Below are 72,089 nucleotides of genomic sequence, written 5' to 3' on the forward strand. Positions count from 1 at the left end.
ATCAAGGCGATATTGTTAACAATTCGAAAGCTATACAAAAACAACCAAAAAATAATTCAACTATCATATATTTAATCTTCAGATCCTAAAATCATGGAGATGCATAAACTAAACACAAATGTGAAGTTTCGTTCGAATCGACGATGGTAATATTTTGCGGTCGGCCGGTTTCTCATGGAATCCCTCACTCACAATACCTTAGACATAGAAAATAAACATGAGGAAATATGTATTGTGTCATCAACAACAGATCGGTTTTAGCGTTAGCCTGTTCCCTTGTGGTATTAGCTGTTGGTTTTGAGGTACCGAGCGCAGTCATGGTTGACTGAATTTATAATCACTAGCTGAATAGCTGAGCAAAAGTTGTTGATGGGGTAGCAACGTATGTTTTTATTGCAGTGGCTAAGTTTTCCAGGTGGTTTCAGAGTAGGGTTTTCCGTAGTGTAACAGTCGCATTCTCATAACGCGAATTCCTTTTTTAATGCATTGGGAGAAATTCTTCCAAGTATTATTTAGAACGGCTATCACATCCCCATATTTCGGAATGAATGTTATAATGAAATTAACTGTTACAGGTGTCAGATCGTACAGACGAACTTCGATTGAATCGTCGTCCGTATATAAAAGATTCGTAATTCTAGCATTGCCATATTCGACGAAATGTTGCATTTTGGTCAGCCCAATGAAGCTTTTGTCTCAGCTGATTTTTGACCGACATCTTTGCCATAGATTGATGTTGCATTTTCTTTGAATTGGAGTTTCGGTTCCGGAGTTACAGGCTGAATAGAATTACGTTGCATATCAATTTTCCATATAAACTAGTAATCACTTTGCTATCTGAATGCTTGAGCTTGGGCTTATGCGACCACCCCTGGCTGCTACTCCGTTATCGATCTGGACTAGCTGCAGTTGCGCAGGGAATCAGTAGATAATTATGCTTGGGAGTAGCGAAACATCTTTCAATGTGCAACTCCTGGCCAGGCCCGAACGTGGATCGCGGAATGAAAGGGAAGGAATGGTTAGTCCGATGCTTGCTTTTGCTAGAGGCCGTATATACCACTGCGCACTCCACAAGTATCACGGGAGGAGGATATTTGTTAGTAAGTATTGAGCTGGATTCTACTTCTGCATTACCGACACCAGAGAGGTGACTCCACTATCTGAACTAGATTATCGATCCTCAACTCATGGACCGGGGACCAACGGCTTTACTTCCCTTCCGAAGGAAGACGTAACCGCAGATTTTTTCACCTCAGAGAAATCTTACCGACCTCGGCTGGAATTAAACCCAGGTCAACTGGAATGAGTGGCGGTCACGCTTAGCACTCAACCATCGGCGCCATCAGTCTCACTTTGCTCTCTGAATGACGCAAAAAATCATAAAAGTTTATAAATCTCTATGATTTTTTTCTAAATTGCTGGAATTTGTGATCCTAGCTTCCTGACGCCGAATTAAATCTTCTTTGATGACTTTGACCACATACAATGAAACCGGAAGTTTCGATCGAAAATAGCCAACAAAATCGATACAGAAGTTTCAAGAAAGTGCAAAGTCCCTGAATAAAATACCCATCTCGTTCCGTATCCTTATTAGCTGCTGCCGAATTCCATTTGAATCGGAGCTCTGATTCTGGAGATATAAGTTAAAGCGTGCGGTAATACATGAAATTCCCTGAAGCTTTGTGCCTTTCTCTTATAGAGAAAGGCTATGGAAGCACTTCAAAAATCGAGTTTCCAGCCGCGGACCCGGAAGACCGAATCTAATATCCCAATCGTCACACCTATGTCGCAGCAAATATTTGACCGATTTATATTTTAAATGGCAGGTAGAATACTCCCACTGACGGCGATTGAATTTCGTTCAGATCTGACTTTTTGTTCCGGAGTTACAGGTTTATTATTGCGGTTCACCTAGGAATTTCCCATATAAACCGGTACAATCGTAATACTTTAAAGGCTAAAATACGTGTACATAAAATTACTTCGTTCTGCTAATCTAGAGCACTTATGGTCCATCAAAGATTGTTTGGATATATTGTTCACTATCGACAGTGCTGGAAGTCACGGGTTGCGGACATATTTTCAAAATAAAGTAAAATAGGTTCTTCGGTGATGGCAACCGATTTTCACAAACCAAGTCTCTTATGGAGGACATAATATGCGGTTTAATGTTCCATCCTCTTTACCTACCCCCGTCCCACCACTACATCATTTCCTTATGCCGATTTAGCTAATTAAATATTATATTTTTTGTTTCAAGTGTGTTAGCGTCGACATGTTGCTCATCAGGTTCGTGGCAGTCGTGTGCTTGTATTCTGCTTGCAGTTGAAAATCGAAAAACTTGCGTCTTTCGTTTTTCCCTATTTGCAGAGCGCGTCTTGTGTACATGTTACAGAATCAACTTGCGCACCAGAAAAAACAAAAGGCGCAAGTTCACTATTTCAATTTTCAACTGCAACCAGAATATATATGTGCCAAGAGCAATAAGAATGTAATTGACATTTCCACATTGATATGGAACATAATCGACGCCAATGATTTTGGGCGTCGTCTGCGAAGTCAAGGAGTACTTGAGATTGCGTGATGATGATTCCGTTCCTTTAAATATCAGATCTTTGAATGACACTTTCAAGCGCAGCGTTGAAGCAACCTACTCTCTAATTTATCAGAGAATATACTGCTTCCTAACGTCACGAAGAAAGCAGAAGTCCATTCGGCTACCCAGTGTCATAAGAAACAACACCAGCCCTGTCAGAAAGCTCTATATTCTATCCTTAACTTCAACATTTTGTTTCACTGAATCGTGCGCTACCCTAATATCCACAGACCGACAATGAGTAATTTAACCCATTCTCCGCGAGATACAATCGAAAATATCCTCCAACTGCAATTGGAGTTTCTACTTGAATCCGTCTTATTGCATTTTTTTCGCTCTGGCTACACCTTTTCAAGCATATTTTTTCACGTATCATCTCCAGAAACACCAACGAAACTTTAATTAGTTACACGCTGCCACAAAATAAAAAATGGGAGTACTTTTCAGGTGACCTGGTAAAGGTTAGAGGTCTGATCACAAGCAATACAAAACAAAAATTGTTCAATTTAATATACTCTTAAAACCTTGAAAAAAGGCAAAATACGGATTATTTTCATACCGTTGTCCAAAACCTGCATAATATTTTTTAACAAAGGAACACGTTTTTGTGTCTCAATTTTGAACGCTAATATCCCGGAATGGATTTCCGTCAATATAGTTGACGCATTTCAATAGTACTCTATTGAAAAATCCGTAAAACTGAATAGATATCGGAAAAGATTAAAACTATACATGAGACAGTCAATTCCGGGCAGAGCCGTCAATGGGGAGCACCTAGTGACTGAATCAAATACCACGAGATTACAAACAGAGATGCCGCGTGTTTGTTTGAGTCAGTCGATGCTTGCATTCTAAACGAGCAACTTCATGACTATATCGTCTGGACCAGCGGTTTTAATCCTTTTTCATACCTCGAACCCCTTAGAATTAACCCTGGGTTATTGCAGACCCTCACGGTTAAACATCGATTTTGTATGGTATCAATATACTATTTTCAGTCTGTTAGCAAACAACACTTGAAATTTCAATATCCACTCGAAAAATATATTTTTCTTCGCTGACCCCCAGCAATGACGTCATGGCCTTCTAGGGGTCCGCGGACCTCAGGATGAGAATCGCTGTTCTGGGCAGCACAATAAGCGGTAGACACTATGTCATTTCTGCAATGCGCACACAGTTCAACCGTATAAAATTTGCACCCGTTACTGTGAGCAAAATTTATCGTACTCTGCGCGAGTTGAAACTTTGCATACACGAAAATAGAAATGAAATAAGTTCGAGTCATTGGGTTGACGGTGCGGTTGCGGCGATTTCTAGAGACGGCTGGTAATGAGCTTATTGACACACACGATTCATATTTTTAATATTCGTGATTTGCGCCTACTAAGAGATTACAGTTTTAGTTACAAGCGCTACGTAATTCATAAATAGTCCCTTAACATATTTTACCTTCCAGTCCCTTGCTCACTAAATGCCGTCACAACAGTCCTAAATGTGAGTAATTTTTCTTTTTCATTTGCCTACATATGAATACTTTCCCTGGATCCTCCACAATGGACATATTTTGCACCAATTTTGGCCACCAAAAAGCTGTTTTGGGAGAATCTTAGAATTTGGATTCATAAAATTATACGAAATGTGAACTTCTTCCAATCATACACTTCTACAGCTCCGTCAACCTTGGTATTGCCACTCTGTCACCAGTTCCGGACGGAATCAAATTAGGACTTTTGATGCCATTCTGACAACCAAAATGGCGGTTTTCGGTTACCACAAAACAGTGAAAACCATCATCAAGATGGGTGACGACGCCGAACGATAAGCCGAAACTTTTTCCCCACGCCGATTATTGTCTTCTTTTCGTAAAAGTTTAGCTTGTCTTTTTCTGGTGACAACCAGAATATTGGAAATATTCGAATTCGTAAATAATCTGCGGGGGGAAAAATGTTTGGCGGTACGCTACCGGCCTATCGTTCTGTGTCGTATGTTGAAAATTACTAACGGCGGCGGTGCACATGTCTAACCGGATGTCACTTTCTTGGTTGTCAAAGTGGCATCAATGGTCGATTTCTGTCTTCTTCTGACCACCCCCTTTCAAATGATACCCATATTGATGATGATTTTTACTGTTTTGTGGTAGCCGAAAGCCGTCGTTCTGGGTTTTTTTTAAATGGCGTCTATCACCAATTTCCGTCTTCAGCTGACCACCCGCTGTACAATGACACAATCATTGATGATTGTTTCCACTGTTTTGTGGTAACCGAAAGCCGCCAAATTGGTTTTCGAAACGGCGTCAAATGTCCTTATTTGATTCCATCCAGAACCGGTGTCGGAATGGCCATACCAAGGTTGAGGGAGCTATAGGAGTGTGTGATTTGAAGAAGCTCGCATTTCATATAAATCTATGAATCAGAAAAAGCTGGAATGCCGTTTACAAAACAACTACCTATCAGAAACCGCTTCGATTAATTTTTATTTTGCAGTTAATTCAAACCGGAAATCTGTCAATAGAATTGTTGGATATGTGAATGAGATACATATATAGCTTGCGCCCTGTTGAAACACAAATGGTCGGTGTTAAGTCAGACCGGACTAAGTGACAAAACATTGATTTCGATAAAATCGAGTTAAAAGTTTGAATCGCAGCATCCTTTACATTATGATTGGAAATTAATTTTTGGCATAATTCTTGTTTATTGATACATATTTCAAATTTCTTTATCCCTTGCTATTATTATCTCATTTTTTAATGTTTTGCGACTTAGTCCGGTCTGACTTAAAACCGACCAATTCATGACTCAATAAGTTGTAAGTATTTTGGTTTTCGCTCACTTCACTCGGACGAGTTATGTTATGCTTTGGGAGGTACCAGGAGCGGATCCAGAAAAAAAAATCGGGAGGGGAATGAACATTGTACAATACGTTATGCGTAAAAACCTCACTTAATGAAAATTAGTGTTGGTGGTCAAATTTGGTTTGAAATGATTTTAAGTTTGAAACTAATATAAAATTGAAACTAATTCAACATTTCTCAACAAGTTGAAAATTTTCGGAGGGGGTCCGGACCCCCAAGACCCTCCCCCTGAATCCGCCACTGGGAGGTACCGTCTATCTGGTGCCCAGTGGATACCAGTTACTGATGAGTCCATGTCAAAACGCAATCCATGGATTACTAAACCAAAACTTTTCTTCAATCCTTGTTATGTACCAGGACTTGCGATTAAAAGCTGTACATATACACTGTAATGGAATGGTTTCTATATCACATAAAAGAAGATTAAACGTACTATACACAAACGGCTTATTCTATTCCAAAGCAAATCTATATTTTTCAGTTTTTTATCTGATTGTGAATAATCCCGAACCTTTCATCCATCCTATAAACACTAAGTGGACTACTTATTAGGCGCACTACTTCTTTTAATTGTATGACATCTCGTGCTGCTGACTGATAAAAATTTACTCCTATATCCTAGACACTTATCACAGACTTGAAGTGAAAAATCGCATCGAATTTTTCGAATTCAACCATCCTCGAAATGAATTATGACTTTGCCAGAAAATCCACCATAATCACTACAGCGGGCTTGAAATCTGTCAGCAGCACATCAGTCCGTTAAGCTCGAGTGATTTTTAATTAATTTCAATTAATCAATGGTTTCTTCCACTCAAACCACTACGGATCCGTATGCTTTTTTCTTGCCTTCATTTGGCGGAAATCACGAACCGTTCCCTGCTCTGCAAGCATCGTTGTTAATTGATCGCCACCGACCGACCGAGCGCTTTTTGCCTGATGGCATCGACAGCGGACTTCGGTTTCTCACAAAGGCGTGATTCCGTGCTGAATCTGAAAGAACATGAAAAATTACTTTTCCATAAACGCCCCGCCACCAGCTGGCTGGCTGACTGAAGGGTGAGGCAGATGGCCTGCAGTAATGAGTGTCCCGGCTTGGCACCCGATTCTGGCAGGCAGTTAAAATTCTTAAAGATTCAAATTTCGTCCTTTGTTTCGCGGCAAAATTAGCCGAAGGGTGGAAGGGCAGTGATTTTTTTGCCGACGAAAAATCATACACATTATAACGGGAGGGTACCCAGCGCGAGTCATTCTCTGTCAGCCCAGGCCCAGGAATTAACGGCAATTAAAGTGATTTCCACTGCTGCTGGGAAAGAGGGTACAACTTTCAAGTTAGGCCGCCGTAACACTCTGTGAAAAGTTTAATCGATACTCACTGTGTTCGCGAGAAGTTTTGCCAGACGACGACGACGACGACGACAACTACCACCACGACGACGTCAGCGTTGCGAGAATGTGTGTGTGCTTTAACCTACTCCCAAACTTGGATCAGAGTAGGCCACAAAGTTTCGACTATAAACAATAACAGTAATTTTTCGAAAACTTGATGACTTTCAAAAGTTATTTTTGCAGATTGCTTCTTAGTTGAGCTTCCAAGTGTGCGTGAACACCGGCGAGAAGTGACAACAAGGAATCAAAGATCGATAACTGGGATAGTGGCTAAGTTTAAAACTGTCGTTTACTGGAAGTTTTGTTCGAGGACTGTAAATCCCTTTAAGGTCCTTCTGAAATTAACTAAGCGAGAATTGAAACAAGGTTCGATAACCAGAGAGGAAAAAAAAGAGTTAATAACTTTGAGTACATACGGATTGAAATCATAGTTTATTCTAAGTTTGCCACGTATTTCCTGTAGCATTATTCTTTTTGGGCAGCAAACGAATTAGCAATAACCAAAAATACCGACCAATTATTGTAACCTACATACTGGCACTGGGTATCATTATTTATCAGTATTTTTGGTACCATTGTGCTGAAGAGAACGTTTAATTTGTGCCACAATTTGGTTTAAAATAGTTACAATAATCGAAATTTGTAGTTTTAGAAAAAAACAACAGGATAATTGATTTCGTTGATCGTTAGAAAACGACACTGTGTACCGACATAATTAGTTCCAGTACCATTGGCACGGTTGCTATCCTTTTTTTATTTGGGTAGGCACGCTTCTAATTAAATTTCGCCTATCTTTGACTGCTTTCAGCCATTTATAACTAAATTAGGCGAAAGATATAAACATATAAAAAAATAGATCCAAACAAGACAATCAACGGTATTTACTGGTTTTCGATGACGTTTTCTAGGTTGAGTGTCTTTAATGGCGTTTCATGAAAATTTATTACGTATCTTTGATAATTTTGATAAGGAAGTATTTTGATAAGGAAGTACTTTCAGTATTGTCTCGATCGGTACCCGACGCTACCGGCGGCCACATGTGAAGACTTACGATTACTAACTGTAGCTTCAACAGAGTTTCAACCAAAGACAATCATCCTAAAACAGAACATATGTGTGGATGCTTATTAGGTGCCGTGGCGTTCATAGTTGCTTATATAACAAGAAACATCGAACAGTATTACTTAACAAAAATGGAACTTGTTCAACATCAGATAACACTTTTCTAACTTTAACCAAGACCAAGATCAAGATGGAAAAATTTTCTGACCATGAGAATATGTTGTGGAAAAACATATCTATCACAACAAAACATCTAACATTTTGTTGCACAATGAGATGATTTCAACAAATTTTGCAAACTTCTAACATACCAAAAAGACGGATACATTCAACCATGTAAACCCATTGAAGCCACCCATAAACAAAACCCCCTACTAAATTTGCAAATCATCACGCTACCATTATACCTACTCCACACACATCCGTTTATCCCCTATCTGTTGCATTGTCCCACCTGACAGCACCAATATCATCACTCAAAACAAACATGTTGTACTTGCCAATTAACTCTAATACTCTTCAAAAACTGCAGGGACGGAACATCCCGGTGCTTCTACCTCACCCACGCGGCGATTGAGTCACTTTCAATATTTGAAAAAAAAAACAACGAACGACAATCACCGCGCCGTGAAAACCAAACAGCCGCAAACCGTACCATACCAGTGGATAGACTTACCATGCATGCAGGCTATGTCATTCCACGCGACCACAAACCACCGCACCACGAGCCGTCACTTGCCAATAGAGAGATAGCGATACCACCGTCCTATAGACACATGCAACAAATGGACTCATCATCCAATGCAATGGCCTGGCGAACGTCAACGACTGCCACACGTCCGCCGAAGTTGAAGTAAAGGAACCAGGGGTGAGGGATTCATCGTTTCCTGCGGCCAATTCAAACAAATGCATTTTTTTCCTGGGGCTTTGAATGTGAAAGAATTCTCCTGGTGGGGGAGTTACAGAACAGGCTAACGCAAAACTCCCCCTTCGATTGTTTGCACTGCCGGGGCCGGGACGAGTTTTTGCATGTTTGCCTTCGGTTGGAACTCTACTGGATCTAAAGCTAGTGTTCTTCGTAGTCTTTATGTGTTGCCGCAGGAAGCACCGGGTGACGGGCACCGACCGAACCAACCATGGGTCACGATAGCCAAAATGGTTTGCGCGGAACTGGTTCCAGTATAAGTCCGCGAGTATTTCATCTGTGGAGATGAGAATTCGACGTGCATACTTACTTGTAAGGTGAGTATGACTTCGAAAATATAAAAAAGTCGACGAAGTCAATCCAAGAGTTGTGAAAAATACGATTCCACTTCACTCATATATGTTTTATTGAATTTTTAAAAATGCTTCCTCTCTGTGCAAATCTGTTCCATTAGTACAGCTATGGTTCGTTCGTCTAAATTATTGGGTTGAAATATATTGACGAACGATGATGACAACAATGCTGCATTATATGGTATTTGCACCCGAAACATAAACCTCTACTAATAACTGTAAGAGCAATTGCTTACATTTTTTGGAGCCATACTTGTTTTCAGCTGTAAGTTTTCTGAAACACAGGGTTACAGATTTCATCTTAATTCAGTTGCATCATGTCAGACAAATAGTATCGATAACGTTCAATTAACCTGGACTAGGCTTGCCACCCCTACGAGTTTGACCGGAGATTCCGGTTTTTAGGAGCGATTTCCGACCCTCCGGGTTTTACATTAATTTCTCCGGGTGTGGTGGGAAGAAGCATAATTTCAACTTTTTTCAAATTATTTGATTCTTTGCAAAATATTCCAAAAGTCTAAGTTTACTACCTACTTTGGTTCAGATTTATTTTGCTCAACTAACCATTCGTTTCAAGGTGTGGACGATGAGTTCTCCAAATATTGCTGATTTCGTTCGCGAAACAATGAGAATGGAAACCAAATCAAATTTACTAAAAATTAAGGAAAGTAATATTTCGCTACAACCGAAATTTTGCATCCCAATAAGTCATTCAAAATGGTATAAAAAAGTTATTTTGCTGCAATTTTACTAAACCACTTCAATGTTAGTGGTGCTTATCTGCAGTTGCACCAAAGTATGGCGGATTTGTGCTAATCCAACTAGATCAATATCAAATTAATTCTTCCGGTGTTGTTGCTCCTCTTGCAGCGACCTTTAACTGTTGGCTAGAAAGGTGAGTTTTGCCCCTTTGTTGGAACCTCTGATGATGAATAACCGACACCACATAATGCTACCCATGTGATGCCGATGTCCCGTCTACTTTGGTTTCCGTTTTTCTGTTAGTTATGGAGGAGAGCAATGCTCGTTCGACTTATCCTCCACAGCGAGAGTAGCTGGTGCTTTTAGATTCTTGACACATATCAAGGGAAGCGAAATACTACACCTGCTGAAACTGATAAAACCGTTCTCAAACATGCAAAGTTCTATTTTAACGCCAATGGAAGAGTTGTGCGCACTAATCTTAGCAAAAATATAATACTCTACGGTGATTGTAAGAAAATTTTGGTAATTTTCTAATCCACCAGGGCTAAAATCCATGACGACTTATTGAAGGATTGAAAGGATATTTGTCTATGAAAATCTCCGGGTTAAAGCTTCTCCAGAGGTGCCAACCCTAGCCTGGACAAACAGATTTATTTTGCATAACAACTTTTAACGTTAAAATAAAGAAACCCGGTTTCGCGACTTGGCACCGCGAAAGTATGTCTCCAATTAGGAAAAATGTTTATAACTCATGGTAAGTGATCGGAGATTAAACACAACACCATCACTAAGTTTGCTAGGCGGTAGATAAGCTGAACGCAGTCATATCTAATCTCTCCAACCGCATTGAGACACATTTTCTCGCTAATTCTGGCTCTGTAGCTCAAAAGGGGGCTGTCTATCAAGCGAATTCCGGGGGATCTACCTACTCCAAAAAGAACTCGCAAGAATTACGCTAAAATTTGCGCCACTGCAGCCGCGGTCTGTGGTACTCGAGAAATTCAGCGGGAAATCCGAACAGTTGCTGATGAGCGGGAACAGTTCTGGGTCTACCTCAGCCGCCTTGATCCGAGCCATACAGTGGATGATATCGTCGCAATGACCCAAGAATGCTTCGGAATGAGCGATACACCCAAAACAATCTTGTTGGTGAAGAAGGATGCTGATGTCACAAAACTCAATTTTGTTTCCTTCCGAGTCGATCTTCCGAGTTTAATGAAGGCACTCAGAGCGTCTGCTTAGTCAACTGGAGTGCTAGTTCGCGAAATTAACTTCGACCAGCAAAGACAGGATAGATTTCGTCAATAGGTTACATCGGCCTCTGAGATCCACCGCCACCTGTACCATAAAAGCCCTCGATTCTTCCGACACATTTCGGCTACTGCAGCCAGCGTTCACCAGTCGTCCCGGTCCTGTGTGGAAAACTTCCAAACTACCTACTGCGGCAAGTATCTATCTATTACGAAACCTTCTAGCACCGAATTGTTCTTCGATTCCAGCTTACCGTTAATTGCGCAAAGTTCCTATTGGAACCAGACACCGCCTTTCATGCCAGCGACCTGCAGCCGTTCACGAGTAGTACCTAGCCCAGCCGCATTGAGTACAACCCCCGATTTCCCGGTCACCGGGACACGCACTTGCCACCAGTCCTGAGGAAGCCCTTAGTCCCCCCCCCCTCTATCACGGTCGAGCCCTTCCATCCAGTGACCAGCAGCCGTCCCGTTACTATGGTGAAGTTGAAACGAGGGGTCTTTCGCAAACCTACAGCAGGCAAGTATAAAGCGTCCTTGAGCGTGTTGCCTCAAAACTCTTCAATTTCCAGCCTTGGTCAACGAGGGGACAAGCTGCTACTATACTACCAAAACGTTGGTGGTATCAATTCAACCGTTGAGGAATATCGCCTTGCAGTCTCCGATAACAGTTTTGATATCATCGTCTTCATCGAAACGTGGTTAACCGATGACACGCTTTCCAGCCAGGTGTTCGGTACTGGATATAAGGTTTTTCGTTGCGTCCGAAACCTTAGAAATAGCCGTAAATCTACTGGAGGTGGTGTATTAGTAACAGTTAATCGCAGTTTGAAGGCACGAGTTGTTGAGAAGACTTGCTGGGATTACCTCGAACAGGTCTGGACGTTAATCGACCTTGGCGACCGTAAGTTATACTTGTGTGGGTTGTACGTCACACCCGATCGAGTCCGTGACATCGAATATGTTGACGCACACTGCGGCTCAGTTTTTACCATCCTCGAAGATGCTCAATCGATTGATGAGATTATCGTACTAGGAGATTTCAATCTCCCCAGCATTTCGTGGAAATTTTCCCGAAATGGATTTCTTTACCCGGACTCCGATCACTCCATTCTTCATTCAGGGGCGGCGAGGCTTCATGACAGCTACAGCTCAGCTTCGTTTTTACAAATTAATCCTATTGCCAACGATAAGAACCGCCATCTTGATCTTTGTTTTGTCAGCGATCGGGTTTGTGCTACATCAGTACTGATGGCACCCTCTCCTCTAGTGAATCCAGTATCACATCACCCGCCGCTGATCGCCACGGTCGATGGCACCCTGGCGTACGATTGCAATGTTTTTCCGGTCCTCGTCTCATACGACTTCCACAAAGCTGATCATCGCAGTATCGCTGACCTCTCAATTGTCTAAATATTCTGTACCCCGAAGATGTTGATACCGCAGCTCAAACATTTTCCAACGTTTTGGGTTATGTTATTGACAGACACGTCCCGAAGAAAGTTCATCATCAACAAACCGGCCCTCCTTGGCAAACGAGCACGATGCGACGACTGAAGTCCATTAAGAGAGCTGCTCTGCGAAGGTTTACTAAGTAGCGCACAATCTCACTTATTACGTCAGTCTCAACCCTATCAGGAAGCCGGACTGCCGTCATCCACGACTTTCAGCGGCCGCACAGCTACCACATCCCAAAATATGTGCAGACTTTTTTCGGAGAAATTCGCGAATGTGTTCACAGATGAGGCCTTAACAGTTGATCAAATTGAACTCGCTGTTAGTCAAGTTCCGGTCGTGAGCCAAACTCGAAGCGCTATTGATGTCAATGAAACGTTGATTACCAGAGCGTGTTCTCAATCCGAGACCTGCCAGCTTCCCTTCAGTACTTTTGAAAAGGCACATCGACATTTTAGCGACTCCACTTATTCCCATCTTTAGAGTATCTATTGCCAGTGGCATTTTTCCATCCTGCTGGAAGTCCGCGAACATGTTCCCAGTCCATAAAAAAGGTAACAAGCGAGACGTCAATAATTACCGCGGCATTACTTCATTGAGTGATGTTTCGAAGTTGTTCGAACTGGCAATTATGGAATCTCTCCAGGTTCGTAGTAATCAGTTCCTAATTGACGATCAACATGGCTTCACGTCTGAGCGTTTGACAGTGACTAACCTGCTTTGTCTGAAATCCTACATAACAGAGAGTATGGAACATTTGTTTGTTTTTAATACCGTCTACTGGATACTGAACGCGTTAGTCCGGTGAAGGATCTAGGAGTAATACTAGATCCGCAACTTACATTTAAACAGCACGTTTCCTATACAGTTAGCAAAGCATCTCGAATGCTGGGATGCATCTTCAGGATAGCCAAAAAATTTTCAGATATCTATTCTCTGAAATCGCTGTACTGCTCTTTGTCGCGGTCAATCCTGGAGGACTGCTGCGAAATTTATGAGCCCAAACTATAACAACTGTTTTGAGTGAATTGCGTAATGCGCTTTCTTAGATTGCCGTGGATAGATCCCGTCCGTCTGCCAAGTTACGAAGGTCGGTGCCAGCTGATTATTTGTTCGAAGTAATACAGCAAGGGCTTTGTTCGTTGCGGATACTTTGTGGGGTCATATGACGTATTGGCGGAATACTCTCGTAACACTAAATCAACCAACAAATGTTCTCCAAAGCAATAGGGGTCATTATGTTGCGAAAATTCACAGAATTCTTGGGACAACTGGAATTTTCAAACGCTCCATCTCCTGCAGGGACCGCTTCGCGTGATGTGCCATGACCAGATCTTTAATACACTGAACTGAAGACAAGCTTTATAACAGGCGTGAACTTTAATAATACAAGCGTTATAGCCCCTTAAAGCTGCCTTTCCAGCTATAAAAAGAACATATTAATAATAATAATACTCAGTCTTCCCAAATGAACATCGAACACCATGTTCGCTCTAGTTCTGTGCTCATCCTACACCATCATTTCGTGTGCAAACTCGAACGCGCTAATGCGTACCTAAACACGAGCACATGTTCGTCTGCACAACCGAACCCCATGTACGTACGCGGTGTTCGTACACACAGGTTCTTAATACTAGTTTTCTCTTTCTCTCACCCATCATCACTAGCATTGACTCATTCTGTTTTGTGTGTGCCTTTCTTATGTACGCACACGGTGTACGTACACGATGTTTAAACCTAAGTTTGCACATCGTTCGTTTGGGTTCGGTGTTCGATTCGAACCTGTACACTAGAGTGACAGGAAAAAATGACTCCTGTCGGCGCACCCCTGAGTCGATTCCTAGTCCTACCAGGAGTACTTGCACCAAATTTGAAGCAAATCGAACAAGTCTAGCTACCGGACCTGAAGTTTGTATGGGATTTTTCGACAATTTACATGGAGAAAATCCACTAGCTCGCATGTTTGCCGCTAGGTGGCACTGTATGTATCGTATTATCACTGTAAGTGAAAATAAGAAAGATAATTTAATTATTCACAACTTTGTCGTTATGGCGAATGACCCACAGAGGTTAAAGCCACAAATAAACAACAACAACAACGACAACTTTGTCGAAGACTGCTAGTTGGTCCGGTAGCTAGACTTGTTCGATTCGCTTCAAATTTGGTGCAAGAACTCCTGGTGCGAGTAGGAATCCTAGGGCCTGGCCGAATGAGCTTTCAAAAATTCATTATTTTTCTGGGCAATCTACTGTACACAAAGGCAAAGCATGTTTGAGGTTGAACGCGTGCACGAAATTTTGCACACGGGTGCAAACTTGTCGATATTAAAGGAAAGACTGATAATACTATCTAGCCCTATCAATGACTTAACGGTTATATTATAGTGCCCAAAAATTAGGTAGCAAATGCTGCTTTAAACCCTGCGACCCGTCATATTGTTGTTTTATGAACATTCTCAATAAAATAGGGGAGTCTATAAAAAGCTTCTTCAAAACTCTTAAGACACGGGTTCCGATATATAAGAAAGCCAAATGCAAGCTGTCTCTCTAATAAGTGATAAGTTAAAATATTTCAAATAATTAAATAATTGAGGTAATTAAGTGCTCTTGAAAACAAATTATCCTCTGATATCCTACAGACCAGAAGTTTAAACAAACCGCTTCTTCACAGTACAGTAAACGAACAACCGCGTCGCTTCATTAGCTATATAAACTAGAAACTGCCTAATCCAGTTTCCTCTAGGCTCTAGTAACAATTGAGGTTTTATGATAGTTTTATAGCCACTAATAAAACTTAGATTGCACTTGTAGCGTGCTATAAAACTTCAATAATTGTTACTTGGGCGGTGAGCACAATGAGTGAATCACTACACAAATCACAAAGTGCGTCCACTGAAAAAAAATATACATGCGATTGACTTTATGCTATGAAAGTGGAGCTTGTGCTTACGTAAGTGTCCCACATCCAACTACATCAAAATCGTAATGTGGTACTTCAGTGAGTTATTCGAGCCTAACACTTTATAGTGCTGGATGAACAACATATAACACGATATCGAATATGATAAAATTAAAACCAAGATCCCCGCATAAATGGACGATAATAAAACTGAAATATGGCTGCTTCCTTAGACACCGTACATCTGCTCCGAATACATTAAAAAACTCAAATCGAAATGCGGAGAAGTGGAATTCGTTGCAAATTGACGCCTGGAGCAACTTCATCCTGACATGTTCAACGGTATTCGGATGGTAAGAATGCGGCTGAACCTGCACATTACTGGAAACCATGCGCCAAGACTTCTACAAAAATACTAACAAACGGAATTCGACTGCTAAACCACGGCCAAACAATAATCTTCGATAACCGTAAACCAACATCCAGTACACCTAGCGAAGATATAAACAAATATACCAGAGCCACTCTAAAACAAAATAAGCATCAATTGAACAGTGAAAACCAAAACCGCTCTAGCAACAACGACATGGAATGTACACGAAAACGTGAAAGAGAAAAGACTGAACTACCAACAAGCAGCTGAGGGTAAAGTAATTAATGAGAAAGAAGATTACACGCAACTGCAAGCAGGACGCCCAAGACAGACGACCGTAGTTATTTTAGTTATTTTTGCTTATGAAACATTGATTTGAAATCTTCATTATTTCCATAAAAAGCCCTTCAAAAATCGGTCCCGCTAATGCTTTGCTCCAGAGACCTTTAGAATTTGTATTGATGCATGTTTTTGCTAAAGTCATCATGTTACTATCTATGTTATTCAAGCAGTTATTAGTGAACCCAAAAATTTCCTCAAATCCAACTATTTCTACGGAATGCAAAAATATTTTTGAGTTAGAAATTCTATTTAACACATCGGAGTTTTACTAATTTTTGGCGAGCAGTTTTTTCACAAAACAAAATTCCGATCTTTGAAATGGAATTAATAGCTCGAAAATCTATTTAATATTTTCAAATTTGAAGAAAATAGTTTATCTCATTAAAATAACTAGTATCCATCTGTCGCTACAGCAAAGCGCTTGCGTAAAATTAACACATCAAAGAGAACCGATTTTCCAAAAGCTACAAATATATAATACCATAAATAATAAAAAAAATCATAACATAACAAGCATTAGAGATATATTATTCAATAAGCTTTCGTCAATGTGAATGTTTTAATTACCCTATTTTAATTGATTTCTCGTAGACAAAATAAATTTAAAATTGGGATCACAATGCAGTTAAGATATGGTTACTCAGTTGGCGTTACAACTAGTTTTGAAATTTGTTGCTAGCATTGTTGATATTATGTTTTGTTATAAGTTTTAATGTTAGTGTACGGGGGCACATCTGAAACCCCAGCTAACGTGATAAGACACATTTACATTCAAATTTCCAATTTTTTTGAATAAGATAATTATTCCTTCATGGTTCCCAGGTTCATCAGGTTCGTTAGCACCGTTGCTACATCAACCATTTCCAAAATAAGTTAAAAAATGATAATACCTACCTATTCACTGAATACACGTCGTTTGCTCACCTGAGTAATTCGTAAGAACTGGAAAACGAAAATAATATCGAAAACCCGATGTACAGGCCATAAAGCACCACAGCAAAACTGTTGATTGCAGAGCAGGCGACTTAGGGTAACTAACTGACGAATAAAATCAACGTGGATTCAGAACAATCCAGCTTTTTACGTGACACAATGGCGGTCTAAATTGTTCAGTTCGTAATACGTTTAATTGCCCTTTTTTAACAATAATCGTTAACGGCAGCACGACAGCAACGCCCAGTTGAAAATGGCAGGCGTTCATTGAATAAACATCCAACGCATTGGACTAACGTAGGATGATTTTTTCTCATTGGGCGAATGACGTAAACGATTATTGTCAAAAGGGGGCAATCAAACGTATTACGGACTAAACAATTTAGACCGCCATTATGGCACGTAAAAAGCTGGATAGATAGAAAAACATACTTACCAATGGAGTTTGTTTGGTACCATTATGTTCATTTCTTTTCTAAATAAGAATCCACAAGACAAGCCGAAGTGTTATTATCACAAATATGTAATTTTTATTATTATTAAAATTCATAACTGGTTACATACAATAATGACTTTTTACAATTTCGCTAATATGTCAGTGTGTCCATGTTTCTACTTCACTGCTGTTGTTCTATTTCCATTCACATTTTTTTTTATTTGAATGTAAGTATTCAAAATAATTTAGCAATAAGTTGTGTTGCTTCTGCCCTTGTTACTTGTAATACGTTAATTTTAATCAATAATAATTAAAATGAGTCGTATAGCACATTTCGACTAGGTTTACTCCTTTTCATTGTGTGTTTGGTAATCGTTTATAGTTTTTCCCTCATCTTCGTCACACTTCCTTTCCTAACATGAATCTTCTGTTTTCCACCAACAAAATCTGCATTTTTTTCCTTCTTAGTATACAGTGCACGTGTTTTTTTCTTTGATTTGTTTTAATCGTTCACCTCTTCTAGTGTTTCACTCTCTGTTCACTCACTCATTCACTCACTCTTAAAGGCATTTGCCATCAGCACTCATGCGGAAACTGAAAAGCTCTAACAGGTCAGGAAATTTCATGTAATCCCTCTCGTCCCGATCTCGAGAAGCTTCGGTTCGTTGTTGTTCAGCTGGGACTCCATCGCATTGATATTGGACTTCAGACGCAGCATTTGCAGTTCGACGCGGGCATTCTCCCGCTTAAGCTCGGTGATCTCCTCGTCTAGGGTTAGCATATCTTCGCCTCCACCGACACCGCCAGTGATCGAGTTTGGCTGTGGCTGCTGTGACTGTGGCGGTATTCCGCCTGCTCCGCCGACTACGACTCCACTACCGCTGATTCCGCCCGTAACTGTCACCGACGATGTATCGTTCTTGGAACGATGATCATCCGACGCTGAGCCACCGAGAACACCCCCTAGAGATGATCCGGTTGCGATAGCCGATCCGCCGCTTGTTCCGAGCAGTCCATTCTTCGTCGGATTGTAGTTCGTTGCCAGTTCTGCTGAAGCAAGAGAGAGCTGGAGCTTTAGGACACACACAGACACAGAAGAGGGCTACTACTACTAGAGTCAATCTTCGATCAGCTTACCGTTGAACGACTTCGCGGTCGCTGAAGAATTCATCAGCACTTCATCACTGTAGCGAGCTTTCTTGCTAGCCTGCTGACCTCCCTGTGCCGTCGGGCAACTGGCAGCCGATCGATGGGTACTGAATGTGCCATCTACATGCCCGTTACCATCGCAACCCGGAGTGGGGCAGGTGAACGGTTCAAACTTGCCGGCCGCAGCCTGAGCCATCGCTGCCTTCGCCTGCTCGATCGTACCGCCATTCTCCAGGATATGCATCTTGTTGCGGAACGCTATCGGACAGCCGGACGCACTGTTGAAGATAGAAGAGCATTGGATCAGTTCGGGAACCGGGTGGGCAGAATCGAGTGCCGGTGGCAAAGGTGCCTACCTTCGGTGCGACAGGAACTTTCCAGTCGAGTGGCCGGATCCGTCACAGCCCGGTATCGGACATCTGCTTTGAGGGAACAAAGAGAAGGGAACAAAGTGAAGAGGAGAAACCTTAGACCTGGCACAAAATACAGCGCACTGTTGTGAGGGTTGACCTTACCTTAACGGTTCGGATTCCTGACCGTCGCGGGGCTTGCTTTTCGGTTTCGAAGCTCGCGGGCAACCGGAAAGGCTCCGATGGGAGCTGTAGTTGCCGGTGGCGTGACCGGAACCATCGCAACCGGGCGTTGGGCATTTGAGTTCCTGTGATTGGGATGGAAATTGGGGTCGTTCCAAGCGCTGGTAGCCGGTGAGTCTGAGGGAAGATGAGGTTTTACAGAAATCAATTTACACGAGTTATGATATTAGAGAGAAATGTTGGTTAATGGTCTGTATTTCAGTCATCTGTGTGGTCTGTTAACAGAAGTTTTATTGTCAGTCATTAATATACTATTGTTTCAATTTTTTGACGTTTGAATTTTTTGACGTATGTTTATGGTTAGTTGTGTAGAGTCCAGATGTCCACTATGTTTCAAGGCAATTTGTGTTCTTTGAACGAATCTCCATTTGGAACATTATAGAATTCTTGCCCGAATTTGCCCGTTTTTGAGTAATCTTTGATTAAGTGGAGACGGAGATGGATTACAAGATTTTCAACTCACTCTGGCGTACACTTCAGCTTGGCGAATTTATTTGTGAGAAGGTTGTCAGTCGTAGTATGTCAGCAAGCATAACAACAAAACGTGGTTACTCAAAACTGTACCAGGAAGCAGTACAAGTATGTTCTGACGAAGTATAACGCATGAACTGAAATGGACGCTTCATCGTAATAATGGACTTTGGACGAATCCTCGGTCTAACAATGTAAATAAAACTTTAAATCTTAGTGAATTTCACTTGTTTACATAAATTTGTCATATTCATTTTTTAGTTACTGAAATTTGCATACAAACTTGTTGTCAGTTTAGCCCTTTTACCGCTATTGATCAAATGCCACTTCAATAAAATGTCAAAATAGCTCAGACAATCTAGCGTTTCTCGTTAACATTTACGACACGTAGTGCTGGTAATATGAAATCTTTTTTTTTCTAAATATATTTGTTGATTTTGTCCCATTGTCAGAGTAGCATGGAGAAAAAATGGCCTCATGACACTGCGAATTATTATTTGATCACGCTACTCTACAGTTGTTTATACCTGCTCAGTTGTATACCCACAGCTCAATAGTGCGTATGGGTCCCGCTTGATCTTAAAACAGCTCTGCACATTGTAAGTAGCGGCTTCCCAACTACTTGGGTTCTTGTTTGCCCGTCGGACCCTTATTGACAGGGCGGCCTAAATGCTTCTACCTGAATTTCGGATTTTCGCACAAAAAAGGTAAACAAACAAAATAAATCTACCGAATTTTCTTTCCTCTTCTCGGTCGGGACTCGAACGGCCGTGTTATTTTGCTGATAACGTTAACTTCCATCGCAACATTTAGCTAGGGAGGTGAGCTCGGCTCCTTTGTTGGAACCTCCCTAGCAACGATGACGAACTATCGCCGAATTGACTTGTTCGCTGCAACTGTTCCCAACCTTCCCAAGGGAACCTTTGTCCGCTCTGATTCGTTATCCTTAACAATTAGCTATAGAGGAGAGGTTCGTTCGACTTATTCTCTATAGCGAGAAGGGCCGATTTCGCGGTTCCTTTTTCAATGGTATAGAACAGCGGTGAGTATAATGTTGCGTAAGCAAATACCATATATCACCCCAATGCTAAATTGTTTCCCTGACAGGTAACAACATTGTTCAGTTATCCACTAAGTAAAACATTTCAAAGAATGTCTAGTATTTTCTCTGGAATTCTCGGATAACCTATTGCGAAGCTCCAATGTCGCCAAATTTATTATAGCCCGCCTATGCACCTCTCCATCCGTTTTTCGAATGCTTCTGTTCGATTCCTTTGATTACTTCCTGTTATCCTCCGCATATTCAGCTCTTTCTGTTCCTCTCATCCACTACCTGCAGCAGATCTCCAGCCTCCAATGGATGATCGCGCGTAGACATTCCGTAGAGCTTCAGCGAAGTATATCGAGTCATCATTTCGCGCGTCTGAAATTGCCACCGCTGTCCTCCTCTGAAGTTAGCCCTTCTGGCAATCCTTCTGGCTGGAAGTTTTGGAGCAACTCTCGTGATTTAGCCTACTTCCTCTCTAGCTGCTCCATCGGCTTAAAGGCCGTGAAATGGCTAACAGAGAAAAATACGTCGTCTATTTCCCAGATTAGCCGTACTCACATGACTATTCGCGCATTTCGGGATCCTCTCTAGTATGGGATAACAACGTTTTTCCTCAACCGATTTCTGCTGGATTACCTCCTAATGATACTCGTCAGCGCCGAATTAACCTGTCTCGATCCAAAAACTGTCCAGCCGAGTCTGCAGTGAACACCGATTGGATCTACCATAGCTCCGATCTTCTTTTAGATCGAGACAGTGGACATAAAATTATTTAGGCTGGTAACAATTTCCGGCCTGCCGTCGTACGATTCAATTGGCAGACCGCGTATGTTGTCAGACCACAGTGAACAGAACTAGAACGTTTCCGAAAAGTTGCTACTTGCTGTTGACAGTTCAAAACCGCAGTTTTGTTTCTTACACACATGGAAAACTTTACGTAGATGTTAGTTCTCAGTGTCCGTACTTTATCATATTAGTTCTCAGCGTCCGTACTGTCTCTTCGCCTTTCAATATCTGGCGAGGCATCATCATTCTGTGTCCCATTTGCAGTAAACCTTGTTACCGTAACGTAACTTAGTTCTTCAAGATGTGTGAATTGTAGGATTAAAATGTTTTAAGCTAGCGTAGGAGTAACGCTTAATTTAAAGTGGGCGGTCGGTAAAGTAGAAGTGTGGATCAGATCGCAGGGTTTGGGTGATTGGCATGGAAAATGAATCTGAAATACAGCGACAGTGAGAGAGATAGTGAGCGAGAGTTGGAGTTGGCCAGGAGGCCACGATAAGATAAGCCTATGAGATAGTTGGATTTGGACAGTAGAGAGAGCAAGACGTTTTCGTGGTGCCATCGCTACGGCCCTCACGAGATAAGTAGAGTTGAAATGAACGCTGTTAACGGGAAACTTACCCCCGCTGCGTCCATTTCCAAATTGGGTCGCCGTGTTTCTCAAAAAGGTAACGGGTCAACGTAAAGAATCCCGTGCATTCCGGCACTTTCGCCTGCTAAACGTAAAGGACGACAAGACCAGCGTGCTCCGAGGTAGAACCACCCGTTTTTCGTGGTCCCAGATCCAATCAATCGAAATACCCGTGGCTCTCCCGACCTCGTAACCCACAAAACATAACTCGACCTACTTGCCTGCCGCACATGTCTCCATGCTGATCGTCGCTTGCTGCCTGCGCCATCGAAATCTGTCACGCCATCGTAACTACCGCCCCCGAAACAGAATAAATTTGTACACAAGGTAGGAAGTTTGTACATTATTTAGGAACGTCACACATCCGAAAGCTCCCCTATTTCCACAACGCCCTGGGACTCGGAACTAAAGAGGCCTTGAGTGCCTACTCCAGGACTCCCATACAAGGAGTCGGAGCTTACGCAAGCCCCCATCTGGGACTTTGCACTTTCCGAGGCGAGACCCTTATAACACTTTTCACGGCCTCACGCACCAATCGTAGAAATGCACACGTTCATCCTCCTCGATGTGTTCCTCGCGCAAGTGAAGTCTACCGTCTAGCCTCTTCTCTACACCCACAAGCCCAAAACAATACGACAGCTTCCTATAGACCAAGGCGAGGGATGCACCCTCATCCAAAAAGATGACTACAGTCACTGGACTTCCTCCGCATGTCACATGTATTGCTGCCATCCGGAACAACACCGTGCTGCTCGATAGAATGAGCACACGCATTCGATGGCGCTCGTTACCGAATGAACTATCAGATTGTGCAATGCTCTACAATCACGTAAATTGCAATAAATCTTGAAGCAACACTGACCGCCTCCATCTTGCCTGGAACTGGATTCCTCTTCCATTAAAATTGCACCAATTGTCGCTTTTTCCTGTCCGAAAACTTGCTGATCAAGTCTTGGACGAGCGTGAGACTTCCAAGCGTTCGCGCAGCTGTTCAACCGCGTTGCCAAACGGTATGAAACTGGCCAGTTTGTCAGGTTTTAGTGATTTGAGCCAGCGTACTTTCTCAAGGTGACGTTGCAGCTACTGTTCCGGATGTCCGCATAGATGGCGAAGCTTGGCGATTACTCGTGTGATCGTCTTTAAAAGAAGAAACTGGAAGCTCGGACAGACTACAGTGCTGAAACCTTTAGACAGTTTTGAAGTCTCACCAAATTTTCCATGTCAGATCCGCAGGCATCGTTTGATGCTTGATATGCGCCGACAAATAATGGCCACTATTTTGGTTTCCCTGAACAAGTTGGAAGCTTATTCCCACTTCCTAGACACACTTCTCGCAGACACCTGAGCACTACTTCGTCCGGCACGCTGCGGCCCCTACTGGTAGAGAGTTGTGTTGATGATCTACTCCTGGTTTCCAGCGCCGCTTTTGTCGCTGTCCTCGTCGCTATTCGTACTCTCTGACAGTCATAGTTTAATTCTGCGATTTTCCCTACATCTTCAGTAACTTCCCAAGCTGTTCGGATAATGCTAAAAAGGCACACTTCAAAGTTCATATAATGTTCTTTCAAGCTGATTAAGCCACATATCGAAAAATAACCTTAAACGAGAAGCTTATGCAGTTCCATTATACGATCTTTTGGTTGCTTGAGTACTGTCAATTTGCCGAACGCCGAATGGCGCAATGGGATACCTTTGCCACAGAATGTTCTAGAAAACCCCTCCTGGGAATCATCTACTAATTTTGTCTTCTGCCCGGTTCTGACCTTTGGCACTTCCTTTAACTGTTACTCAACGAAGGACATCTGATCCTGGTGGACCGCTTCCATCTTCTTCATGCGACTAAGGCTAAGGCTCTTTTCCTCGAGCTTCTGTTCACGAAGCAGCTCCGTTTCGTTCCTTCCACAGCTCCCGGTCTATACGCATCCTTCTTTTCTTCAACGAGTTATTAATTTCTATCGCTATTTCCCGGCACAATCATTCCGTATTTATCGCAGCTTCATTGATTCCATTGATTTAATTTTCGCTGCAACGGATGAAGGCACGTATGGAGGTTGACGCTCGAGGAATTTCGCACTGAATTCGTGATCGCTTCTAGCTAAAAGATGACTTATAACGCGATAGGTCTGTGTAGTCCAAAATCTCGCTCACCATGGGGGTGCGTGAATAAGGTAAATAGTAGCGATGATCGGAGTTAGACCATCAAATAACGACCCTGACACCCATGTGGTAGTCTACATGAAAGGATAATGAATCTACGAGCGACCGGGTAAGTTATACGTCGAATACTGCAAATCCATATTCCAGTCTCGTGTTCGTATGGCATTTAAGCGACTCTAGTTTCAGCGATAAGGAGGCCGCATCGGACGATCCTATTATGGTTGAAACAACCTGCGGTGGCCATCACGTCCTCAGTCTCTCGTGAATGTGTGTAGTTGAAGATGTTCGTCAACAGAAGTAAAGTTTGAACGGAAGTTCCGTGGAAACTGGGCTTCGAGCCTGAGGCGGCGCTCTCAGCCAGATTAGCTTAATCGAGAGATTCTTGTAGTTAATCTTGACGCTCGGCTGAATACCGGAATACTGGATTTTTCACCCCAAGATCCTCAAATCAACGATAAATGAAGCGAGGTATCCGAATATCGTCGCAGTGGTTTTCGCTTAGTAGATCGGCGGTCGATCTTAAAAGTAGACGTCAGCCGCGTTATGTCACCGTTTGCCAAGCGCCTTCTCCATGATCATTTCCAAAGAGAGGGCTAAGATATTGTCCGCAGTGTTGTTTTCTTGAAGAACATTCAGAGCTACTTGAGAAGTGCTAACCAAATTATTTCAAATCCGGTTTGTAAGGACACCAGCTATACGTTCCGACACTCACTAACACGTTGTCTACGTATTGCTGTTTCTTGGTGATTATGGGACTGATCGGTACCACAGCAGGAATCGATCTGCTTCAAGTAATCTTGGGCTTAGACTTAGTTCGGGAAACAACAGGCACCGAAGGTTGTAACACTCTTCGTATAGTTGTTTATTTTTATCTCTGCACAGGAAGTGTTGATACTAACTACTGGTTTGGTTGCCTGATCAACAACATTCCTGATGTCATAAATGGGGTGCCGATTGGGTTCTCACGAAAGCAGTTTATTACGGAGAACAGTAAAGTCAGTTGGTCAGGTTCCTAGAGCAGTGTCGAGCTGAAAAATACTCCGTGTATCAGTCTCATCCAGCTCACGACTATTCAGCTTGCATAGATAATTAGAGCTTCAAAGCGCACCAGTATCGTAAAGTTATCCTCTGAATCTGGTCAGAGATTATTGAAGATAGATAGTCAATGTCATACGAGACGCAGTTGATAATGTGGTGGATAGAGTGTACTGGACTCCGCCTGATCTGAACTCGGGTCCCCGTACTCCATTCAGCCCACACGTGTCTTTACAACGATCGATAGTTTCAATTTTTTTTTATTTTTCAACATGTGGTACCATAAGGGCGCCCTCGGTCTTCTATATATTTACAAAAAAATAATATTAAAACTGTCTTTGTGTACTACCCTCGAATTCTCCGCACACAATTTACATGTGATAGATTCTAGCGTAGATTCTTTTCTCTGGCGGTGGAGTATTTTCGGCGTAGCCGAGTGCTCGGAAATTTGATTAACTAGAATACAAACAAGAATCAGCCAGAATTCCGGCTCATTTTCGGCTGAACTTTACTTGGGATACGCATCAATCATATTTGTAACCAAGCTTGTATGCAAGGCCCGTACTACAAATACCGGTCGATCGAAGCGCCACGGCTAATGACTTGCTGATGTCATTTAAAAACAACAGTTTCATGTTTTACACAACATTGGACGTCAGTTCTTAGCTGTCTTTTGTAATATGTAGTCAAAATCAAAAATCGAGAAAAAACGTCAATAATAAGTAGCAAAATGAACCATCCTGCAACAATAAACTTCTGAAATTAGTTTGAAAATAAATAAATAATGATTTTTGCGCATTTCAATACTTCAAATTCCGTCACGTCACAAAGTATAGTCCCTCAATTGTCAACAAAAGGAAAAAAAACTCAGTACTTACCCCGCCTTCAACAGATTATCATGCGGTGAAATGTGCTGACTGAGGGCCGGCGGTGTCACGAAGCTCGCACTACTGCTCGGCGGATAGCCGGAGGGAACCGTCGGTGGATAAACACCCGACCCTAGCGAACTGGCGTACGGTCCGCTGTACTGATAAGCATTCGGTGCGTAACCCGGATAGCCGTTTGCGTAGTCCGGCTGGACCACCATCCCGTAGCTGGCGTGGGGACTGTAGCCTGCAGAGTACGGAGAAATGTTCTCGCTTGAGAAGAAGGCCTGGCCACGGTCCGGCACGTTGCACTCACCGCTGGTGTCACGATATGTGTCGGCGTAGTACGAACCACCACTGTCCGGAGTCGATTCACGGCTATAGGATGCCGACGGTGGCTGCGGTCGGGCGAAACCGATCCCCAGCGGACGGTCCGAAGTGCTAAACTCTGTTTGGCCTACTACGTCCGAGGAAGTTCGTGATTCCGGCACGTCATTCGTATACACGGGGTTGTTGTTGTTGTTCGTATTATTGTTGTTATTGTTCGTAGCCGCTGTGGTGGAATTTGTGGGAGTGGGGCCGGTGCCACTGCTTCCATTCGTTACACCGGTGTTCCGGGCGAAATGGGGACTTGTTCCACCGCTAAACGCAGGAAGGAAATTTAACAAACCCTAATGAGTATCTAAATGAAAGTTTCGATTCGATGGAAGTAATTACCTGTTGTTAGAACTGAGGTCCAGCGTCGCCTGAGGACTGCTACGCTGATGTGGACTTGTGCCAGGTTCTGGACTAGTAGAAGAGATCTTGTGGGTACGATGATCATCAGGTTTTCGACTACCTGGATTTGGAGAAGGGGTTCCACTAGTTTTATACGGAATCGGTGGACTTGCTTCCTTGACACTCAGGTTGATCGCTGAGAAGCCAGGAGGCATCGTTCCGCAAGTAGGATCGTAATGATACATAGGCCGTGGATAGATCGGACCGCTGGCTTCATCCATTTCGACCTTCATCATTGGATGGTGTCGATCGGTCGGTCCAGTTGATAATCCGAGATGATGTTGACTGGCTTGGATTTCCGGTGGAGCCGGCGGCTCCGCCGCTGCAAGATATTTCTGCTCTTCATCGATGATTGACTGCGAGTATCCGTACGAGGAATAAAGGTTACTTCGCTGGGGTGGGTAGCTTGTGTCGTATCGTTCGAAGGCTGTTTGTGGAGCCGGTTCGTATGGACGATGGTTCGTCAGATGTGATGCGGTCGGATCGTACTCACCGAGCCGATTTCCCATCGAAGGTGGCGAGGACAGGGTACTCATCTGCGCGTACGATCGGCCATCGTTCAGGTCGGTATAACGCAGGTTATCCCGCGTGACGTACGAGTAACTGTTATCGATCATTTTGCCTTATTTAACTTGCACTAGATAATAACACTTAGGTATATGACTAGTTATACCACTGCTTAACTTATTTGGTGATATCGTTAGAGATCGTATAGGTATTGCACTTTTGAGTAACGTGAGATTCACTGTACATTAAAAATTATCGTTTTAACTGTGAGTTCAAGATTCGACGCTTCCTCTAGAATATTGCACTTTTCTGAAATAAAAAGAGAAAACATCCTGATCAGTAAAATTTTTTTTCAACCTTCTCTTTAAAATCAGTGCAGAGCACAACTTTAATTATTGACCGCCTGGAGCAGAGCTCTGCCGAAAACATCCCTCCGATGCTTTCCGATTTTGGTTACATTAAAAACCGGCACGAATCTCGCTCGAAGCACAGAGCCGTAAAAAGATAATGAGCAACTAGAGGCCGCACCCCTTTTCGGTGTGTCCCCGCTTTCACTGCCCAACCTGCCACGTATGGATGCTGCGGTTCCAATGAGCCAACAGCAGGGCTCCGCAACCAGATAATAATAGCAACCATCATATTTATCTCTGCGACGGAAATAAAATCATGCTCCGCGTGCGATGCGAGTGAACCGGTATTCTTGAAAGAAAAGCTGAATGTCCTGTAGGAATTCCCAAAGACATGAAGGATATGATTTATCGTTCTGCCTTCTGCTGCAGATTTTGCCCGCTCGTGCACCGGCAGCAGAGACACCCCGGTGGATTCTTTATCCTTCCCCTTGACAGAAGCTGCCTCTATATATATAGGTAGAAAGGGAACCCCTTTCTTTGCACGAGGAAAAATAGTGACGATGACAGTAAAGAGCACTTGTGACATTCATAATTTTTATTGATTATACGGACGATAAAGTAGACGAGCGGCTGCTGTTGCCTCGCCAGGAAATGGCGCGCCGTCAAAGAATCGCTTTATCTGTCTCCCCTGTTCGGCGGTGCCCCGGTCTGTTCCGGATGCTGAGCGGCTTCTTCTTGTTGTTTGCTATTTATTTCGCATTTATTTATACAGAAAGGTGGATTTGGCTTGTTTTGATATATTTTGTGAGCGATGTAATCGCATTGTCATACATTTATTCATGGGCGCATACTGCGAGCTACATAGATTTGGCAGTAGATCAACGATGGCGTGATTTAGTGCATGTTTTTGTTGAACGAGTGCCGTTCGAAATAAATCGGTCGTGGAGAACGAAAGCTAGGAGATGTTAAGGAAGTTAGGAGATAAAGGTTACTCTTACAGGGTAATTTTGTATTATAGTTTTTCGAAATAGGTTCATAACTGTATTTAAATTTTCATTAACGCCTAGAGATAGTTTCACGAAAATGGCGTTTTACCCTAGCCATATGTAACATATTAGAACATGGAACGGCGTACGTAATATCAATTGTATTTGAACATTTTGGCGGAGGAATAACGTAATGTTATTTTGGCAGATAATATTGAACATTTAGAATCAAATTCTTGACTACCTACCGCTGAATAAATGGGACAATACTCAAAAAAGAGTAGTGCAACAGTTATTACAACCCTTGTGCAATGTTGAGCTTTATTCAATAAAACGTTGGCCTATGTCAGTACAATTTTCATAGTGACTAAGATTCTGAAATCAAGAACGTAAATAATGCTACTCGTGACTAAAATATCACGACAACATGAATAGAAATTATGGAAATCGTGGCTAAGATCCTGAAATCAAAACTTTAAATCATATTACTTTTTTTTTTATTTTTTTCGAGAGTTGTCCTACTGGAGCGGTAGAGCTAGGGTCTCGACAGGTCTCTCCGTCAGAATCACTCACTACAATTGCAGACGAGAGGGGAAATGCCATCCACTAAAACGCTGCTAAAGGCCAATTGCAGCGGTTCGTGATTCTGAATGTGATGTTCATTGTACGGTTCAGGTATGTGCGGGCGTAGGGACTTCGCGATCGCGTGAATCATCGGGAAGGGCTCGAGCGTTTGTACGTTAACGTGTTCCATCGTGTGTTTGTGTGTCCCTTGTGCTAATGTGTATGTAACTTTGCGTGTATAAATTCTATTTTATGACCGTGTGTCCTTTCGCATATTTGCGCGTGTTCTTGGATGATCGCGCGCGACTGTGAATCTGATACTTAATCTTCGGTGTACGGTTCATATGCAAGAAGAAAGTGAGTTCTTCAATATCACCAGACTTCCCTGTCATATCGCCATGGAACGTGTTGTCTAGTGGATATAAGCGCTTTCTTTGGTCCAATTGAAGGCATGCACCTAGACTTCTGGTACCGAAGATAAAGACTTTCGAATGTGACAGGGTTCACGCTTGAGACTGCGTTTTCAATTTTAGAAGTGCTGAGACGTTCATCTTATCTCCGGGATGTTATCATGTTTGCGAGAACGCGGGTGTAGGTTGCGTGGATGATCGCGAACGGTTCAAGCATTTGTATGCTAACGTATTTGTCGCGTGTATGTGACTTCGCGTATATAAATTCGATTTTTTCGTTGCGATGGAAGACAAGTCCACCAGAAGGCATTGGACCTGTGCTAGTAGGATAGATCTCCCGGGTTTAACCGATTCATTACCGCGCAAACAGGTTCTCTCTTGTAGGTATGCATGGATGATCGCGAATGACTCGAGCATTTATATGTTAACTTGTTTATCCCTTGCGCTAGCTTCGCGTGTATAAATTCGATTTTATAATCATGTAGCCATTCGCATATTCGCGTGTATTCTTAAACGATCGCACGCAGATCGTGAATTTAATACTTAATTATTAGTGTATGATACATATGCTAGAAGAGTATCAGTTTTCCCATATCACTAGAGTTCTGTCGCCATGGAATGTGTTCTCTAGTGAATATGAGCGTCATTTTTAATTGCTCCAACTGAAGCCATGAGTCTAGGCTGCTAGGACCACGGGGAAATATTTCGAGACTTAACCGATTCATGATCCCGCGAGCGGTGGGTAAATGCTTGAGACCGCTTTTGTAAATTTGTAGGTGGTAAAACGTTCACGGCGTTACACCACTGTTGAATTAAAAAAAACTTTTTTCTTACTCTAAAATGTGCTTTAGGATGTTAAAAATGATATCCCAAAACATGGAAGACGAAAACAATACATAAATGTTCAAAATTTCAGTTCTGCCGCAACGCCTCTTATGTATATCCCGTGTGTACTGAAAAGTTTAACCGCGTTCTTCTCGAAACTACTTTTTTGAGCTGGCCGGAAATGTAACTCGAACAAATGATTTTTGATCGCTTGAAAATTTTCACAGTATATTCAAAATTGATTTCTCCGTACGTAGGATTTTATTTTTCAATTGCTTAACTTTTTTTATTTAACAATTTTGTATAGATTTTTATGACATTTTCGACGTTTTTTCACTCAAAAGTACGCCGTTTCAAGTAAAATCAAAATATCGAAAAAATCCTACGTACGTCGCTTGCTATTAACATAAGGAATCAGAAAAACTTCAAAAAACGCGCATGGAGGAAAATGCTGCACATCCGCCATCTTGTGATGAAATCGCTCGAAAAAAATATTTTGTGTGATTCAATACTTATGTTATAAGTCCCATTTAACAAGATCTCGATTCACCTCTTTATTGTACCAAGAAAAAATCTCGAAATATGCCTATTTTTCGAGCTGAACAGTGGTGTAACCCCTTAATTACCGGGGTGTTTAAATGTTGGCGACATTGCGGGCGTATGTATGGATGATTGCAATTGCATGTCCGCGTTTGTGACCAGGTTTGTAGTATCGCGAAAGCCACGAGCATTTGTTGGATTGGGCGTATATGAGAGAACATGCAATTAATTGTGTTAGTGAGTGTTAGTATGAATCTAATTTAGGATATATATATATATATATATATATATATATATATATATATATATATATATATATATATATATATATATATATATATATATATATATATATATATATATATATATATATATATATATATATATATATATATATATATATATATATATATATATATATATATATATATATATATATATATATATATATATATATATATATAGTAATAAACGAGATCATAACATGCCAAATAAAAAAAGATGCAAATAGATTATTTAGAAGCGTTTAAATTGACCGATACTATTTTTGGTAAACAGTGGAAGAGCCAACTACTAGAAGTACAACAAAACCAGACTGTCGCTTTACGGGTTATTTGAAGTGACAGTAACCCTAAAATATTAGAAAAATTAATTTTTTTTAATTCAACCGGAAGTTACTTTAGGTCAAGAAATTGTGGATGGCATTCCAGCATATTTTATCATTTTGGTTTTGAAAAACGTAAAAGTTTTCTTTGCGGTATGCTTCCGATCATTGTCTTGTTGAAAAATAAAATTATTTTCCAAACCAATTTTCTAAAGTGAAACCTCCCAATTTTAACAAAACAGATTGATGCACACATCATAATTCCGTTGATATAAGATAGGCTTCCGATTACAGACCATGCGAACGATCCCCATACCATGATTTTTCCATCTCCATGCTTCATCTTCTTTTACGAAATTCTACTTAAGTGTATCGCCAGAATGTTTCCAAACTCTTGATCGACGCTTTTGTCCGAGTAGCTCAAATTTACTTTTGTCCGTCCATAAAACATTTTTCCAAACGTCTGCAGACATACCACCGTATTTTTTGGCAACTTCCAGCCGCTTCTTTTGGTTTCGTTTGCTAATAAATGGGTGTTCAGATGCAAAACAGTTCAACAATCTACTTTCAGCAAGCCATCGACGAAAAGTACGTCAAATAACGCTAAGATCCAAGGATTCAACAATATTCCTTGACAATAGTTTTGGGTTTTTTAGTCAGTCCAACAATTCTAACATCCTCATGGTACGTCGTCGTGCTGTGACCTCATTTTCCGGATAAATTTCTGATAATTCCTTCTGTCATGTATTTTTTTCTAAATATGCTGAACAGCTCCAACAGAAATAGAATACTTTTTCCCAAGAGTACTTTACGGTCGCGTATAACCAAACATCGTACATCAAGTGAAATCTGCTTTCCAGGCATTTTGAAAACATAAAATGAAAGTCAAATAAATCTAAATCTCTCCTGGGACCAGAATTGTCAAAGGTTACAGTGTTGCCGAAGTTTTAGAATTGGTGCAATTGGTTTTATCGTAAAATGCGAATGTGGAAGTGAATGATTTATTTTGTCCGACTTATAAATAATATACTAAAAATAATTTTAGCAGACATTTTTTATCGTTTTCAAAATTTGATTGTCTACTGCTGTTTTAACCGCAAAAAATGCCAAAAAAATTTATACATAACATCATGTTTAGTAAAGAAATTGTGCTAATAGGATACAAACTACATTTTTGGAGTAAGTGTATGATTTAATTTGTCCAGTACTGTAGATAAATGAGTCACTTATATCCGTAATTCTCATATTAGTTTTAAGCACGGAAATGACGTTTTTAAACACTGTGCAGTGGTACTCGTCCGCTTATGAAGTGGGAACAAGCGCCGCACCATGCATGTCGTTTATTGAAAATTTTATGTTGGACACCACAGACTCGTTTTACAATATTGGTTTGGCTTTTAAAGTACGTGAGTAAAATATCCTAACCTGGAAATCCTTCTCCGAGAAGCCATTTCTCTTGATGCCCATGATTATTTCTGGGGGCTCCCAAACTCAGTAGTGCCCCAAATAGTCTAAATCGTCCTGAACGCGTTGTATGGCGTTGGAGTCGATTATCAAACTTATAAAATGTGGTAAGACAAAGGCACTGCTGAAGTTGTGTTATAAATTCGGTCTGATTAGTAGCTAAAATGACAGAAATTTGCAACAAGTAACTGCGGTAAGAAACAACACTGATAATATCTTTTCACTTAAAAATGGTGATGATGATGATGGTCCCACCTCATACCCCCACAAAGGTGTGAGCTGAACGATTTATCTAGAATATAATTAATATTTTAACTCATGAAAAGACCAGTTAACAAAAAAATGGACTGGTCCAATTTGCAGACATGGCCTTTCTTTCAAAAGATCGTAACCAGATACATTTCGAATATTCCACCAACAACCAGTGTCAATCAAGGAAATTTCTATTCCGGGAAGATACTTGATAGAATCGGGAATTGAACCCAATAGCTTCCATTTCTGATAATTCTCTGTAAGACTCCTCCCGCCAGAGCAAGACATTAGTACTACCACCTGCTAAGGTGAGAAGTGACCAGGCTAGTGGCAGTGCAGAGTCCAGTCGAATTATATCATCCACATCAGGCCCCTTTACCTCTAACCCAAAGCAATCTAGAGATATTCCCTATCGGGAATATCCTGGATTGATCAGGAATTGAACCCGATATCTTGTTATACCAGAAGAAATCACCAAGCTCCACACTCAACGAACTATCTCCGTTATTACAACTATAGCAGCAATAACCGAGATTAACTCTATTGTCGAGCAAAGCCAACATAACTCCATCATTAAATCAGACCCTGAATACAACAAAAGTCGTTTAACGAATAGTGCTTAAAAAGACATTGTGTGAAACTATTCGACAGCAACTTTTGGACAAAATTGCATAGACATCTTATGAGGTGAGGTAGAAATTCACGCCATATCTACTCCTGTCCACAGAATAGCAGGAGAAGGTAAAAACTACAATTTTTCCATTTAAGTAGTATATGTATCTCCTCGATTCGTTGTTAATTTATTATTTTGCATTATATCTTTGAATAACAGATTTGACCTGTTTCATTTACCCCTTCATAGTTTAGTTTGGACGTAAGAAGTAAAATGAACCACCTTTTTTACGAAAATGGACGGAACCATTGAAGTTTCCACGAAAGCCTCGCTGATGATACAGTTATAACAGGGATTTTTATTACGACTAGGTAGGCTAGCTATCTACTATTACATTTTCCCTTGATTTCGACAGAGACAGCTACCGACCAAATAAAACAACAATCAAGAATGACGTTAATTTCGTTCAACATGATTTTAATCACTGCTATTGTGCCAGAGAGTAAACGTGTTCGTGCCAAGCAACGATTAATGCCTTCATATTTTTATTCGTAAAAAACCCACCTTTTAACAAAAACCACAGCGCTGAAACATGTGTTTCCAAAACCACCAAACAACGCCTGCATTTAAGCGGGTTTTGCTCATGGTGATTTCTCACGGAGTGTCGTTGAATTACAATACACATAGAAAAAAACCAAAAAAAGAAACGATTCCCGTTGACAGCTGTCATGCGACAGGTTGACATGAAACCATGACACACGCTTACGAACTCTACTATAGTTCAGTACATGCAGTCGTGGAACATTAAGTTTTTGACTGCCAAAATTTAGCCGTCATCGGTCGGGAAGGCGCCATCCTCAGAAAGAACAATGTTTCTCGCAATGTAGTGACACGAAAAATTTGCCACTAGTGCGCGACAAAACGGTAGTCGTTTACGGCTTGTCGGACACATTTCATGAAATCTACCTTCCCATCCCTAACAACGCTCAACAACGCCCCGGTATGATTCGATCAAAAAAATGTAAAGAAAAGACCCCGTAACATTTCTTCATCGCTGCTAGGCGAACCATTATTGTTTCACTCGATTTCGACACGATTAGCAGAAATGTGAAGGCAAAGCGATTACCACCGACTTCCCGATCACGAAGCGGACTACTGCCAGTCGGCAGTCATGTGCCTCCTGAGCAAATCCGGCTCGAAACAACCGGTCACGTGATGACATGCGAGGCTCGGCGAAATCGGCTTGAACCTTTCGCAGTCGAACCAGTCAGTAAGAAATTACAATAAAGGCTTCTTAATTCGCCGATTTCCTGTTCCGACGATGATTGAGAACTGGCGACGACCAAAGTCGGCCTGCGCTTTCCCGGCGGCTTCCGGTGGCGGGTTGAAATGGCATTCGATAGGAGGAAGTTTCAATCAATTTCTGTTCAATTGTTTCCCCGGTTGACTGGAAATGTGCTGCACGCAAGTGGATCCGGGTGCGTGAGCAATCGGAGATTCTGGGCAGGAAATTTGAAAAATGTTATTTTGACACATTTGTGGCGTACAGGCCGGCTGATTTAAACATTGATTGAATGTAGTGTGACGAGCTGGTGTATGTATTATAATAGGTGAGTGAGTGGAAAACGATGATTTTTTTTATCAATTATGTTTGTCCGACGCAATTCTCCTAAGCAACCATCGAAGATCAAATGAGTTTACAAGTTTATTTTGTAGGACACGAACCATAAATATTAAAGGCGCTTTCTCTTATGCGTTTACTATAAGAGATAAAACAATGCTTATTAGACAATGCAAACAATTCAAAGGCGAACCAAGCATGATAATCCCTTATGTCGCTAACAAATACAAAGTATTCTAGACTACATGCTTACAATATATAGAAAACAACCAAATCGTGTTGCGTATATCAATAAAAACGATTTATCGGTTTACCATGATTGCCTTTGAACATATTTGTATTCGGTTTTCAATTATTTTACGTTTTTGATGTTCGTTGTACGATTGTATATTGTAAGGTTGTTAAAAACACAAGAACAATCATTTTCGCTTAGCACTTTTGGCTTGGTTATTAATCAAAGGGCACTGAATTACAGGGGAAATACGAATTATGTTCATTTTAAAAACTGATTTAATTAACAAACTCTCCTGTGGCCAACATGAAAACATCATATGCTATCGTCATTAAAATCGCACTAAGAGGCAACCCTAGCGTGGTTAGTAATTCGATTGCCTTGTACGCAGCTCACTTGGGTTCGATTCCCAACTCCGCATATAGGGTTGAAGATTTTTCTGTAGAGATTTCTCTAACATAAAAAAGAGACAAATGACCGCAAGGTTAACACGTCTATTAATCGAAACAAAAATAATCGCACTAAGCCATATATCTTCAGAAGGAAGGGTAATTTGAGGAACACCAATTTGGCTAATTTAGTTATCGACTTCGTCTCATCAGAATCCAATACTAACTTAGTTATCACCGGATTGACGCTAGCTCCAAAAACGAAGACATCATTTGAGTTCCTGCACAAGACTCTAGTCAAGCGTACTGTCCCGCAAAAAAAAATCTTATAACGCTGGTGAACCAGCCTAATCGCTCATCAGCTCAATCAGAGCCTTCCTTCTGAAGAAATATAGCTTAGTGTGATTTTATTTTAGCTTCGATTCAAGAGGTTTCAACTTTGAGGTCATTAACATTTTCTCATAAATTTATTTAAACTTCACAAAACACAGGTTTGTCGCTGAGATACAAGTTTCAATGATTTTTTATTATAATTTCGGTGGGAGTCTAAGCTTCTTTACCCCCTTCTGGCTACGTTAGTGACATTTTATTGGTATACACCACTCAAAAAAATCTAATTTTCATTGGTCTAAAATGTGCGTTAGGATCTTGAAAATGGAAAGCGACAATTATCCTAAAAGATATACAATTTTGCCGCCGCACTTGGTATATGTACCTCGAGCCTTCAACCGTGTTTTTCTCCATAACCGCTTAGTGCTCATTTCAGCATTTGGTTAGCCTGAGTTTCCCTAATACAGGCGTTGAAGGCGATATAATGGCATCGTACAATCGTTTTAAAAGTGTTATAAAAGGAACCACATTCCACGTACCGTACCGTCGTAGAGTTGCTTTCGGAATTTGTCCAATATAACAACAAACGATCCAAAGCCTAGCAGTCTTCGATGTATTGTACACTACTTACTGAATACCGGAAAGTTTTCGTTTGTTGCTTTTTTCACCCACTTATAACCGAATTCTCCAGAATTGAAGCAGCAAACACGTTAAAAGCCTCAACAACAATGCACCTATCCCAACCAATATTCTCCGTGTAGGCTGACATCAGGCCGTCATATGTGTCTTTATAAATCTAAATTATCACATTATAGGGTGATGTGCCTATTTTCACCATACTAAGGAGGGCGCCTCACTGATTCATTAATTACTCGGCCTACAAACATTCGAATGCATACAAATTGGCGTCAATAGCTTTGCTTCGTTGTTAAGTACCAAATTAATAACATACATGCGCTGAAAACAGTGAAATTCGAGTGCCCCTATTGTTGCGCTACCATTTGACTCAATGCGTTAAACAAAGATGGCAGACACTGCTCTAACCAACGGCTTCAAATGGGTAGCGTGATAATAGAAACATAGCGATAATGGGCTCATCACCCTATTTGTTTTACTTGAAGCATCAATATTCGAAATGAGCAATAACATTGACACCTTGACATTGTCCTCGTACAGACTTCTCAATACATCAATGAAGACATCCGCGGAATATCGGTCACTCATCCCCAATATTTTGAACTTTGCTTTATTGAGTATAACAGTATTATTTTTCACCCAGATTAGTGTTTTCTCTCACCAAATTAATGTTATCTCCTGTGAAGTGTGTATCACAATAATCGGGTCATCTAAATCATTTCCAAAGTTACTATTTTCTGTGCCTTTGGACCAAATTTAGCCCTAAATATTTTTTTGGTCGTCACCCAATTTTAACGACTCGACTGGTGTAAACTCAATTACCGAGCGAGCCCTACGTTTCGCTGGACTTCTAGCTCTACTTTTATTTTAATCCCAGTAGCTCTCTTCAAAACATTCGCGTAAGTTATTATATAATTTTAATCAAAAATCCCGTATTTACATCGTCAATTTCAATAAACATCAGTTCATGCGTCATTATTCGCCATGTTTTTTTCGTTTTCGTCCAGAATTTTTGTTGGATTCAGAACGAAGCTTCCTAACAATACAATTCCTTTTTCTGTTTATTCCAACTCAATTTCACAAGAAACATTTTTTTTATACCAGATTTACAAATCCTGCAACAATTTGGCAACATTGATTATCGTACTGATCTGATAAAAACTTCGCCCATTTGTTTGCAAAGACTGGTATGAACACCCTCCCTTTGCTACCCCGGAACATTTTTGATGGTATCTATTACAAACCCTTCTGCTGTACTGACTCTGTCCATATATTCAGCACACTGACCACTCATTATAGACAAATCGAACGGGTGTACCCCATCACGCATACGTACGTTAGGCATAATGGACGCTAGGTATAAATTATCTTGTATCACTTGGAAGAGCTTTTTTTCGGCGGTGATGGCCTCGCGTGATACGAGTATGTATGCTTGAATTTTTTGATGATGTTGTACAATTACATACAACAACAATAAATCACTTTGTTTTTAGGTGATTATTGACTTAAATTAATAAATTTCACCTTTCGAAACACTTCACGTGGTTCCTGTAAACCACATCTGACATCTTTTAGAACCTGACAGGTTTTGAAACGGTAAGTCAAAAATTTTAAAAGTATGCTCATCGTACAATACAACAAACCTTTCCTATGAACAAAAATACTGGAGGACTAAAAAGGGTGTCCTTAATTTTTTTTACATGCCTACTGTACGCGATTTACAGATAATCCTTAAGTAATGCGACGATGAATTGTGAATCGCAGTTTAGGGAAACTGAGGGTATGACGGACACATGGCTGTTTTAGGCATATAACTCTTAAAATGCAAACGATTTATATGTGAACCCAATTGTTATGAATAACTTTGAATTACGAAACACTCAGTATGCTTTAACTACCAATAAACGTGTACAATTTAATGCATCTTCGTGCGGATGTAATTTTCAAGATTCTGGTTTTAAGGTTTATTGTACAAAAATCAATTTTTCATGGATTTTTTTCTGTTAATTTCGGTAATGCAACTCTTTAGTGACAACTTCGTTGAAAATAACAGCAAATTTTATTTATGAGTGAGCAAGTACAATCGTTTAATAAATATGTGTGCTTCTGGGGCAAGACGGACAGTCTTGATTAATTTGATTGATTCATCCTTATAGGAAAATGTCTCGCGTATGGAAACGAAAATCTAGCCGTTAAACGTGGAGAACCGTTCAACTAGTTGAAGTCTGACATTCAGTAGACTGCAAAATGTACGTGAATGTGACAAACGCTAAATACAGAATTCCTACAACTTGGACCTTTTCCAAGTTGTAGGAATTCTGTATTTAGCGTTTGTCACATTCACGTACATTTTGCAGTCTACTGAATGTCAGATTTCGTGCAGGTTCTACACTCTGGCTGTGTGCAATCGAAGAACTGATGTTAATAATGGCATTCTTAATATGTAACTTACCAGTTTTCTATAATAAGTGATCATTGGAAGTGATTGTTTAGCTCTCTTTATGACAACGACAAAAACGATTTTAGAAAATATATCATTTGTTTTCTAAATTAGACCCCGAATTGTAACTTTTCATCTCGAACTGCACATATATATTAAGAAGAACCACAATTTGTTCAAAAACTTCCGTTAGAAACAGTAAATGAATTCCAACCTGTTGAATTTTTCAACGTAAGTTTTGCTTTTTGATCAATTACACGGTGGAATATTTTTTTCTATTTTTGATATTTTTTCTATTTCAGAGCCCCTTATCAGCAGCAACATCAATATTATAAAATTTAGTGTAAATAGTTCCATATAAGTTCATTTGTTTCCAAACCACTTTGAATGATCAATTTAGCATATTGATAAATTGAAAAAGTAAGCGTTTTATGTTTAGAATGTAAAATATTATACTTATTTATATATTTTACATTCTAAACATAAAACGCAATATTAGCTCCAATAAAAGAAGCCGTCCGAATGCTTAGCATGCGGAATCTCAGCTTACATTAATTTCTCTACATACAACCGATAAATTGCAGAGGACTAAAATAAGCTCAAAACTCTTGTTTAAATTCAATCTTATTTAAACATTGACTTAGATTAGTTCTAACATATATGCATGGTGCAATTGTCCAAGAAGAAAATACATGCCTTGAAGAACAGCTCATGGAAGAAAGAATGATCCATTTCATCATTAATTCAACGAATATACGAATATTGTTGCGTCTATAGTGATTATCTCCCATATTATTCAGTTCAAAGATTAAATTCCGTCTGTCTGATACGACGGAGCGGTTTTTCTTGTACTGTTGCGAATCACCGAAACGAAGGAAAGTTTTGTCGCAAACATAACATCCGTAACCTAATGCTGATGCTGTCCATAATAATGCAAGTTTCCATAGGCCCCAAAACTTAATGTTAGTTCATTATTTTGTTTTATTTTTCAACATTTACATACAATTGTAAAGGTAATAAATCTGATAGGATTCGAATGTGCTTGAATCAAAACTGTTCACTTAAAAGAAGGAAGAATCATCATCCACGGAAAAAAATAAAAAAAATTATTCTATTTAAATTTGGCAACTGGCGCCCATAAAATATTCAACGAAAACTAAAGAGTTTAACACGCAATGTAACGCTCAAATTTGTACTTTTTAACACACCACGGTAAATCCCGTTTCAGAGAAGGCTATAAATGTTATAATCCAACTGATGCCTCAAACAACAACCAGTGGCCAGAGCTCGAGATTCCATGCTATACAACCAACTGCTAATCAAATTCGATCAATATGTCCTGATCGACGAGGAAATCTATGTCAAAGTCTATTTCAAATAGATCCGGTCGCTCAAGTTCTAGAACGCTTGCAACAACGTTACTAACAGAAAACTTATTTTTGTTTTTGCGTAGAAATCCGTGAAAAAATCATGATTTGGCAAGAGATCTACCCTTGTAGCAAAAAAACAGCGTTTATATAACGCAAAACACTATTAATTCGGAAGTATACAAAAGGAAGTGCTTCAACAAACAGATTTTACTCTTCATTAAGCCTCATGATGGTCCAGTTGCGTATTGGTCACACCAAACTAGCTGTCATTGCAGCAAGGGTGTGCTACAAATTGTACACAACGGCCATGGGATCCAGTTCATCCAAAAAAAAAAAGAAATCCACCAAATTGTTCCCCGTTCTGTGCAAAAAAGAAGTACTTGACGATAGTAAAGTGAAAAAATTAAAAAGGGCCGACTGATGAGCGTCTCAATTGGAAATTGCGAGTTTTTCTTTGAAATAAAGATGAGTTATTTTCATAAAATAAAATTTTATTTGTTTTGTTTCATCATTAAAAAAGTTTTTAGAAAAAATACACGCATTTCAAAGTACTTTCCTTTCAAATAATCTAAACTGTATAGTAGTTCGTATGAGGCAACCATATATTCGTGTTGGTCGCAAATGTTCAAAATATTTGGTTCTAAAAAGAGTAAAAATGCTAAAAAGTTCTTTTAACAAAAAGGAACCGGGATAATAATTCGAACAAAAACTAAATAATCCACACACCCCTAAATATACATATTGAAAATAAAATGAGTAATGTCGAAACTATCTTCTATGACACTTTCGTATGTGAGTAAACTGCATCACAAATTGTTAAAACTGGCTTACTTGTTATTTATATAGGGTGATTGTACGAATGATTTGAATTCTTGTGACCGAGTAATTTGCATTATAAGTGTCTAACAGATAGTCCCATGTTAAAATTTCTTCAAGAAAGGCACCGATATCCATACTTTGTTGTCTATTTTCAAGTCGGAATATGAATCCACGGCTTTATAAAGTTATTCATACTACATCCTTCATGCACAAAATGGTATTAAATTAAGGGGGCGTCTGGTGTAAAGTGCTCAAACCGAAAGTTATTTTCTTTTACGATTTTAAAGGCAGGGCAACAGTGGATCTTTTGTGTAATGTTAAGATTTATTTATACATTGTGCATATTATTAGTCACGCAGAGCCACACATACGAGTAGACGTCCAACCATTTCCACGTCGAGGAGCACCGCGGCGAACACAATAACTCTCGAAAAAATTGTCTGACACAGGAAATTCAAGAAGATCTGTAAAACTAAGACTTTTAGTAACTCAAACTCAAAAGAACTCATATTTTACTGTGAAATTCGCTCATTTTTCTTTAAAATAAAAGGGATAATTTTTTCTATTCGGTTTTCTGTGGTTCATCGACAGGCTGCACATATTGCGCATTCGCATAAAAAAATCAAGTCAATTCGTTTATTAGTTTTTGAGTTATCGTGTTCGCCCATTTGAAAAACGCAGTTTTAGGAAAAACGCTATTAAAAGGTGTCCCACATTAAATGTTCTCTTGAAAATTTAGGTGGTAGTAGTTTAGAGTGTATTGTTTACATTGTTTTTTTTTATCGCTGTCAGTTTTTCAAAAATTGTTGCCGATAGATTGAAATATGCGTGTGTTACAGGAAATAGTGCAAGGAATGCATGACTGCTTAAAACAAATGAAGTTCAGCGTGGACACCGAGATTAGGGGAGACCTTTCTAGAGGTTCAACAATTAAGCGTATGAAAAAAGTCGATTATTTTTGCCCACTACACCAAGCGCCCCCCTTTATTTTCTTGATAAGAAACAGAAGTAAAATAGCAAGGTGAATAGTGTTGTTGGTGTACCCTTACAGTTTTTTCGTTTAGACTATCCGTTCAAGTTATCTAGAAGTATGTTTCGCAAATTTTTCAATGCTTCTGAAGCTTTTACTGTACATATTGTTGCCATTTGTTGTACACTCTTTATTATTTTATATTTTCATAATTTCCTTTCAGTGTATTTTTGAAAACCAATCAATCGGATCACTTTTTCATTATTACTTCGAACAGAACCAAACTGGTATTTTCTTATGATTTATTTATGATATATTCATGAAAGAATTCAGTCACAATCGCAAATGGAGTTGTATTCGAAATATGTGAGAACTAGAAAGCAAACCTACCTGCCGACCCTCGTATTCTGTTTTTTCTTTCTCCCCTGTGTTTATCCACCGATCAAAACCACAAAAACTGAAAACACCTTCCACTCAGCTGTTAGTTACTTAAGCGCGAACGGGGGAGCTGTTTTCGTTGCACTTCCCCGGTAGGATTCTCGTTCGCACACTTCCCGGCAGTAAAGAAAATAAAAATCTGCGTCGACTCAAACTTATTTCCCTGCACCGTCACTTTTCGCCAACCGAAAATCATTCAACTAACCGAGAGGCGCAAAAGTTTTCCGTTCGACCACCGAACAACCAAGCATTTGAAACCGCACTTCCCTAGTTTAGTGATTTGTTTTAAATTAATTATTTTAACTTTTTCGCCCCGATTGCGTCGTCTGCTGCACCCCGCTCCGGGGAAGAAACTTTTCCACCGACTTCGAGTGCGCGGGGGTTAAGAAGCAACTCCCGGCTGTGTGTGGGTATGTATTTGCTGCGGTGACGACGGGCAGCCCCAAAAATAATTGTCTTCTACCGCGCGGCGTTTGTTCGCTGCACTCTGTTCCTCTGCCGCACGCGGAAACTTTCCACGCCAGAAACTTCTGCAAACTTTTGTGATCGCGGAAAAACTTTTGCTGTTTTCTTCGTGAGGATTCACGCGGGGTGAAAACTTTTCGGCTGTTGCTGCTTGCTTTCAAAGTCCGCGCAAAGTTTTTCCCCGTAGCAAGGATCACTTCTTGCAAAACTTTGTTCACTGTAGTAGGAAAACTTTTACAAACTAAGTTCACAGGCAATAACCCAAGCACCAACAACAGCGAGACCACGGTGAAAACTCATCTTTACCTTCACCAAGTTTACAACGTACTGACGACGGAATTTCCTCCGGCCCGGTGGAAAACGGGTACCGATTAGGGTGTACCCATACACCTACGATCCACTGTAGAACAGCGCATTTTCCTCCTGCTGAACCGTCCTGGTGTTGGTGAATGAACTTCACTTCGACGCTGCAGAAAATATCCTGCTGCAGTCCTGAATCATGAAAGTGCAACCACCTTGTGCAAGTGAAACCGAACGGGCGAGAAAGAGCAGGACGATACAATCCGATTCCACGTGGGAGGGTTGGAGGGACGCGTGCGCACTTTGGCCGGATAGCGCGCGAGGAATTCATCCGAGGGAACCGCCTCGTTCGAAACGGGACTATGTGGCGGATTGCATCACTGGGCCTCGCTGGGCTGGTTGTTGCGTGGAATAGGCTCTCGATATGCTGTGCTGCAGCAGGAAGCAACTGGACGTTGACGGGGACGGTGTCGGCGAGGATGGACAGCAGCAGCGCCAATACTTGTGTGCGGAACACGACACGCCAGCCCACGGTTGGCAGGAAAAATGATTTTGTTTATAACAAATTACAAACAGTTTTTCATTCATTTTGAAGAGTTCTTTGCAAGTTTTTGCTAGCTGCTTTGGTCGGACAGAAATTGTAATTTAATTACAGGCTGGTGCAAACAGGGTAATCCGGAGGGGCGTGCAGTTTCGCTGCGGACAGGAACGGAACGTTTTCTGTTGCTTTGAGCTCAATTAGGATATGCTAACTATTCGGCAAATATGCAGGTATCAACTGAACAGATTAAAAAATGAGGCACCGTTCTGTTGGTCACCTTTAACCGATACCAACACATCGTAGATTGGTCTATTTCAACCACCGTATAATTTTTAGAAATTCTCGATTGATCGACGGGCAATTGTAAATTGGTATTGCTGTCGATTCTTTGTACACGAATTACTTGTTGATGTTTCAGGGACGGTGCCGCATAAAGTTCCAACTAGTGATTTTGAACAATCTATTCTTGTTGAACTCGTGTGAAATATTCAGAAAATGTTTATATTTTGTTTAGTGACGATCTCCTCTGAGATTCCAATATATAACCTGGGACAAGTCCCCAGTCCCCTAAGGTTTACTTTTACGTTTTATAAGTCGAAGAATATTGTTCTGGTCTGGATAAGCGGTTGGAGTTGAGAAGTGAGGATTTATTAACTAAAGTATAACACGACGAAAATCTAATCCTATTATAAAATAAGGTTACACCAAAATAAGAATATAACTTAACCCATTCATGCCCATGTTGTTTGTGGACAACAACGTTTTTAAATAGCTATAACTTTTGATTGAGGCAAGATTTGCTCACAAAAACAAGTAAGGCTAATAAATGTGACTATTGCCTTTCATTTAAGTATTAATAGTTACAACGATCAGCTCTAGAACTGAAGTTATTGCAATTAGTCTGATTAGATTCCGACGGAGCAGTGCTGCCAGGGACAGCTTACGTTGATGGCGGAAAATGAATTTTTCATATATCATCGTTATGTTGCAATATTATTGAAAACTGATAAATCTTATCAATTCAGACTGTCTTCCGCTACGTTTTCCACGCAATTGGACTATTGTAAATATTCTTGGAGAATTGTATTGAGCATTGGAAGGTAAAAATTGAGCTACTTCTAACACTGCGAGGGAAGCACCTATCTTTATGAAAAAAAAAGGCTTTTCGTGTTTCTTGACCCCACCGTTTTCAAGGAAAAATAGTTTTGAAACATTTTCAAGGAAAAATAGTTTTTAAACTCTACCTGAACTACAAAAGGGTTGGGCATGAAAGGGTTAAATTTCTCGAGATTTCAGGGTGAGTGCGCTAGTTATCGCGGAATAGAAATGGATGCATTAGTGAGTGATGTACACCGTTTTGAACAGTGGGGCCATATTCTAAAAATACTGGTTAGTGACAAACAGAAAAGTTCCTTCTAATCGCTGGGCTACATGATTGTGATAATATGGTTCATGTTTTGGTTGGTACATCTTGTTTAGCCTTTAGAAAATTAGGAATTTTATAAAATAATCCAAAGGGCCCATTCTCATATACAATTCGAATAAGCTCGACGAATTGGGACAATGTGTATGTGTGTATTTTTATAGTAATGTTTAAAAGGCTTCATAAATGTGGTGTTTAGTGTGTTGGCACTGTATGGGACTCACTTTTGTGCTCAACCACTAAAATACCCCTTACTCTCCACCCATTACCTACAACTACACCATAATATTACTTCGTGATGGAGCTCGCACTCTTTCTTTTTCTCACGAGTTTTCCGCAGCTAACTCGGAGCCTCACTTGATTCATGAAATAGCTCAACCTTTGTGTCATTTAGCTCCCGACTATTCTTTTGCTTTCCGTCTACATTTATTACGCCGTTTAGATCCTCTGAATACTTCAGCCATTTAGCCCCGAACTCCACTCTAACATTCTTCAGTGGTAAATTTTCAAAACTGTTTAGCTCCAGTTTCCATGGGCCATTTAACTCCCAGATTTATCACTAACTACTCAGATAGTTATCCTCCTTTGACTGAGAGTTTCCCTATGGAGAAATTTCTCCCGAATCCCGAGCTATTTTGCGCCCAGCATTAACGAGATCTACACGGATATTTCCTGGTGGTGAAACTACCCTAATCGTAGTGCGAGTTCCCCGGTGAAAGAATTTCTCTCGGAACTGATGTCCATTTTGCTAAGCTAAGTAGCTCCCAGCTTTGTCACGTCATACTCGAATAGTCCCCAACGGCGCATCTACACTATTCTAACAATGGATTCCCTGTGGTGTGTTTCTACAAATATCGTTGCGCATTTTCGTGAGCCGTTTAGCTCCCCGCTTCATCGCTTTCTTCTCAATCTAGTCCCCAGCGGTGGACCACTCAACGGATCAGCCAGTAGGTGTTCAGGTCTGTCCATGTGGAGTGTGACTTACGGTTTACGAGCGCCTCAACCCACCGCTGGCTGTTCGACGGGATCTACTCGCTCTAGTTCCCGGCGGTGGATCTACCCGCGAGCTACCCAGTCGGGTGTTGTTGTCGGCCCGGCGATTCCAGCTGTATCGTGGCGTCCGATACACCGGTTACATCACCTCGACGACTGAAAAGCGGTGCATTAACGCGAACTACTCGAGCTTGTCCCCGACTGTGGGTCTAGCCTACTCCATGGCGACTGATAAGATGCTTTGGTCATTAGAGCGATGAGCTCTTCTCCATTTCCTCTGCAGTTCTACTCCTCCGACGATATTCAACGTCATTTCTCTTGTAGGACATTCTCCTCGCTTAGAGCCGACAAATCGCTTCGCCCTTCCTCGAATCTAAAGCAGTTGAAAATCACATGCTCCGATGTTTCCTACACACCATTTCCAAGCAAGGTTACGGTACGAGACCGATTCTTTTGCTGCTTCCTCAGTCTCCTGCACGAGCCAACCGGTAGGGTGTCGTCGTCGGTCCGGTCTCCTACGAATCAAATTCTCCCGAACCCGATTCGTTGTTTTGTTGCGGGTTTCTAGCCAGCAGCGCTACTTTATTGATCCCTTCCTCAATTTCTCAGCAGCTCGGAGTATATCCGCATTACCACTGTGTTGAAACTATTCCAGGTATGTTGATCTAGGGCAAACCCCTTCGAACCTGAGGCATTCGAAAAATACATGTTCTGGTACTTGTTGCATTTTCATACAAAGGAGCGAGGAAGGGGTGGCGAAACATGTCCAAACCGTTTCAAGTACTTCCGGAAGCATCCGTGTCCGGAAAAACACTGCATCAAACGGAAGTTCACCTCTCCATGCTTCCTATGCACCAACGCCGACATATTTTGGGATAAATCGGTGGGTCCACCTTTCCTTCCATATTTTCAGCCAGAGTGATGCAGTTGGGAACAACCCGGCAATTACGCATACCGCCTCCGACGATATCGTTCTATATGCGCTCGCGACACGAACAGCCGTTAGGTGGAACGTGCTCATCTGCTTCTTCCAGTTCCACTTTGAGTACAGCGCAGGAACCCAGGTCGGAACGCCATTCCTCAGTACTGAGAATGCGACACCGGCCAGAAGATGTTTCTTGCTGCATCTTACTCCTGATGCTTGGCATGATCTTTGCCACTGCGTTAGTTGTTCTCGCTGCCTTTTCACATACATAGTCCACATCCCGAACAAACGAAAAGCCCACAATGCCCCCATGCTCATGGTCCAAATTCACCCCCACTGCATGGTGTTTTAACCCTAGAACGTTGCACTTGCGTTTTCCACCCTAAAACGTTGCACTGGGGTATAAATGTACCCCACGCGTTTGGTCGCAATTTCGCAGGTAAAAATTCAAACAAAAGAAATGTATAATACATCATTTTCTTCCTTTTTTAATTGCGAAAGCAGCTGTGTAAGTGAAAGTAAGGAATTTATTGAATCAATGATACATAAATTGGATTGCACAAAATAGAAAGTGAAAAAATCGCGGTTTTGACTTTTTTCACAAAAATTACTATAACTTTGCGAATTTTCAACCGATTTGAAAAAATCAAATTATTCCTAAAGTTGAAAGAATGGTCTAAAAATGGTATAAAATGGAATTTCGATATTTTTGAAAAAAAATTGAAATGAAAAAATATAGAATATAGGGTAGAAATTGAAATGAAAAAATATTTCTGACCAGTAATACATTGGTAACACGCAACGTTACTGTTACAGCAGTTACTGTACGAAAATTATACTTGAGAGCCATTGCTCGAATAAACTCGAATTGAAAAACTATAAAAAATAAACAATAAAACAATAAAAATCAGCAAAATATGAGAACGAGTTTTTGTTCCGCTTCAAAATTAAATTAAAATAATTAAATAAGTGATTAAAAACAATTATATAATACTAATTGTTACTAACGTAGTAAAACAACTAGTATTTAAACTGGTATTGTCACGAATCACATTTCCCCTGACAGCACGAAACCTGACAAAATACTAACGGCAACCGTACACTGGGGTACAAATGTACCCCACGCCAACTTTGACACCTGCTTCCACAAAGGCTATAAGCAAACTGGCTATACCACCTTTGCCTACTCTTACTAGGAACTCTAAATTGAATTATGGTTAGGGTCCCAGGTCGGTAAATGCCGAATTCTCGTCTTCACACGGCTCCAAAGAAGGTGTGGGGTACATTTTTACCCCAGTGAAACCTTCTAGGGTTAATAATGTTTGGGATGGGTTCAACCCATGAAAATGCCATCACCATGGTCCGGTAGATCCCATTTAAAAACCATATTCTTGTGTATTCATGGGTTTTTGAGACCATTTCCTGGTGTTATGATGGTTGTAAAATTTGGCGCGGACCATTTTCATGGTATTTTTATAGGGTTGTATGGTGTTTGGTGTAGAATTTAGTGTCCCCCGATGCTGATTACGAAGTGATGGATTTGCTGACCAAAACTACCTCCGACTTCTAGAGAGCCAGCTGCAACTTGACATCAGTCATCCAGATTACAATGACGGCGATCCACATCTCAATTATCATCAGGACGGCGTCATCTGCAAAACCGATAATTTCAACTCCCCTGGGCAGTTCCAGTTCAGGCATTTCTGTAGTACTGTCCTGAACATGTCCGGGAACGCTAGGATCGCAAGATTTCTTTGCTTACAGTTCATTCGTCACTACACGGAACTCGTTGTTAGAGATCTGATTGTCACCGATATTTTCGCCGTCTGCATCGACGTACGGTGTAGGCAGCTTTGCGTATGGGTCATGCATCGTGAAGAAACCATCCACGGTAGTCATCAGCACATTCCAGCTGTCGTCGTGGTACTCTTGATCTAGGCCGACACGACACGGTAAGCGTCACCCTATGAGTTGGTATCTTCTTCTCTACAAAGCTTCTTGCAGAAAGTGAACTTTATTAACACTATCTCACGCTTAAAAACGCCCCTGGTCGCCCTGAATGTCACCTTGCCGTCTTATCTGACTGTCTCCGATCTTGCTCTCTAAACGCGTCTACTGGCTAGTTCCTCGGCACTGTTACATCACACGTCCCGCTAGTGTTTTCGACAGCTCATCGGCATTTGAAATTGGAGCGAGGCTGTCAGCACGCAGTAATTCGACAAAAAGGCCGTTATCGAAGTCCTTTATTTTCCATTATCGCTCGCCAGTTGATATTCTCCTTGTTATAGTACAGTTTCACAGTGGTGTGCAGGATCGCCTAGTTAATTCATGCTATCCATTAGCGACGAACTGCAGAATATTACGTCGATGATGGATTTCTGACCGTCTTTACGAAATATGCTAGCGAAACCTCCGTTGCACAGCCAGAGATTCCTACTCCACAGTTCAGGCGTTAAAGTCTGCTCCCTTAACAAACGGCATTCGTCCGACTAACGAGTCGGTTAGTGTGTCCAACATCCGATTGTACTGCACCTTGCGAGGCCATAACAGCTACATACGAATACACCGCTGGTCTTGGGAATCACAAAGACTTTAGTGTGTGCTATCTGTGACCTCTTGGACAGAGACACTGCCAATCACTATTATTGCCGCCATCTCTACGTTACCGGCACCCAGTAACCGCTATCAAAAGGATTACAATACGGCTCTGTAGCAATAGCAACGTCGCAATTCGTTTCAGTTGCCGACAGCTACAACAGTTGTTGTGCAGTCTCGCGCGTCACGGTCGTCGAAAGCGGTATGGACGCTGTCTGCGTACCGGAGTACCATTGGTGATTTTTCCAACGACATTACTTTTACAGCGCACTTATCAGCTCGTCTTCTCCTATGATCTTGCTTAGGATTTTTTTACTCAATCACTGTCTAGTGGGATAGATTGCTTACTGTTGCTTTCTCGCCTAGCGACTTTCCGATGAGCATTTTGAAAGCTATGCTCCTAACTAGGGTCTTTCTTCTGAGAAGAGAATCTCACCTCTCTGAGTACTGTGGGGTTTTTACCACATTTTCGCTTAACTACTTTAACTCCGGATCAATACTTACTTTCCAAAGAAGCTCAGCGTAAGCCATTCCACTCTTCATCACCACGAATAAAACTTCCCCCTTAATGTTTTCCCAGCGAAGCTTGGGTATTTCTTTCCTTTCTTTCTACAATTTCGGTTTTGCCCTTTGTTTCAGGACCGTGAATTCATAGCTTGCTTCCTTACGATCTTGATCATTATTAAGTTTTTTTTCTCTGAACGTGGATTCCGACAACTCTTCGGCGTTGCTTATGCTTCCTTTGATACTGCTTTTGCCTTGGCCACATTAAGCGTTTCTTCAGCTTTCTTTATTTCGCTCAATTCGTGACTCTTCACTAGATGCTTGATCTAAGTGTGAACGATATTTTTGTCCGTTTTCGAACTCGTGGAGATACTTTATTTTCTTCTTAAGTTGCCACGTGCTAGTTCTTCCAAACTGCAGTCCTTCTTGGGGTGTGCCTGACTCTGCCTGTACAAGACCTGCAACTCCTGGAAACTCTTGCCGCTCATATTAGCGCTTGTCACTGCTCACCTCGAGCTGACCACCTGGTTCGATCTTTGCGAGTAAGTTTCCCGCTTCCAGCAAAAACGCTCGCCTCTCGGTGTGCTTCTGGGGTGCAATCGTTATTTGTATTTATTTGTTATTTTTTGCGTTGTTTTTGATTTGCACTCGCCGTTATTTTTCATTTTGTTGGATCCCAACTCTGGGTCACTCGTTGTACATAGTCGCCGCACGTGATTCCATGATAATCTATGAGATAGTGAGGTCATGTAAGGGTTACCACAATCCTTCGGGGAGTACTGTGTTCAGAGCCAAATCGGCGTATAACATCAAGAATAGTTCACTCGAACCCAGTACCATCATCTTTTGGTGATGAGTTTTGAATGTACCTGGAGGCCTGCCAAGGTTCTAAAGAGACGGAGGGAGCTGTACCACTAGCCTACTCGTCCATCAGTAAGGTGTCACCCTTACCAATTTTGGAGAATAATAGCTGTGCGCATCAAAAAAGATTGTACATACTATTGTTCGAAGCGGCGTACTGGCCACCAAGAGACGCTCTCGGTTCGAGACGCGCGCCTCAGGTAGAAACCTTTTGATGTCATTATGCACGTTTTTAGAATGCTTCGCGTTTCACTGTACATGTGTACAGGTTTCGAGAACGTTTTTCACGGCTTAATGTATAGAGGCACCGCAGACTAATTGTGAGTTATCAAACAACCACAGACAACGTCAAAAAAAGAAAAAATGGGTTAAATTTATGAAAGTCACATTTTAGTCCGCCATATTGGAATCGCCATTTTTATTTTTATTTTTATTTTGATACATATTAACTCAAATTCGTGTTTAGAAATCACAAAACCTTTTTTATCGATTTTGGCTGAAATGCCACTGATTTTTTTAGTTGGGGTCCGCCAAATTGGATCGGTCATTTTAAATTTCGAAAAACTGATTTCAGATTCGTAATAAGCGAAAACATTTGAAAACGGTTCGATTTAAAGACTTCCACTTTTTTTAGTGGGGCTTTAAAGCGAAAATGGGCGAAAAATCGATCTCAAAATTTTTGTCAATTTATTAGGTCACTCTTTTAATAAATTTAATTTACCTATTACTAGTTTTGTGTTTCAGATCGATCTTGAGGCAGCACGCTATACGCAGTTTTAGAATTCCAGGCGTTCCTAACCTTAAACAAAATAACATAACGGGAGCCATTTTGTTTTATTTTTCGTTTTGAAAAAATATGTAAATGAAGACGGAACTATAAACTTCTTGAATCCTAAAACTATGTTTTTCATTGGCTCACAAAAAAATCCATATTACTTTTTGATCATTTGAATGGGAACCTCCACTCAATTTAACCTGTTTGACGTAAGTGCCAATATCTCATACATGACTTTTTGGTGGTATCCATCAACGAAAACAGATCGGAATGGCGAGTTATACTACGTTCACACTACGAGTTAAAACGTGTTTTAACGCTATCTTGATGTCATTTTTCTTGTTGATAATTATTATAACGTGTTTTAACTCTGTAGTGTGAACATAGTATTAAACGAAAGAAATTATGTGGAAACATCTGACCAGAAGCAAAATTCGAACATGCAACACTTGGGACTTCGGCCCAATGCACAAATTTAACTACACATATTTGACCACTGACTCAAAAGCGAGATCACACACAATCGCCGCTGGCACACAACACATTTGATCTTCTTAATTTACCCACTAGATACTTGATTTTAGCTCATTACCGCCAAGACTTCGGTGGGTGAGAGAGCTAATGGAGACTGTCGGTTTCTGTCCCTTGCCAAGTGAACAGAGGTATCACGGGAGCGTAGTTACTGTTCGACTTAAACGGCTTTAGTATCTAGCGGGGAAATAGATCAAATGTGTTGGAAGGCTGCGGCGGTTCTGTGATCTTCCTGGGACGTCAACATAGACTAGGGATGGCATAACGGTTTGTCCATTGTACCGGAGTCCTAAGGGTTGCAGGTTCGAATCCTGCCTTTGGGGTGATTTTTTTCACATAGCTGCTTTCGCTCAACGCACCATATTGATTTGTTTTCCCCGTTTGATACCAGCAAAAAACCTAGTATTCCATAGTAGCGATCATACTGGGACCGATCATAATGTGCTGGTTGGCACTTCGGTTTTGGGTTAATGTGCTATAAGTGATGCAACTGCTAGGCGTTGCGTTGCGTTGTGACGATGATTTTGGCGGATTGCACACTGACTTCATCATGTTTGACTACTGATTATCTAATAAGAGTTGCTTAGCAAATGGTAAGTAGGGAATCATACCAATCCGACCCATATTAAAACCACAACAGCATAATAGCCATCATTGCCGGCCGCCCCCATCTCCATCGTTCACGAGGAAGGATAAAGGATAAGGTAGATGGGAAGTGTTGATGTTCTACCTACTTAACGAAAGGTAGACGATTCATTAGGCTCTTCCATAGGTGTCGCGGAGTTGGTAGTTTGGAAGGGTATAAGATCTAGGATACGCTCCAAGCAAGCGATGCGACCCGTAAAGCAAAGTTTATTAGATAGTTGTTTAGTTAATCTTCGAGTACATGATCACTCGATAAACAAAATAACTTGTTTAGTTTTTGGTTCTTTTTAAACTCTGGGCAGCCGGCTACCGAGAGTATCGCATGTTTCCTAAACAAAAGCAAAATGAACTCCACACAGCCGACCGTGGGAGTATTGCCTAGAATCTTATCTTCGTAATGGGCCGGATCACTATTAATTGCAACAGTATTTAGGCAGAATTCGTTACTTCTTCTCTACGATATATTTATTGGGTTGAAAGCTACCGAGTGGTAACACATTATACAGGCAAAGAATTATGATAAAGCGAGATGTTATAAATCGAACAAAATATTTCTAATTTTCCATATCGCATTGTTTGTGGAATACAAGTATACGAGCGATAATAACGAGCACTGAAGGGAAATATAAAGGATTGTTAACCTAATCCACGGGGTTGTTAGCAATAACGGAGTTTGAAATTAGGTTCATTAAAACAGACGCGGTGAGTTTTCAGTACGTATTGACCCGTGATTATCGATACTAGTCAGATTAAATTCTTATTGGGGCAAATTTCCGATAAAATATTCATTTTTACGGCAATGTTTTCTCGACTAGATCTGTTCGCACCCTCTCATTCTGCTACTATCGGCAGAAGCTGATATCACCCAGTCGTCGCCGGTCTAAGGACCAAATGTCATCAATAGACTTAGACTCGCGTGGAGGCATGAGATAGGAAACTTGTGAGAATTTTGTTATCCCACCGTTTGACGACCTAAGTGATGCAACTGCTAGACGTGCACCTAACTGACATTTGATCAGAGGGAAGGAAGGGGTTCGTTAAATTTTTCCACATTTTGCCCAGTTTCTATTTGGAATGTACTGTTTACATGCGCTCAATTAGTGAAATACCGGTCGAAATCAGTAGACCGTTCCCGAAAGAACAAACAGGCGAAATGTTGAATGTACAGCTATCGACCCTCCAAAGATTCTAGGAACGGTGACGCTGGACTACAAACCAGGAATTGGGCGAAAATCAAGAAGAAGGCACAAAAAATCGAAACAGCACGAATTGCTCGTTTCAAACGGAATTCGAGAATTTTGACGCATGGCTTCATCCAGATCACCTGGCGAAATTCGCTCCAACGTATGTGATCTCGCAGGCAATTGGCGCTTGTAACGAACGCAGAAAATGGTGAGATTTACAAAACCGCCTCAATTTTTCTTCATAACACTACTCCCAACCCGTGCTGGAGCTGTATGTGATTAATTCTGTAGACTTTGTGGCGGAAGATACAAGCTTCCCAAGCTATTCTGAACTTCGCTCGATCACCTATTGGGGCCTCGATGAACTTCGGACGACCAAAAGAGAGGCGAAGAACAAAAAGGAAAGACTATGATGGAGGGAAATTGCAAATGTCGTTTATCTTATTCGAGCTCATCCTAAAGTGTAATATATTTTTGATCGATGAATTGTTTTCTATATGTTAATTGTAAATTCTGTACATATCAAAAGATGGAGGTGGAGTTTCTAAGCCCATTTAATGAATGTTCGAACTAAAAACTGTAAGTATAATTATCTACTGATTACCTGTGCTGTGTCAGCTAGTTCAGATCGATAACGGAGTAGCAGCCATAGGTGGTCGCACAAGCTCAAGCTCAAGCTCAACATTTCATGTTGACCACGAAGGTAAAATTAAAAAAATAAAGCATGCTAATAAATAAATAAATAAAAGTGAGCATTAGCCATTAACAGGATCCATCCATCTGGAAAATTGTTCACACGCATATTGACGCTCAAACTTCGGCCGAAAAAATCCCAATCACCCCAAGCAAACAACCACCAACGGATCCGCCAAATCCCAGCGCACTCTCTCTCACCACCATCAGACCACGTACATCACACGTCATAAATGTTCGAACCGTGGCAGAACAACACTCCCCATACTCCCCGAACCGTTCGAATACAAAATATCACTCGTACAGCCCATAAATACCGGACTTTATTGGTTGACTCGTTTCACCTCGCAGCATTTATACGGATTGAGCCGTATGGGAGCCAAGCGTGTGTATGAAGTGAAGCTATTTGGCCACCCGCACAGATCAAAGCGTAATCATCCTAATGCTTCTGACGTTTGATTTATGAACTTTACCACCACCTGTCTCCCGAAGTGGATACTGAATGGACCCACCGCCAGAACTCTCACTCGTTCTGCAAGTGAAAGATTTTCTTGGGAACCTTCTCCCGGTAGACTGACTGACGATGGCTTTTGGGAAAAGTCTGTCAAAAGATTTGTCAGATTTATGCATAGGCATTCATGAGCAGAAAACATTCCTATCGGTGATTTATTTCTTCGTCCACTTTTATCGAAATATTCCATGTTGGATGTGAAAGTATCAGGCGAGAGAGAAGGACAAATTTCTAATGGAAAACTTTATAATGGACCAGCAAGTAATGGCTTGTTAGCCAACCGTCAGGCTAGGTGGTCCTCGATGCATTGCGGGGAAAAAAATAAAGCGGTAAGTACTTCCTGTCAAGTAATAACACCATCAGCGTTCAATTAACCTCGTTTGTGGTCACCACTAACGATCGGTTGTGCCCTCCGGAACTCGCCAAACTGTCATGTTTATTTAACTGCACCGTCGGAAGCTACAGAAATATACTGTCTGAAAATTTAATACTAATAGTTACCGTTCGATGGGGTCGTCGGTGGTACAATGCACAAGGGCGCGATAGGCTCGATTGTTAATGAACGGAGGTTTTATGACTAGTTTGGTGTGTTGGCCAAACGGGTTCGAGCCCAAATCTAGCAGCGACATTCAGGAGGGCGTTAAGTTTCGCCGGCCAGCTAGAACAGGAATACAATCAGCAGAAGCGATGATGGACAAGCGAGCATCCCGGGCCGCAAAGTGTCACAATGTCCGTTCGGAGTGGTGATTCAGGTGCTAGAGGATGCACTTTCACACCGAATTTCAGCGGCTGCACTGGAGTTGCGTGCGAGAGGAGGAGGAGGAGGACATGATAAAATATTTAAACTTTCCACAAACCGACATTCGACAGAGTGGAAAACACTTTCCTGCGGTTATCGTGTTCCAGTTTGTGGTTTTCTGTTCCACCTCCTGTTTCGATGTGATATTATTTTTGTTGATAAATGGTTGAATTATTGAGGTATGTAGTTTGCCAGTGCGCACGGGGGAATATAATACACAAAAGCTGAGATAAAAGTGTACACTTCTAAATAAAAGGGAAGTGATAAAATTCTGCTAGTTTGCGAAGCTTTCTAAAGCAATGGATCATAAATGAGTCGGGTTTAGCTGTGCAAGGTAAGATGGACGTCGAAACAAAATCGGCTTCCCGGCTCAAAGTATATCCAAGCTCGGCCACCGTGGCCCTTCTTCCGTACTAAAGACAAAAAGTGTTTAAATCTGCTGCAGATTTCTCGAGTTCTAACGGATCGGTATTCGGCCATGACAAAAATATCGAAAATTCGCCCTGATAAGCTTCGGGTGGTTGTTAACAGTTTAAATCGGGAAAACGATATTGCTGGCTACGGGCCCTTTATGGAGGAGTACAGGGTGTACATACCAGCTAACATGGTCGAAGTCTGTGGGGTCGTTTCCTATTCGTGTCTGAGTTGCGAGGACCTGCTGAAATATAGGACTGGCTGTTTCAAAGACCCCATGCTTAAGCCAGTGAAGACACTGGAGTGCAAACGTTTTCATTCAGCATCAGTCGCAACTGACGGGAAGAAAACATACGTCAACTCAGACTCTCATCGGGTGTTCTTCGCCGGTTCTGCTCTACCCAACTACCTCCTCTTTGACAAGGTTCGTCTACCTGTTCGCCTCTTTGTGCCGCGGGTCATGAACTGTACTAATTGCAAACAATTGCGACATACAGCCTCCCATTGTAGCAATTAAGCCCGTAGTGGGAAAAGCGGTGGGAGTCATGCGGATGATTCTTGTGGAAGAGGTATCGAAAAGTGTCTCTACTGTGGGGAAACCCACATGATCTCCCGGCATGTCCCGCGTACAAACAGCGCGAGGAGAGTCTTAAGGGACGACCTTCAGGGACGCTCTATGCGATCTTTTGCAGAAATGCTTAAGATAGCTACGCCACTGGCCTCTACGAAAATCTATACCAACATGTCTACTGACGAAGGCGACTGTGATGAAGCCCAAGAAGGAACATCTTCTGCTGTGCCTGGAAGCAATAAAAAAGGAGGAACATTTCCTCTCCCAAGCTTCGTCGTAAAGGCCAGAAGGTGTCTCTTCATGGTCCCCCTAAAATAACTACTCAAGGAAGTACTAGTGCAAAACCGAAACAGGTCGCTCCCAGTCTCAGAAACCTGAGCTCAGAAAAGGAGTTCCCAGCACTTCCAGGAACAACCCAAACCCCCTAGGGGATAGGCATAGCGTAGTTGGTAAATCGATTGCCTTGTACGCAGCGCACCTGGGTTCGAGTCCCGACCCCGCACATAGGGTTAGAAATTTTTCACAAAAGATTTTTATAACCCGAAGAGGCGAATAACCTTCAGGTTAAAACCTCTATAATCGAAATAAAAAAAAACCCAAACCCCAAGTGTTCCCATATCTCAACCAGAGAAAGAAACCAGCGCTGGCTCAATAAATTTCTCTGATATTGTGGACCGTATTTACAGCACTAAATATTTCTGACCCTCTCAAAAGCATCTTGATAAGCCGCAGATAAAACATTTTGATGCAGTTCATTGCGAAATAAGTTCTCCTTTCAGCGATTGTATCCTTCGATGGCTAATTCATCGAACGAGATCACGCATTTAATAACTGTTCTACAGTGGAATTGCAGAAGCATTATCCCGAAAATCGATTCCTTTAAAATCTTGCTAAATAACTTGAAATGCGATGTATTTGCACTATGTGAGACATGGCTTACTTCAGAAATAGACCTACATTTCCACGATTTTAATATTATTCGCTTGGATCGAGAAGACTCATACGGAGGAGTGCTTTTGGGTATCAAAAAGTGCTATTCTTTCAATCGAATCGACCTCTCCTCGACACCAGGTATTGAAGTTGTCGCTTGCTAAACCAGAATTAAAGGCAAAGACTTTTTCATTGCTTCCACCTACATCCCCCCTAGAGCCTCAGTTAGCCACCGACGGCTTTGCGATATTGCGGAACTCCTCCCCGCACCGAGGCTAATTTTAGGTGACTCCCACGGTGCGGCATGGGGTTGCCTTCATGACGAAAATCGATCTACCTCACTCCATGAGCTTTGCGACAACTTCAATTTGACCATTTTGAACACGGGTGAACACGGATTCCGGCCCTTGCAGCGCGTCCGAGCGCCTTAGACTTGTCCCCCTGCTCGACATCGCTACGGTTAGATTGCATGTGGAAGGTAGACTCTGATCCCCACGGCAGCAACTATCTGCCAATCTTAATTAGTATTGCTAACGGTTCCGGGCTGTCGAATACAATCAATGTTTCTTATAATCTCACACGAAATATTGATTGGAAGAGCTACGCGTCCGCGATATCAGGAAAAGTAGAATCGAGCTCCCTCCGGAGGAAGAGTACTGGTTCCTAGTTGGCTTGATTCTCGATACCGCGATTCAAGCTCAGACTAAACGCATACCAGACGCAAACTCTCGCGGGCATCCTCCCAATCCATGGTGAGACAAAGAGTGCTCAGACGTGTACGCGGAGAAGCCCGCCGCGTATAAGACCTTCCGGGACGACGGGCTGCCAGCTAGCTACCGACAGTACGCGATGGCTGAAACGAGCATGAAGAGTTTGATAAAAGCCAAAAAACGTAGCTACTGGCGCCGGTTCGTTGACTGGCTAACGAGAGAAGCATCGATCAGCACTCTTTGGGGCACGGCCCGGCACTTACGAATCTGAAACAGTACTAACGGGAGCGTGGAATATTCAAACAGTTGGATATTCGATTTTGCCAAGAACACAGTTTCGATGGTGGAGTTCTCACTTGCTTTCTTGTCATGTACCAATAAAGCCCCGGGGCCAGACAGAATCAAATTCAACTTGTTAAAGAATCTACCAGACACTGCCAAGAGACGCTTATTGAATTTATTTAAGAAGTTTTAATATTGTCCCTCATGAGTGGAGGCAAGTGAAGGTCATCGCCATCCAAAAATCAGGAAAACCAGCATCCGACCACAACTCGTATCGACCGATTGCAATGTTGTCCTATATCCGAAAGTTGTTCGAGAAAATTATCTTGTTTCGTCTTGACAATTAGGTTGAAGCAATTGGCTTACTGTCAGATACACAATTTGGTTTCCGCAAAGGCTAAGGGACGAACGATTGTCTTGCGTTGCTCTCAACAGAAATTCAAATGGCTTATGCTTGCAAAGAGCAGATGGCATCAGTTTTCCTAGATATAAAGGGAGCTTTTGATTCAGTTTCTATCAAAATTCTTTCTGAGAAGCTTCACCAGCATGGTCTTTCACCGATTCTAAACAACTTTTTGCTAAACTTATTGTCTGAAAAACACATGCATGTTTCGCATGGTGATTTATCGACTTCACGAATTCGAATTACATGGGTCTCCCCAGAGCTCATGTCAAAGCCCACTTCTCTACAACTTTTACGTGAATGACGTTAACGAATGTCTTGTTCGTTCCTGCACGATGAGGCAGCTTGCAGATGACGGTGAAGTCTCTGTTATAGGTCTCAAAGCCGTCGATTTGCAAGGACCATTGCAAGATACCTTGGACAAATTGTCTTCTTGGGACCTTCAGCTGGGTATCGAGTTCTCCACGGAGAAAATTGAGCTAGTCGTATTTTCAAGAAAGCGTGAACCAGCGCAACAGCAGCTTCAATTAATGGGTCAAACTTTTGCTCAGATTTCAACTTTCAAATATCTCGGGATCTGGTTCAACTCTAAAGGAACCTACATTATTTCAATTTTTAATGCCATAATATCAAAAATCTTTGGGTTTATCTATTGGAATCTGTTTTTAGAAGTATTTCGGAGCGAAATACGCAAAAAAATTGAAAATTTATCGTGAGATGGCTGAATTAAAAGCGTTTACAACCTGACCACTTTTGTTGAATTTGCAATGTGCATCCCCATATCTAAAACAAAGACGTAGTCCTACGTCAAAAAACTGGAAGATTTACCCAAAAGTCTGTTCGACTGAATTTTTTTAAAAAAAGCAAGGAGAATCCAAACTGGAATGTTGGTATCGCTGCCCTTGACAAAATAGCTGCCTATAGATCTCGGCTAATTTTGTTTGAGCAATCTCAAATTCTTCTTAGAAACGCTGGGTCCCATACCGCAAAGAACAATTCAACACCCTACTATACATGCTTCTCCTAATTTTCACAAGCTGTTAATCAAACAAACCACAACAAAGCCAAACCTAGAAAAATACTGCCAGGTAGGTAAAGATTTGAAACTTTTTATCCCGATGAATTCTGCGTTACCATCAACTCTTCAGTGAGCATCTCAAACTAAGACCAACTGCCACTTGCCAGTGCTGAGCCTTTCTCCTTTTGTAAAGGATACTTTTCACTCTCCCTCTTCGGCTGCCCTATTCGCTTCGGTGAAAAATTTCCCAAGGATAACAAAGCTCCATCGGAAGGTAATTTTAGAATGGACTTGACGCCTTCAAATAGACGACTGGTCTGGCAAGGCAAGGCAATCAACGAGAAGGATACATCAACCAAGCACAGGCATTAGGCAGCTCACGAAATCTTGGCCTGATTGTACGTGTTTGAGGTGTACAACGATCCCATCAAAGTGGTTTCCTTTCGGTTCGCTGCGGGATGAGGGACGAGTTGGTCATGAGTCGTAAAAATGTAACGATGGGTCGAAACAAATGTACTGATCCGTTTTGCTTTATCTGTAAAATGACAGGTGGGGTTCGGAAGTGTTGGTAGATTTGTGTGGTCTGATTTAACCAAACGCTGATCTGTGTAAAACGTCACAAATACGAGGCAAACTTTTGACATGGATCATGGAGAGATTTTTGAGTGAGATAATCCGTTATACAATGATAGAACTAAATAGATTCTTTGCATCCCAAACTTTTTTCTTCTTCTCATAGTGTTTCTATCTTGTCGTAGCCCTTTGTACTGCAACAATACCAAAGTAATTCGAAAAACACCATGAGCGAAAAATGCAATAAATACAATAGTTTCAGAATACTTTGTCCTTGAAATCTTCTGTTTTCGCATAGCATTATAAAAAATAAACGATTGGACAAGGTATTTGAGCCTACTTTTGTAGTTTTTGCAATAAACAATGGAACTATTGCCTTATGAACAATGCCTTAAAGCGCATTGAAACCTATCACAACACAACAAATGTATTAATAAATTCGTTGAATACTACATGAACTGTGATGCCGCTGAAGACTTGCAATATCAATCTAGCAACCCTGGCATACGAATATAAAAAACTTTCATCATACTGTGGCATCACACGGAATCTCCTCCACATCAACGGCGATGGAAGAAATCTTACTGCAAACCGATCAGTGCCGCTGACGCTCATGTCGGCGAGCTGCTGAAAGCAAAAAGAAGTGGGAAACCATCGGAGCGAGCCACAAGCAGGAATCCCTAATGAGGACGTGACTGGGATCCGAAAACATAAATTAAGAGCACCAAGGATAAAAGATTATTTTAAGCCAACAGGCAGGCATCGGGATGGCAGTGCTACGGAATCCTTTCTGGGTCGCCGCCCTCTTGGAAGACGTATTTACACGAATCGGAGATAGTACAGCGATGATCTGTGCATGAGCTGGTCCAAGATTTTCCGATGATGGCCCAACCCGAAAGGAACGAGAGGGGATCAGCGTTGGAAATGAGATTTACTTCCGCACTTAACGCAGGCGGAATAAATTAGTGGAATCATTTTGGTTTAATTTCCAGCACACAGTAAACTGCCAAATGAAATTTATCCCTGATTATGTTCTTAGCCGTCATGGCGAGATCACTCCTTAGGACGGTGGACGAGAGTAGAATAAATTGAGGATTGCGGGGCGAGTTCGATTTCAAATGTTCGATACCACCACGGTACCAGTAGTGGAATGATTCAGGATCTTTCTTTGAATTATGTCTCGGAAGATTTCCAAAGAGACCAACGAGTAATGTTTTCGAATCAAATTTTTCCAGACATCTTTCACATTTTTGGTAAGCTGAGAGACTTTGAACTGTTTAGATTTACATGACATGACTTGAAGCCAATTTTTAATATTTTTTGTTTGTAATTAAAGTCGGGCACATAGAATCTTAAAGCCTAACTATAAACCGAATTTTTATGTCCCTATTCTCCATTGGTAAATTAGAAGAAATTAATGTGAATTACAAAAGTTAAACCGAGTAAAATCTGTTTTGAAATTTTATAAGAACGACTGAAGCCTTTCAGGCATAAAGTTTATGAATGAAATTCATGAATTTGTCATCTAATTAGGGGAAAAAATGCATCAAATCCATCACACACTACTTTAACACAATCTTCTGAAAATCATAAAAAATTTCAAATTTATGGTCATAAGATTCATTTTGGTGAAATTGTGCATTCTTTTTAGAATTGGAAAATAGCTAATGTTCATGTACGTATTTTAATATATATACAATTCATTAAATATACCTTGAGAGGAAATTTCGAGAGAACCGCTGCTCGGCGAGTATAGATCACACCAGCACTGCCCTTGTATGCAAAAGTGACACAAATACCACTTTGGTCAAATTGCTTTTTCTTTTTTTTTTCGCTTCGAAAATCCGCATTTTCACTGCAGGCGACTTTAAATAAACATGAAAAATAACCTTATATACTTGAAATGTCAGCGTGGCGAAGGTATGAAAACAGAACATCATTTCCGGAAAAATATACTCGATGGCGTTTGTACGTCACTATTGCGTACAAGGGCAGAGCAGATGTAACAGTAATGCGTTCAAGTTTATAATTTTCTAAAAAAAATGCATTTTAACGTAAGATGTATAACCACAGAGAACAGACCTATTAGCTGTAATAAACTTTTTCAAAAAACCTGTGTTAGCATTTAAATGGATATATGTCGCAAGTCACCATCGCACACAAGTTTGTGCACCTATATAGTGTTTGCTGACCGATCGTAGCGCCGACTAATTGCAAGTTGTGACGTGGTGATGGCATTTTAACGACAGCTTTATTTCTTACACACAGGGAAAACTTTACTTGGATGTCACTTCTCAGTGTAACTGAGGGATCACTAGTCTTATGACACATGTTTAGTGTGTATGCGTAGGTAGAAGGATATGTCAATGAACTATTCGGCGACTATTCTATTTCTTTCGAAATGTTTCTCCGCGAAGAGCTCAAAGCACGAAGGTAAGTGACGCGTATATATTTGCAACAGTCAGAAAGTATGGTTATGGTTGGCACAACACTACAGCGAAAGATCCGCAACCTCCACTTATTCGTCATTCTTCCAGATGGAAAAGAAAAAGGCCGAACGAAACTGCATAAACTTCTCGCCAGATACCGATTACATTTTCGATTCTGAATTCACTCTGAATGAGCTGTTGTGGGCGCTTGACAAAGGACGAATTGGCTCTTCAGGACCGGACGGCATCGGTTGTCCAATGCTTCAACGACTGCCATTGTCGGTGAAAACTTGCAACTCTTCAATAGAATATGACGTGGTGGCGTATTCCCGCTCTATTTGCGAACTGGAATCATCGTACCAATTCCAAAGCCAAACTCTAATGACGCAGGTCCAGCTGCATTCCGTCCAATCACCTTAACGAGCTGTATGGCGAAAGTTTTCGAGCGAATAGTCAACCGACAGTTGAGCACCAAACTAGAGAGTCGAACGGGCGTCTCGGCAAACGACAATATGCCTTTAGGTCCGGTCGGGCACTGACACAAACTTTGCGGAATTGGAGAGGTCATTACCCGACCGTGTCGAGCACTGTTTGATAGCTTCGCTTGACTTGTCCAAGGCTTACGATACCACCTGGAGGTATGGCATCTTACGAACATTACAGAAATGGCAGATACGTGGTAGAATGATCAACATGCTGAACAGTTTCCTGTCACAAAGATCGTTCCAGGTTAATGTAGAGGGTTTCTTACCGCCTGCGCATCCGTTGGAAAACGGTGTACCTCAAAGTTCAGTGCTCTCGGTTACGCTGTTTGTCGTGGCTATTCAACCCATCTATCGCATGGTTCTGAACACTGTGAAGAACATGTTGTACTCTGACGATATTCTACTGGGAGTTTTTGGGAAGATAGACCAGCCGCTTTATCGAAAGCTTCAGTCAGCAGTAAAAGCCGTCCATAAATGGGCGAGAAGAGTTGGATTTACGATATCTGCAACGAAATCCAGCATTGCAGCCCTAATGCTCGCCGTGCACCCAGTCAAGCAATCACGATAGACCGAGTTGCTACACCGACAGAAACACGCCTGAAAACTCTCAGTGTCGATCGATCACTCAATTTCGTAGCGCACTGCAAATTGACGCAAAATTCGCATCCTGAAGATGATCGGTGCCAATCTACCCCGTGGTCAATGCTCTTCTTTTTGCAAATTGTATCCGCAATTAATACTTCGCATCGCACTTGGCATCGGGCTCGTTAGTAGGGGTGGAGATGTTGCCATCAAAACTCTGGTATCTGCATACAACAATATAATCAGATTTGCAACTGGAGCATATGTCACCAGACCTCTCATTGCCATTATGGCCGAAACAGGAACTCTTCCGTTAGATATCCTCATACTCCAAACTGTAGCCTAATTAGCCATCAGAATGTTGAGAAACAGTAGGGAGAATGCTGACCTTTCCCTGCTACGCCGAACATCTGACAGAAATAGTCAGAACGCCTCTTCCAAACACCTACACCCGAACGCGACTATCTGACCGAAAGTGGTACGATCGCACGCCTCAGATCTTTTTGGGATATCAAGAAGCGCGTAAAAGCTCGAGACCCCTCGGGAATTGTTCGTCCAACCGTTCAAGAGCTTCTGACAAATCGTTTCAGCCGTTCAACAATCGTCTACATTGATGGCTCGAAAGACGATACCGCAGTAGACGGGGGAGTATTTGGAGAACCCATCCAACAGTCACTTGGCCTTCCACTAGAGCTTCCATTTCCCGACGGTTTTCAGCTTCCCGGGATTCGGGAAATAAATAATATATTTCCCGGGAAATCCCGGGATCCCGGGAACACAGAAGAAAAATAAAAAGGTGAATGATTTTCTTAAGAAAAAAAGAATAAATTGAAAAGTTTTCAAACCCGTTTTATTGCATGTATATCTGTTCTAAAAGCAGTTGTCAGAAGAAGGCGATTTGGTATCATACACATCATTCAATCATTTGATAACTCGTCAATAAGTTTACGCAACATCAACTTCTTTTGATTTTCTTGGCTATATGTATAACCTAAATTTTGGTAATCACGGATACGATTGGGACGATATACTAAACGCAGCTGCTGGAGTTACTGTCCAAAATTGGAATTCGTTGTTCTGATACGATGGATCAATTTAATGTAAAGCACCTTCTTTGGTAATCTTGAATGAAAAGATTAAGCTGCTTCAGGGTATTGATCTAATGAGAAAATGTGATATATGGAATCCATTTCTGTCACAGTGGGATCAGCATCAATCCGAATTAAGTGTGAATCAAAATCAAGCAGATAATGGACGAACTGTGCAGCGATGGATGAAGCCTACCATCAATTTCCTGTTACGGACGAGTATCTAGATTGCTTGATCTTATCCCTTCAAAAATTCTGCCTGCATCATTCGCAATCTTTCATTCAAGATCTAACTATTAAAATTTTTTTTAAAAAAACAGTTGCAGAGATATCGTGCGCATCACTAACGCTACTGTAAGGAAATGCTTCGGTACAACGGCCGGCAAATTAATCCATTTTTGCATGAAAATGTCAACATTTTCAGTAGTATTTTGAGTAAAGCTTGGACTATATACCTAAAAAATCATGAAAACAAATCAGCGAGCCTAAAGATATATAGTCCAAAGATCTGCAAATCAGTTGGAAAAGCATCTGCATTCACTGCTCACTCCAAATGTTTGCCGATAAAGATATTTCCTACAGAATTTCTTTCGCAGAACCTAAGCCTTTGGAAATAAATTAAAAATCTTTTTTCCCGGGATTCCCGAATCCCGGGAATGAGAAAACACAATTTCCCGGGAATCGGGAATCCCGGGAAATCCAAAAATCCCGGGATTCCCGGGAAATAAATTCCCGGGATGGAAGCTCTACCTTCCACCGCAATGCAGTGTCTTCTCGGCAGAGGCATTCGTAATAAAAACAGCGCTAACAACATTCAACACGCTCATGGACTAAGTGATCATGTCCTACTCGGCCAGCTGTTTATCGACAATAGAAGCCGGCACATCCCAGCACCCGTGGATCCAGGAAATTGAAAACCTGCTACGAAATCATGCAATCAAGGTCTGCTGGATTCCAAGTCACGCTAACATCCGTGATAACGAGGAAACTGACAGGTTCGCAGGAGAAGCGAGGAACATTGCTCCATTAGCAATATCTGTTCCGGGGGCAGACACCATCAATCACATCAAAACAGTTATCCGAAACCAATGGTGCCGTCGGTGGTCAGCGTCCACTGAAGTAAAACTGCGTGAAATCAAATTTGACACGGTGAAGTGGACTACCGTGAGATTTCGGCAGAACAGCGAGCTCTCACAAGACAGCGAATAGGGCATACTCGTTCAACGCACGAATTCTTGCTGAAGAGCATCTCTCCACCAGTATGCGACTGCTGCGGAGTCACCGTAGACGGTCATCATGTGATCCTTCACTGCAGGATATACGACGAAACGAGAAAAAAGCACGACATCGAGCCAACGAGTTTACGAACGGCGTCATGCAACGACAATGACAGCGAGCAGAAAGTTTTAAACTTCCTCAAAGAAATAAACTGAAATGTAAATTATTATTTTAATATTGATGAAAGCGAAAGTTTTTCCGACACGAACGCACCGTTCTGGTGTAAAGTGTCTTTAATAAAGAACAACAACAACATATTCATTAAAAGGTCATGGTATCGGATTGCGATTGTCTGGTCGTGTCGTTGTACGAAGTATGGCGCAACAAAATGATTTCCTCGATATACCATAAGGTTACTTAATAAACTAAAAATTACAAATTATCTAAATCGAATTAAATAAATAAATATTGAAAGCAAATTATACTCAAGTACATGCGGTATAAAGAGCCCAGTTCTTGATACCAAATTTGGTATTTGGGATATTAGCACTACCACGACGGCTACCAAATATTTGCGTGGTTGGATGCGTATACTGTTAATGTCTTACACGGCATGATAGTGCAAAAATGTACTAGAAAAACCTATTGAACTACTCAGGCAACATGTGCTAATATATGATAGATTACAGCTTGAAGCTGTATATGAACTGCTACAGGAAGATGTTTGTTTTATTTGTTTAATATACGTAGACGTATTATTTAACTCTCCGAAAGTCGCACAAAAAGCTCACTGAATGAGCAGCCGCATCAGCTCTAAGACGATTTCGTTAGATGTTCAGAGCAGAGTGCACTCAGTGCACTAGCGCGACTACCGGAGGGTTAATTTGTAAGTTGAGAATCTAGAATCACTCCCTGATCCTTCATGAAATCGACGCGTTCAATGTCTGTTTTTACTTTCTAGTAGACAGTAGTAAAACAAATCGAATCCTTTTCCCAAAATATTACCGAACACTTCTTCGGGTACACACACAAGATCTGAAGCTGCTGTTGGAGAAATCTGCAATCTTCAATCGAACGAATTAGACGAAAAATCTTGAGATCATCCATAAAGGACAGTCGTAGAGTCAGAACTAGATCTGCTTCATTGAAGTATAGCAGAAACATCAAAGGTCGTAATAGCCTTCCATGGGGTATTCCTGACGTAGAAGTAAATATTAGGGCTTGGCAATTTCCTATGACAACCGCTATCTCTCGGTTTATGAGGAAGGATCAAAACCACTGTAAAATACTACTATTTATTTCTGGAACGCGTGTCGTCGTTCACCCACGTTTGGACGAAGACAATGATGTCAAAACACTCATTGGAGACTACAAGGCGGTGTTTCTCAACGATTCAGTTGATACTCAAACATTTTGGTAGTATAGCAGCAGCTTGTCTCGCCGTAGACCAAAACTGGAAATCAAAGAGCTTTAAGGCAAGGAAGAGCTCACAGATACGTTGTACTTGCCTGAGGTAGGTTTGCGGAAGACACCTCTTCCTATCTCTACTGCAGAGCCTAAACGAAGAAAGAAAATTCCGTTCATTTGAAAGTGGTCGTTTTGGATATCAGTTTGTTGATTAGGTGATCTCCAGGTGGCCTTGTGCTTCGTACTACCATTCCACGGGAGACTGCAAAGAGTACACATCGTTGGCCGTTGGCATTTGTAACAGTGCGCAGACTGTCCGGTGTTATAACCGGTTCATACAAGGCCTACCTGGGCATTCATGTCGCCGATGACGAGCTTAACATTCCGCCGTGAGCTACTGTCACAGATAATCCTAAACTGCGCGTATAACTCACCATTCTCATCCTCGGGATTCAATTCGTGAGAGTAGTGCACGTTGATGATGCGGTAGTTGAAGAAAGCACTATTGATTCGCACTATACACATGCTGACCGCCTGCCACTTATATACGCGTTGGACAATCTTTCCAAACACTATAAAGCATATTCCATGCTCGTTTGTTGTGCCATCGCTCTGGTAGAATATAGTCGCTCGATACCCGCCTTGCCGGGCAAAGTTCTTGCAATGCTACGGCTTTGAAGTTGCGAGTTTTCAGCACGTCGTCGTACAGGATTCGTTCAAATCCAAGGATGCCAAGTAGCTTACAGTTTCCAAGCGTATTCTTTTTTTTATCACGGCCTTGGATGATTGTTCCGATCCATATTTTTTTCCTGATTGTTCGTAACGTGGTGTGTACTGAGCGGCTTGACCCAACCTCCTGTTTCGTTGGAGAACCTCCGTGCGGAGTTTCTTCGTTGTCCACCAGTGCTGAGAAAACCCTAATAAAAAAAATCAAACCATGGTTGATAATTATTTATTATTTTCCGAAATTCTCACTACCGATAAAATCATGCCGTGATCACTCTCTTAATATTCAGAACATACCTTCACAAAAATCACTACCGATTTTTTGTAGCCCACCATCAGTGGTGATTTTGATTTGTTGTTGAATTTTATAATTAAGCGGGTGATCATGGCATGATTTATCCGCAGTGAGCATTTTGAAAAAATTTCTTCTTGGATCATTATTTGTTTTCTAACATTTTGGAACAACAACAATAACAACGAGCCAAAACAGAGTTTTTTTCAACTTTTTGTGAGCGAATTTCACATTCAAAGAATTGTTGGCAGTAGAAAATCAATAGTTTTGGACATTTTCAATGCACATGGGGGTCCGGTAATGCGTAAAAATGGAAAATTGTGGTCATTTTCAGTGCACAAGCACATGCTGCGCTCACTTTCGACAAACACAGAGAGAAAATCAGGCACGACATCAAATAATTCTATATATTTTTATTTTACCAATATTCCACAGATTTTTCCGAAATTTCAGCCAGATGTATTTTCACTAATTAGAATGCACAAATTATCTAAACCTGTACTGAATTTTGATGAATTTTCATTTCCTTGTGCGGTATATACAAACTATTTCATTTCATAACAATAACAGTCGAAAATTTACACCGAGAAAATTCGTTATATTGAATATATTGATTTCACACATATTTTTTTGCAATTTGTAGTAGAATATAAAAATTATCTGTCACGCATAGATACTATGTGAAAACTATGAAATTATAATAGTATGCCACATAGAAATTTGTTTCATAGCATATATCACATCATTTTTCTGTTTGCCTATTGTTTATTCTGCTGTAAATTTTATGCATTGGACATTTTCGGTTATGAATGCATAAAAGCACAGCAGAATAAACGAGACTGAAATGAAAAAGGAAAACTCTGCACTTTACTAATTTGAAGTTAAACTAAACGGTTTGTGGTTACAAGTAACGACGCTGAATCCCTCTGGATAAAGACTCGACACATCTATCGTTTGTTTACCATTTATCTGTCAGTGTCATTCCAATCGAGCACGAGACCTGTCAACGGCCCTCGTTCCAGAAGGATTTCAAGCGATTTTCTTCAGATTGAGTGCTTTTGACAGGTCTCTTGTTCGATTGGCATGACACTTACAGATGAATAATAAGAATCAGGTAGAGATGGCGAGTGTTTATCCAGAGGGATTCAGCGTCTTTGGTTACAAGCAGGCCATATTTTTCTGCGTGTACCAAAAATGCGGACCAAAGACTTTTACTAGAGAGACTTTAGATAGCTTGACAGATATATACCGAAAGCAAAACAAACATGTTCCGAGACGAAAACAATGGGAAAACCAGCGACAATCCTAATCTAGTGTTCTGTATCTACTGTATTGACTGTTGTCAACACTGTCGGTGGAAGAAGTTAACCCAAACGCTGCCAGTGCTGTCAGTTCAATGTCTATCAAATCAGTGTGTAAGAAAGCTTTGAATTCCAAACATATCTTTGGTTAAATATATGAGTAATTAAATTTCTCCTTGCCGTTTGAACTGTCGTACACACTTAATTTTGTTCTACCGAATCTCAGCTTTTCTGAAGATGTGTTCAAAACTCCTCACCTAATATTTGACTTATGTACTCATCAGGGTCAAACATCGCTAGCAACCTACGACCACCAAATTCAAGCATGTCAATCAGTCTGCATTATTGCAACTCGATGTATAACAATAAGAATGACAACATTCAGCTCAACACTGAATTTCGACGAACTTGAAACCATTATCTATAACCCAGATTTGGTAAAACTTAAATTATCAGCCTACTTTAACCTGCCG

The 72,089-nt window shown here is 41.1% G+C and overlaps 1 protein-coding gene across 5 annotated transcripts; it reads right to left on the minus strand.

The window, feature by feature from the left end:
• Window positions 1-17,641: 17,641 nt before the first annotated feature.
• LOC131679381 (trithorax group protein osa-like) lies at window positions 17,642-44,327 on the minus strand. 5 transcript variants are annotated; one of them, XM_058960116.1, is made up of 8 exons: window positions 43,395-44,327; window positions 27,023-27,898; window positions 26,622-26,947; window positions 26,318-26,552; window positions 19,237-19,431; window positions 19,078-19,143; window positions 18,710-18,999; window positions 17,642-18,622 (listed from the first exon to the last, which is right to left on the minus strand). In XM_058960116.1, the coding sequence occupies exons 2-8, from the start codon at window positions 27,697-27,699 to the stop codon at window positions 18,195-18,197; spliced, it is 2,217 nt and encodes a 738-aa protein (XP_058816099.1). In that variant the 5' UTR covers window positions 27,700-27,898; window positions 43,395-44,327; the 3' UTR covers window positions 17,642-18,194. The 5 variants fall into 5 exon arrangements, with proteins under 5 accessions (XP_058816099.1, XP_058816110.1, XP_058816078.1 ...); XM_058960127.1 differs by having other exon boundaries at window positions 19,078-19,140; window positions 43,395-44,324; XM_058960095.1 differs by having other exon boundaries at window positions 26,318-26,947; window positions 43,395-44,326.
• Window positions 44,328-72,089: the final 27,762 nt, after the last annotated feature.

Source organism: Topomyia yanbarensis, chromosome 1 (genome assembly GCF_030247195.1).
Source record: "Topomyia yanbarensis strain Yona2022 chromosome 1, ASM3024719v1, whole genome shotgun sequence".
Classification (NCBI taxonomy): Eukaryota; Metazoa; Arthropoda; class Insecta; order Diptera; family Culicidae; genus Topomyia; species Topomyia yanbarensis.

Coding starts and splice junctions, on each gene's coding strand:
- LOC131679381 (XM_058960095.1), bottom strand. CDS start 27,699: ATGATCGATAACAGTTACTCGTACGTCACGCGGGATAACCTGCGTTAT. Junction 26,948..27,022: donor GACCTCAGTTCTAACAACAG/GTAATTACTTCC, acceptor TCCTGCGTTTAG/CGGTGGAACAAGTCCCCATT. Junction 19,000..19,077: donor AAGTTCCTGTCGCACCGAAG/GTAGGCACCTTT, acceptor TATCTTCAACAG/TGCGTCCGGCTGTCCGATAG.